The sequence below is a fragment of the Triturus cristatus genome, chromosome 3_1 (assembly GCF_964204655.1).
Source record: "Triturus cristatus chromosome 3_1, aTriCri1.1, whole genome shotgun sequence".
Lineage (NCBI taxonomy): Eukaryota > Metazoa > Chordata > Amphibia > Caudata > Salamandridae > Triturus > Triturus cristatus.
In genome coordinates this window covers 471738949-471811037 of record NC_140583.1, presented here as the reverse complement: position 1 = coordinate 471811037, position 72089 = coordinate 471738949, and positions in this window count along the sequence as shown.

The following is a 72089-nucleotide window of genomic DNA, read 5'->3' as shown; positions in this document are numbered from 1 at the left end:
ATTTACATTTTTTGTCAATTAGAAACAAACTGATATCCTACGGTATTTCTTTTCACACTCTCTGTATGACCACTAGAATTATGAGATTCTGCGGTAGTGGAATTATGCAATTCTGCAACTGCGGCATATTCCACATAATAATGAGCTTACCGCATTTGCCACAGAGTCCATCATCTGCTACATAATTTGCAGATTTAAACAAAAAAACACATTTTTATTTCTGGCACAAACAAATCAAAGGTAAGTAAAAATACTGCAACACATGCCGCCATGCAGTAGAAGGTCTTTTGCAAAGGTTGACTAGTGACCCTTCAGTTACTCACAGCTGTATTTAGATGTGGAACAGGTCATAATTAAGTGAACCCTTTGCCAAGACGGTGCTAATGTGTAAATGGCAAACAATGAATTGATACAATTTCAAAATGTGCCGCATTAAGCTGCATTATTTGAGTTTTTCTTGTCACATAATTCAGTCAACATTGCTATATAATTTAGGCCTCCCCTGCCGCATAAGTCCAGGGGCCCTGACTGTACCCCAGAGAGAATGTCACATAGTTCACTTTACAAAACCCTCTCAGTTTGCAGTCAAAGAAAGAAAAGTAAACAACATCTCAACTTTAAAAAAATAAGCAGCAATTTGTCAGAAGACATAGCCTGACTTTTAACCCGCAGCAAATGTAACAATATAAAAACAAAATTTAAAGGCATTTTTACTTGATCACTCACTTTCTGAACTCCCACACCTCTATACTGTGCCAGCTGCCTCGGTCGTTTGGCAGTACAAAGATTATTATGGGCTAGCCCGGCCCTCAAATGCCCCATGTTGCTATGACCCTGGAAATACCTTCATTTGAAGCCACAAAATGTGCAGCGTAGGAGTACTGTCCCAACACTTGGTGGCAGTCCCTCTGCTGTTCAGGAGTCAGCCTGGGGGACAGGATTACTCCCTCCACAAATCCATCTTTCTCCTTGGAATATAAGAGGTCAGAGAGAGGTTCACCCTCTCATCCTCATCTCCACCTGGCACAAACAGCACAGTGTGCTCAAACCTCTCAAAGTGGTGTTTGAGGCGATTTACATGGAGACCCTCAGGGAGTCTTAAGGTCCACTTCATAGGGCCCAGTCCAATGGTCCTGGAGGGACCTGGGTTCCACAGGTTGCATAATAACCCACACTAACCGCCCAGGTTGCAAGTCCATAGTGGTAGGAGTTTGGTCATACCATTGTGTCAGGACATCCTGACTGGCTTCTACGTTGTCTGAAGCTTTCTTCCACAACTTAGCCATTTGGCTTCTGAAGGTCAGCATGAAGCTCACTACATCCTGGGGAATCTTCCTGGGAACTTGCTCCTATCCATCGTTCTCCATACTCAGAGGTCCTCTGACAGGGTGGCCATACATAAGCTCTAAGGGGCTGACGCCCACTCCCTTCTGTGGTACCTCACTGTAAGCAAACAACAGGCATGGCAAGAGGATGTCCCACCTACTCCTCATGGCCTCAGGCAGGCCTCTAATCATGCCCTTCAGGCTCTTGTTGAATCTCTCAACAAGCCCATTTGTTTGTGGGTGGTAAGAGATGGAGAACTTTATACCCACACACTCCTTAAACAATGATTGTATAAAATCAGACTTGAGGTTGGTGCCCCTGTCAGACACCACTTCCTTAGGGGAAACCCACTCAGATAAAAATCCCCATCAGGGCCTTTGCCAGTACATGTGCAGTCAGGGTCCTCAGAGAGATTGCCTCCGCGTACCTATTGGTATGATTCACCAGAACTAGGACAAACCTGTTACCCGAAGAAGTCTGTGGATCCATAGGCCCAACAATGTCGATTCCCATCCTCTCAAAGACTGTTCTAGTGACAGGCAAGGGATTAAGGGGAGCTTTAATCCTGTGCCCTGTCTTCCCACTGGCCTGGCAGGTTACACAAGTCCTAAGGAAAGCTTCTGAGGGAGTTGTGATCCTAGGCCAATAAAAGTGGGGAACAAGCCTTGCAAAGGTCTTGTCTTGGCCCAGGTGTCCTGCCAAGGCAATTATCATGAGCCAGCTCCAGTAGGAAGGCACAGTAGCATTGGGGGACCACTAGGGGCCTTGTTGACCCATGCAAAGGAGCCTTAGGCTCACTGTAAAGGAGGTTGTCCTCCCAGTAAATGTGATGACTCCCAGAGGCATCACCTCTTCTTGGGCATCAGCCTGTTGCCTCATGCCCACAAGGGTTGGGCACTCCCTCTGTGCCCTACAGAACTCCTCCCTGGTGGGTCCTCTTCCACATACCATCAAGCAAACTTTGGTAGGTCATCAAGGGGAACAACGCCTTCCTCAGAGGGCTCCGGGGCGACCATCGCAGGTGGCCCATCCACCTCACTGGGAACACATTCAGGGACTGGCTTCCCACACCCTCAGCCGTTCCCCTTGTTAGCAGCTGGCTGTGCCATTTTACCAAGCTTCAGCCCTTTTTGACTCCCATCCTGGGCAGCAATAGACCTTGTGGCTGCGCAGATCCAATCAGGTAACCCCACCTTCTCCAGATGAGCCTTGGCCTACACTTCCTTCCAAGTAGTTTGCTCAATGCCATTAACAAGCAAACAGTCCACAGGCATGTCAGGGCTGACAGCAACCTTCAGAAGACCTGAATCCCACCTCATTCAAATAGGAACCAGGGCCATTGGATAGTGACCCTCTCTGTTGTCAGCCACCACAACCTGGTGGAATTAATTGGGAAATACCTGCTCTGGGGTCACCAGCTGACTCCTTACCTTAGTCATGCTGGCACCAGTAGCCCTCAGTGCCTCAACATCTTGCCCATTGATGGTGACCCATTGCCTATACTTGTAGCATTTGAGGGCACATGGATCTTAGGAACCATCTCAATGTCACCCTGGGATACTAGGATGACCCCGCTAAACTCTTCCCCAATAACTGGGACACACTCCTCTCCCACCACTATACTCACCATCCCTCCTCCTGGGAAGTTGTACTTGTTTTGGACACTTGGTTTCCCCTTTGTAGTGTCCAGACTAAAAACATTCACAGCACTTGGGAGCTTTGGGCTGCTGACGTTTGTCAGGGTAGATTTGTTTCTGGTGGCCAGCTTGGGAATGAGACCTTGTTCCCTGTGAGTTGTTTTGATGGCCTGAAGAGAACTCTTTCTTTTTATCTCCCCCCTCTTTCTTCTGATGGGAAACCTGACCACCCTTTTGGGAGTCCCCCCAGATCCCTTCTTGGGTACTCTGGTGCAGATCCAGAAGTCTGCCTCCTTAGCACACTTTCTTTGGGTCAGTAAGTGTGCTATCAACCAGGTGTTGGTGCAGCTCTAGAGAACAAATATCAAACATGTGCTCTTTTAAAAATAAGTTGTAAAGCCCTGAATAATTGTCAACCTTGCTGACCCTCACCCAGCCCTTCACTACCTTACTAACATAATCCAAGAAATCCACAGGTCTGTGTGGAGTGTTTGTGGCTGGCCCTGAACCTCTGCCTATACTTTTCAGGGTCAACCCAAACGTGCTGACTAAGATGGCCTTCAGAGCAGTGTAGCATGTATGACCCTCCACCTCTAGTGTGGAAGGAGAGTGTCCCTCCTCACTGTGGGCATATCCCTCCATAAACTATCACCCCATAACTCCTGTGGGACCCTGTGAACTCTGAGAGACACTTCCTAGGCAGAAACCCACTTTTCTATGTCATCCCCCACTACATAAGTGGGCACAACACCTTGGAGGATATTCTAAAGAACGTGTGATAACTTCCACAAAAGTAGCTTAACTCAACTCTTCACATCGCAGTCTATCGCAGGAAAATAACTCCATGTTAACGTGGTATTCTCAACACGGCGGCACCATGCGATAGACCGATAAAAGCGTCAAAATCAACGCCGCGCCGTAAAAATGAGAAGCACCAACATGTAAAAAGCGGCAATGATGCAAATCGCGATACAGAAATCAGCGAAAACCAGCCACAGGCATGCGACATGCGGGAAAATGCACTACAAAAGTTGGGGGAAAAAACACATACAAAAGTCAAAAAACAGCGAAGCACAATGGAGGCAGCCTGAGCAAGTGCAGAGGACAACCAGAACCCCACAAGCCCCCCCGAGGACAAGTCTGGGACCTGGGGTCAGGGAAGGGCAAGGAGAAGAAGAGTAGGAAGAAAAGGTTCAGGAAAACAGGATCCTGATAACGGAGGTGATAGAACACCATAAACTATTGTTCGTCACCTCCACTGTTTCACTGGCAACTAAAATTGGAATATGGCAGACCAATGTGGACAAGGTGAATGCAGTCGGAGTGCTGAAGATGACAATGGAAGAGGTCAAGAGGCGCTGGAATGATATTTAGCGCAAAACCAAAACCAACAGTTGATGGATAGAATGCAGAACAATGTCATACATTCACCCCAGTACAGAGATCTGGGCCTAAATCCATCGTTTTTTTGCTCACCATGCCGTTTCAGTTTGAACCCAGCCATATGCAAATCAGTCTTGACCCTGTGCCTCATGGGTACAGTCCAGCCCGAACTGCCAAGCCGGGTCCTCCCTGGACTAGAGACAAGCATCCTAGGACCGGTTTCGGGGTTTCACCCCTATTCAGCCAGGATAGCTTGATTCCAGTGGCATGGAGAGCACGGGACCCACATCTGGGCATACCCTTCCCACTCGGGGCGACAAATGCAAAAACAACAGTTGATGGACAGAATGCAGAACAATGTCATACATTCACCCCAGTACAGAGATCTGGGCCTAAAATTAAATCCATTGTTTTTTTGCTCACCATGCTGTTCAAGTTTGAACCCAGCCATATGCAAATCAGTCTTGACCCTATGCCTCATGGGTACAGTCCAGCCCGAACTGCCAAGCCAGGTCCTCCCTGGACTGGAAACAAGCAACCTAGGACCGGTTTCGGGGTTTCACCCCTCTTCAGCCAGGATAGCTTGATTCCAGTGGCATGGAGAGAACGGGACCCATGTCTGGCCATACCCTTCCCACTCGGGGTGACAAATGCAAAAACAACAGTTGATGGACAGAATGCAGAACAATATCATACATTCACCCCAGTATGGAGATCTGGGCCTAAATCCATCGTTTTTTTGCTCACCATGCCGTTCCAGTTTGAACCCAGCCATATGCAAATCAGTCTTGCCCCTGTGCCTCATGGGTACAGTCCAGCCCGAACTGCCAAGCCAGGTCCTCCCTGGACTGGAAACAAACATCCTAGGACCGGTTTCGGGGTTTGGCCCCTCTTTAACCAGGATAGCTTGATTCCAGTGGCATAGAGAGCACGGGACCCACGTCTTGGCATACCCTTCCCACTCGGAGTGACAAATGCAAAAACAACAGTTGATGGACAGAATGCAGAACAATATCATACATTCACCCCAGTATGGAGATCTGGGCCTAAATCCATAGTTTTTTTGCTCACTATGCCGTTCCAGTTTGAACCCAGCCATATGCAAATCAGTCTTGCCCCTGTGCCTCATGGGTACAGTCCAGCCCGAACTGCCAAGCCAGGTCCTCCCTGGACTGGAAACAAGCATCCTAGGACCGGTTTCGGGGTTTCACCCCTCTTCAGCCAGGATACCTTGATTCCAGTGGCATGGAGAGCACGGCAGTTCGGGCTGGACTGTTCCATGAGGCACAGGGTCAGACTGATTTGCATATGGCCATGTCTGAACTGGGGTTGTGGTAAACTCAGATCAGTTGACTGGGGGTGAGTGTTTGATTTGCTCAAACGCTCCGTCCATCATCCCCTTTGGTATCGCTTTGTTCGTCCTAAGTTGGCAGGGTATGCCCAGACGTAGGTCCCTTGCTCACTTTGCCACTGGATTCAAGATAGCCTGGCTGATGATGGTTATGAACCCGAAACCGGTCCCACGATGCTTGTTTCCGGTCCAGGGAAGACATGGCTTGGCAGTTACGGCTGGACTGTTCCCATGAGGCACAGGGTCAGACTGATTTGCATATGGCCATGTCTGAACCTGGGTGGTGGAGTGAGCTAAAGAATGATGATGGATTAAACCCAGATCAGTTGACTGGGGGTGAGTGTTTGATTTGCTCAAACGCTCCATCCATCATCCCCTTTGGTAGCGCAAAACCAAGCTGAAACTCGCAAACAACCGGAAGGCAGCAATGCAGACTGGAGGTGGGAGCCCAGGGCCACAGGAGGAGCTGGACGAGATGGAGGAAATGCTATCCACAGTCATCAGTGGGGAGACGGTGGCAGGAGACACTGCTCAACATAACAGGACACAACAGCAACAGGGTGAGTAACGACCAGGGACTGGGGGCACTGGGGGAAATGGCCACAATGGCACACATGCACAATTAAGCATAGCACAGCTGCGGACAAACCATGCCCCAGAGTCCCAACTCCCACCAAGAGCCCAATGCATCCAAGTATGCAACATCACAGCACTGTATAAGCACAGAAGTCAGAGGCTCACCGTATGTAAGGGATAAGGTAAGGGCCAGCCAAATCAGAGCTGCAGGGGTGACTGCCCCAAAATGCATCACACACACATCTCTTCCAGAGCACATCAACTTTGACAACGATGTGGCACAATCCGCAACACGTCCACCACAGAATAAAGGACACGACTGGTGCCGCTTGTGTGCAGAAGCTGGCCAATCACTTGTGGCATTGCAGTGAAATGTGAGTTGACAGTGTACAAGTACAACACACATCCGTGATGTTGACGGAATGTCCACTGTCCCGCATCTATAGGCAGCTCCCCACAAACAGTCACAATGTACACTGTCATGCAGTCTGAATGTAAACATGTACAATGCCATAACATACATGTGAACACAATGCTAAACTGCATCTCCCCTTCACATTGCAGAGGGAAATTCAACACCTTCTGCAGAGCAGTCCCAACCTCTCTTCTCTGATGACGAAGAGGACCACGACACCTTTAACTCTGACGCCCTCCAACAGCTCGTGGATAGCCTACACAGCCTACTTCCAGGAGCTGGTCAGCCCAGCTGCTACGATGAGAACCCACCCCCTGCACAGAGCCCACAGCAGGCAGCACCCACCACCACAGCTGCCTCCCAGGACCCCCATGACGAACACATGGCCTTCCAATGCCCTGTGTTGGGGTGCCAGGAGAAGCTGGCTGAACAGGTGCAGGTGGGGTTCGACCACATGGTAGACAAACTAGACACCATACGTGGGTGTCTCAGCCCCATCAGAGACCACTCACAGTCCCTAACGGACACCGAGAGTCCGCTCCATGCCTTCCAGCGAACCATCGCTGACATCACCAGAGTCCTGACTCTGCGACAAGAACGACTGTCTAGTCAGAGTGGCTCCAGCGAATTCACCCGGGAGTTGGAACTCATGCGGAGGCTGATGGAGAACATGGAGCGGACGCAGGCAGAAAGATCGGCTGCGACAGCTGCACATGATCGAGAGGTAGCTAGGCCACTCAATGCCATTAAGACCCTCCTCATGGCTTTGCTGCCACAAGGCCTGGCTCTGATGCATGCTGCTGCTACCACTCCATCCACATCCCCGACCCCTGATGTGTCAGTGCCACACAGTGCTGGAGACAGAAAACCCCCACCCACATGTGAGGCTCCTGAAACAGCACAGGACAAAGATGCGGATGAATCTGTATTCGTGGTCAGAAGGAAGCGGTAGCATTCATCTCCGCCATATGGCCTGTTTCTGCTTGGTTCTGCCCTCTGCATCCTCACCTTCCACTGTCCCCCGAAGCACTCTGCGGCACTCAGCTTGGACCTCGACATGTACTGCCATATTCTGTTTGGTCACCAATGACACAGCTATCAGACTGTGGACTGAACTCCTCCTCTTCTGATGTACTTGTCATTCCCTGAAGGTTTCTGGCTGGCCCTCCATGGGCTATCAATGTAACGTGGGTTTTGCATGGCCCTGTACTGTTCCAGCTACAACACTTTATTGAATGTGCATTAAACATTCATTGTCACACCGATGTGGCATGTCTATGATCTTGCAAGTGTGGAGGTATGGATGAATGTACGGTCAATGATTCCCCCTTACGTCCATGTTGCTCATGTTGTGGGGCTTGGATCACAGGGTGACACATTGCCGATTGCGTTGCGGGTGGCGCTGACACTTGAACGGAGACACACGCATTAGTCACTTCCTTTTCCAGCCCAGAACGGAAGCACGCCCAGAGCCCAGGGGTCATTGTTCACACCCTTATGCTGGACTGGCATATGCCAGGCCAGCCCACTCCGCTTGCGATCAACGCTACATGTCCCAGGTTTTCCCTGTAGGGATCTGCTGCTCACAGGTCTGGTTGTCAGCATGCCACAGACACTCCCTCATGGCTGGTTCACACCCACACCACATCCATTCAGCACTGGCGTCACAGGATATGTGACCCTGCCGATACAAAGGGCCGGGCACACGTGCTGGATGCCATTTCCACTCTGTAACTGGGTTTCTCCGTGTGGGTTTCATTTCTGCCTGAGGGCCTAGGGCCTGGGCACAGCACATTGCCCAGTGCCGGGGGTGACATCATGGCGTCCGCACCACGAGACTCAGTCATAAAGGGCCCATGGCTTGCGGTGCACAGACTTGGTGGCATCGGATACACTGCGGCAGGCACAGGCACACCGCCACGGGACGGTGTCTTTCGGTGCACTGAGGTAGGGGCACCTAAAGTGCTGAGCGGGTGTGCAGCCTGCGATGATGCGCCGTCCAGGCAGTCCGGAATGGTGGCATTAGTGTGAGCCCTGCTGGACAGCAGTGTAGGCCTGAGCCAGCGGGCAGTGCGGGCCTACCGCCACGTGGTGTCGCCTCGCAGTTCATAGAGTTAGTGGCACCTCTAGTGCTGAGCGAATGTGCAGCCTGTAATGTGGCCGGGTGCACTGATATGTTCTCTGCCAGAGTGAACTCAAGACCCAGAATAAAGTGTGTGACCTGGAGGCCCACAGAGCAGGGCTGCATGATGTGGAGGGTGCCATGGTCACGGGACCGGGCTTGGGGCTCCCAGAGGCCTGGTTGCACAGGGATGGGCAATCACCGCTGGGTGGCAGGAGGGGTTGGGGTGCAGCAGCCTGTGTGCACAGGGGCGGGCAAGCACGGATGGCGTGTACTACTGTATGGACTCTGCTATTTATGTCTCTGGCAACGGTTTCAGATGAGGGACCTGGGGGACTGCAGTTTGTACCAGCATGTGGTTGGAGATACACCAGTGGCTGCAGGTGAGCAGTGAGGCCTGGGTCTACAGTGTCGGCACTCTCTCTCGCTCTCTTTCTCTCTCCCTCTCTTTCTCTGTCTCTCCCTCTCTTTCTCTCTCCCTCTCTTTCTCTCTCGCTCTCTTTCTCTCTCACTCTCTTTCTCTCTCTCCCTCCCTATTTCTCTCTTTCGCTCTCTCTCTCTCTGTACTTTGATAGGAGCATGACACACCTTCTTATCTGTATTTCTGTCTTCCAGGCTGTGACTTACAGAATGCCCAGAGAAGACTCGCCGTGCCTCTTCAAGATTGTTGTTTTTTGTTTCATCTGTAATAAAGTTTTTATTTGGATTATATGATTTGAATGTATGATTTCCATTTTTCTGGCCGCACCTGTATGTTAGGTGTTGTGATTGTGTGACTTGAGGCGAATTGTTGGATTCATGGTTTTGTGGTGTTGATGTGCATTTTCTTTGTCCAAAGGGAAGGGGGGGAGGGGGGGTTGTGGTCCTGGGGGTGGTGGTGGTGGGTGTTGTTGCCCTATTGGGGCTCCGGGCTGCATGTTCAGTTGCTCGGGGGCATCTGTTGTTCTTCATGTTAGGCTTTGGGCTGTGCTCCCTTGACTGTAGCCGGTTGTCGTCCGACTTTACACCAGGTCAGAGCAGGTGTTAGTTTCCTGCTGCTAACGCACATTATCGCATGTTTTTTTAACTTATCGCCGATCTGACTGGTCGTTGAGAATGTTGTGGAGTGGTGTTGTCGCGGATTCTTGCTCAGGAACGCCTACTCTGCATCTCATTAGCGATAGTTGCCGGGGTCATCCGTGGCGATGTTTTTTGAGGATGCTTTTGCCGGAAAAATGGTGATATGGGCTGCTAGCACCGGCTTGTGAATTGGGCGGTAAATTTATCGCGACTTTGGCTGTAGCTCCTTGAGAATATGCCCCCTTGGGTATCCTGACTCTTAAATCACTACTGGACACTGCAGGTATGCTGCCACCATTGCTATTGCTGGATCCGACATGAGGGGATCTTATGCCCAGCTCTCTAAGACTGAGCTCATTGGACATCTTCCTCTCCTCCATGGGTAGTCGTATCTCTTCTAGAGCCTACTTTTTCTCAGCCAAAGCAAGTTTCTGTGCCTGCTCTAGCTTAGCAAGCTGCAACTTGAGTTTTCTCTCCTTCCTCCTGTCTGCCAGCTCCTCTGGGGACAGGTTCTTTGATGATGTGCTGCTCCCAGAACTGGGAAGCACTAATGTTTCCACACAGGCAGTACCAAATCCACAACAGATTCCAGGATCAACTCCTCATCCTCCTCTGCCTAGGCTCTCAAACAGTTCTACAGCTCAACCTTCCAGGTGAAGCTTCTTAGAGATACATGAAATACCCTTGCAAAAATCCTTAAGCTGTGCCACAGTATAGAATTCTAACTTATCCACCCAAAATCAATTACTTCAGGTGCAGATGCTGGTTCTCCATAGAGAGACATGACTTTTCGCAAAAAAAATCAAAAAGCCGATAGGGGGGGCGGAGGGGGGGAGAATTGAAAAGGGCTCAAATCGGTCCTAGTATGGAGTTGTAGTAAACAATGAGTTACTCTATTGTATTGTACAGACACATGTCCTATCCTACCATTACTACCAATGTTAGAAATGGGGTCTCTAGTTGGCAGAGGTATGCATCCTGTCCAAGTAGGGTCCACCACTCTAGTCAGGGTTAGCTAAATACATAATAAAAGATAACCTGTGCTCACCCTCTGGTAGCTTGGCACAGAGCACTCAGAAGTATCTAAAGAAGCAATTTGTAAAGTATTTGTGCAACACACAGTAACACAATGAAAACACCCCACAAATATTCCACATTAGGGTTAGAACAATAGATAATCATTTTATGAGTAAAACAAGACCAAAATGACAACATTTCAATAAGTAGAACCGGAGTGGTTAATTTTGAAAGATTAAATTGAAATATAGTGATTCGAGGAATAAAGTGCCAACCGGGTACATCTGGTCGTGCTAGATCGGGTTAGATCCAAAGTTCAGACCAACCGCGATGGAGCGCAGGCTAGCTAGAGGACTCATGCAAGCCCTGCTGAAAAAGTATCTTGGGTGGAGGAAGCGTTGCAATGAGGACCTAATGCAAGGAGCAGAGGAGGTGATGCGTCGTCAACGATCCCTTGCATAGAGGCAATGTGTCAGTTCCAATCTGCGCAGTCAGCGAGACTTCGGCGATAAACCCCTTTGCAATTAAGGCAATGTGTCATTGTTGAACTGCACAGTACGTTGTTTTTGAGCCGCGCAGTCCGTTGAAGTGATGTCATCAAGCAGCACGGGTGTCGAAAGGAGATGCATCGGTTCTGATCCGATTCTGCTGAATCAGCACAGAAAAGTCAATTCCAAGGTCTCAGGACTGAGTTGGCACCACTTGGCAAGGCAGGACTCACAGATTGCAGAGTCCAGGTGCTGTTGCAGGGTTGGAGGAAGTCTTTGATGGCCGTGAGACTTAAGAACAGGGGGCAAGCCAGCTAGCCTTTGGAGTCACTCTGGGGTCAAGTGAGATGGGTCCAGTCCTTTTCCTCAACAGGGCAGAGGACAGCAAGTAGCAGGCAACAGGCAGCACAGCAGAGCAGGAAACTATTCTTCCTGAGCAGCAGTCCAGCAGAGTGGCACTCCTTATCAGCACAGCAGTCCTTCTTCCTGGCAGAGTTCTTCACAGGTCCAGCAGTGTACTGACTGGATATGGTCGGGGACCCAGGACTTATACCCAGTTGTGCCTTTGAACTGGGGGTCACCTCAAAGAAGGGTCTTTGAAGTGCACAGAAGCCCTTTCTTCCCAGCCCTGGCTCCAGACTATAAGTAGGGGGTGATCAGCCCTTTATGTAGGGATAGGATACTACCTATTAAGTTGCAAGTGTCAGCTCCTCCCTCCCTTCCTGCCCAGGAAGGGCAATCAGAATGCAGATGAGTTCTGTGTTTGTGGCTGTCTGCAGGGAATGCCCAAAGTGAAGCCGTCATCCACCCCAGACGTGTTTTGGAGACAGACTGGAGGCACATGGAGCAGTAAGGGCAGAGAATTTCCCACAATCTAAATGTGGCATTTTAAGGATGTATCATTACCATTCCAGTTTTATAAAAATGACACAGCTACTCCTTTCCAATCAGGAATTACAGCTTAAATGTTTATTAAGGAATTCCCAATTTTAAACTATGAGAGGAGTAGGCTTGCACAATAGTGAAAAGTGAATTTGGGTGTTTGTCACTACCAAGTCATGCAAAACGTAAAAGTACATGTCATACCTTTTACTTACACAGCACTTTGCCTATGGGCTTCCTAGGTCCTACCATAGGTGTGACTCATGTGTAATAAAAGGAGAGTTGAAGGATTGGCAAGTGGTTTTACATGCCAAGTCGATGTGGCAGTAAAATGTACTCATAGGCCCTGCAGTGGCAGCCCTGAGACAAGTTTTAAAGGCTTCTTGTGTGGGTGGCACAATCAGTGCTGCAGGCCCACTAGTAGCATTTAATTTACAGGCCCTGGAGATATGGTATACCATTTTACAATGGACTTACAAGGGAATTAAATATCCAAATTCTGTATACACCAATGTTACCATGTTTAGGGGAGAAGCACCTGCACTTTAGCACTGGTCAGCAGTGGTAAAGTGCTCAGAGTCCTAAGGCCAACAAAAAGGTGCACCAAAAAGAGGAGGTAAGCAGGCAAAATGTTTTGAGGAAGACCACCCTAAGGATGATGGCTCTAACACCAATTAAGCCCCTTCTTCAAATTTATAACACTAAATGTGTGTCCACTACAACCTATGGCAGTGATACCTGAGGGCACAGAGTTTTCACATGATTCAGGTTGAGGAGAACAGTTTTACCAGACGTGGATGAACTCCCCCTTCACCTCCGACAGAGCCCGACACTGCACCAATTCAGGAAGGACCTCAAGACCTGGCTCTTTGAATGACCGGAACGGAGCTGCCCATACCCACCCCCAGCGCCTTGAGACTCTCACGGGTGAGTAGTGCGCTCTAGAAATCCCTGATTGATTGATTGTTGGCGGGCCCGCAGAGCACCTCAACTTTTGCTGTCCACAAAGAGCTGGATCTTACATATATCTCAGATATCATTGCAATAAGACACTTGCTACGATGGATTTCGGTGTGGTACAAAAGTGAGCCAACCCTGAACAGACTGATCAACAGGGACTGTCTTTCATTAGACAATGTAAAAGCAATACATTGACTTGGTTATATGAAGTCTAAAGTCACCAGCATGGGCAACCTGGATCTATTTCTTACTCGAGAAAAGATTACTAAAGCAGACTTTGATTGGGTTAAATGCATTTTCATGACTCTCATTATTGCCCTAAGGGAAAGTGATGAATTACATAAACCTGCTGCCCATGCCTTTTGCTTAATAAAAACAGTACCCTCTACAGAACATTACCTGACATGGGTGACTAATGTTTACCATCAGCAGTTGTAATCTTTTTGAGCAACTAATTAGTTTCCCCAAGGGCTGGTCTGCTCCGGATACACTGGACCCCTGCGAGTGATGATCCATCTGCACAAACTCTCGATCATTTTGTATTGTTTTGTTCTTTTTTTACCTGGCCTAGAAACCATTTTAAATACAACTTTTTAAAAACCTAAAATGTGCAAAAGCGGAACCTGCTACGTTACACCTTCCGTTGCTTAGGGATGTTCACACGTGCGTGTGCGCAGCCAATTTTCTGAGCTGTGTAATTAAACTATAGGAGGTATAGTCTTAAGTTGGTCTTGGGTTCTGTCTATTAGGTGTGAACAGATGCCCTTCATACCATCTGAAATGCTTGAAACCCCTTTTTATGGTGCATTTTGTATTGCAATGAATGCTATTTCGGAGTATTCGGGGGATAATCCATCATGTGCTCACTGTAGGTTTTTTTGGATATCAGTGCTTGTAACATCTGAGACCCCTGTTTTATGATGTAAGTTGTTTTTTAATGAACTGAATATTGGTGGACCTGGAAGCCAGACAATCTACTGTGTGCTTACGGATGTTTTACGGGATACACGTTTTAATGAGTTATTTTTATGGATTATGTGTATCTTTTATGGTTACATTTTGACCAAATAAAGATTTATACTACTACTGCTACTACACTCAAACCAGAAGTAACCTTTAACAGCAGTGGGGCAGTGCAGAACACTGTTGCACCCATTTGTTGCATTATTGAAAGTCAATATGATACTGCAAACTGTCATTATGTTTTCAAATTGTGTTTTCTGTAACTAAAAGCAGTTACCTTATCTATTGTTCATGTTTCTTGGTCCTCTGAGACTCATGAGGAAACTGAGTGTACAGCATATACAGGGCCACTGGAAATATGCGATTTTGCGGCTGCAGCGTTTTCTGCATATTTATGAGTTTGCGACAGTTGCCACATAATCCATCATCTGCTGCATAACCTGAAGATTTTAACAAAGAAAATATTTAGTTTGTTGCTCAAATTATTCAAAGTTTACTAAAAATACTGTAACATGTGTTCCTTTGGAGTAAAAGGACCTTCACAAAGGTTGACTGGTCATCCTTTTGTTGCTTATTGCTGCATTTAGATGTGAGACTGGTCCTAATGAGGTGACACCTTTGCAGAGGTAGTGTTAACATGTGATAAAATAATAAAATACTGAGGTAATACTAGCACAAAATGTGCCGCATTACACCGCATATTTTGCCTGTTCTTGCCACATAATTTAGTAATCCCTACTGCATAATTTGGTCCTCACCCTGCCACATAATTCCAGTGGCCCAGATTACAAAAGAGTAACAGTAGTTAAGAATGTTAAGAAACATGATTCTAACTTTTCTATAATTACCTAAAGCGTGCAAAAAATAAATATGTTGCCATAAATATCCCCTTTCCACTGTACAGCTAGAAAAATAGTGAAGAAGAAAGAAAAGCCATGTTTTGTTTTTGTTCTTTAAACAGTTGCTTTAATTATGCTTTGTTGCCTGACCTGCCTTTCCCTACTGCTACTGCCTCTGGCAGCAGGCATTGTGATGCCAAAACTCAATTGTAATAAGATATTAAAGTGGAGCAGCCATTTCTTAATAATAAGTGACTGAGTGTGTCACAAGTCACCTATTAAATATATAGAATTATAAATGGGTAAGAGTGACTTTGGGAGATGTTTTTCACGGAGCAGTTCTGAGGGATATCAAATAGATCAGTGCTTCCCAAACTTTTAGAGCACAACCTACTTTTTAATATGACAAACATTCACGATCCACCTAGCTTTAATGGGCATGAGGCAGGCATTTCTTTTATGTAACTAAGTCATTGTGTGAAAGCTCAAGCACATTTTACATTGAAATGGTCACTAATTGGCACAGACATACAGTTTTACTCATAAAGCTCTATTGCAAACACATGATAATATGTGGGAATTTGGTTTCAGTGAATATTTATTAGTACAGCATCAGCAAGTAAAGTGTCTTGATTTGTTCTGAACCTATTAAAATCTTTGTTTCCATCATACTTCAAAATTACAAAAATATTTGCTTCATTTTTGCTTTCCTAACTGCTGAATGTGTACAGTTCATTTGCAACTATTTACATGTTAGTGTGTGATACGAAAAAATGGCATTTCCTTTCACACTACATGTACCCCAACAAGACTGTCTCATAATTCAGTTTACTTTTCTTTCTCTGACTGCAGTGAGAAGAGTTTGTGAACAACATTCCTCATGTCAAAGAAACAAAGACAGCAGAAGAGAAGACCAAGCCTCACATTTATTAATATTAAATGTTGTGACTTATAGTGAGCACAGCAACTCTGAGGGGTTTCCCGACGCATGGCAGGAGGAAAGGATGCAGAGATAAAAGTGAGCAAATTAGAAAAGCGAGGTCTTCAGGCCCTTGCAAAAAGCCAGAAAAGACGAGTTTTCCTCAGCTAATCTGGAAGGGAGTTTCAAAGTTTGGGCCTAAATCTGTGAAAGAACGTCCTTTCATGTGAGTCAAGCGATTCCTGGGGAAAGTAAACAGGACCAGTTGCAAGAACCTCGGAAATCAAGATGGATGATATGTGCGAACCAGATCCAAAATATAATTAGGTCTAACTACAGCTTTCGTCTTGAACTTATAGCATAGAGCTTTACATTTGATGCGATTCGAGATCGCAAGCCAATGCAGCTCATGAAGGAGATTCGAGACTGAGGCAAATTTGGGCAGCCGATAAAGAAGCCTGTCAGCAGAGTTCTGCACTAGCTGAAGTTGAGGAATAGTAGTTTTATTGGCTCCCAAATACAGCATGTTACCGTAATGAAGTCTGGAGATAATAAGAGCTTGAATCACTGTCCTTTGGGCAGAGATGGGGATCACCTGATGGATCTTTTTTAGCCATTTAAGCACCGCAAAGCAGGTGGCCGTCATTTTAGCCACTTGTGGTATCATGGATAATGAATCATCCACAAGGACGCCCAGATTCTTAACCTTGCCAGATGGTGTGGGTGGAGCACCTAAGGAAGCAGGCTAGTGACGTGGGCCCCAAAGAGCGGGGTTCCTGCCCAGAATAATGAACTCTGTTTTATCGCCGTTGAGCTTGAGTAGGTTGTTATACATCCAAGAGGAGATCTGACTCAAGCCCATAAGTAGGTCCGATGGCCTGTGCAGATGAGAAAGTAAAGATGATCTGAGTGTCATCAGCATAAGAAAAAATATACAACCCACTACTCAGCTAAACAGCGGATATAGATTTTATATAGCACTGGGCTCAACACAGTGCCCTGCGGAACTCCAGATGAAAGTACTTGTGACTTTGACCTGGCAGTGGAAGAGAAAACCTGAAAAGACTGATCGCTGAGAAAAGAACTGAACCACTCCAAGACCACGCCTTCAAGGCCAAGTGCCACCAGTCTTTCCATTAATATAGAATGAGACACGGTGTCAAAGGCAACTCTAAATTCTAATACGATGAACGTAGCTGTTTCTCCCTCATCCAAGCGCTGCCTTAGAAGCTCAGTTACCCCCAGAAGAGTGGATTCCGTCGAATTTAAAAAACATCCCCATAAATCTCTATTACCCACTATAGTTTTATGTTATGTATGGCCCCCAAAATCATCTGCCCCTGCTTTCAACTGCTGCACAGTGGCAGAGGAGTACTGGGGGAGCATGGCCTCTTTTATGTATTCCTGTCCTAAAGAAAAAATATATATTTTGAGTGCCATTCTTGATCAACCCCCAGCACCTTCCATGCCTTTATCCGGCTCCTGCCACTGTGCTTTCCACTTTCATTAAAAGCAGATAAGCAGAGATGTGCTGCCAGGCTCTTGGAGAGCCCTGTCAGCCTGGACTACAAGGCCCTGCTGACGTAGCAACAGTGGATAACGAGTTTTGTTATAAACTGTTGCTACATCATAGCAGTAAGCTATTAGATTTAGAAACTGAAATCAACAATAGACGCTGTTGATGAGAGCCATACATAACAAAGAAATTATAGACAGGTTTTCATACAGGAAGTGCAGAATCCCATGCATTAAATTTTCTTATCAATCAGATATATAACATTTGTATACCTGGTTGAATTCATTATTCGGTCTTCTATCCTCTTTTGGAATATATAACTGTCATGTGGCTCACATGCCTAGGCATTTTCAGAGGCAAAGTACTGACAGTAGATAAAATTGTGGTGACTCTGATAAGTATTACACATTTAGTTGATCCCATCCACTGTGTTGGTTGCGGTAAGAAATCAACCATTCCACCTTATCTGCTCTAGTGGATATTTCAGTGAGTATTTGTCCTAGTTAGAGAACTTTCTCACAAACATAATGTACAGTTTTCTCTTCTTGTTACTGAATTTAAACTGCGTACTTCAGAGTGGAATTTACTGTTTTCAAAAAATACTTTCCTGTTCCAGAAAAAATGCAAAGTGTAACACAATGAATACATGATATTCAAATTTCTTGAGGCGGAATGTTGTTAGGTCCATTAAAGACAATAACGTCATCAAAAGCTTCTGGTGATATTTATAAACCACTCAGCACTGTTTTATGGTTTGTTAAATGTCAAATCTCTTCAATGGCATTATTGGACTACTTTACACATATTACATAGTCCTATTTATCTTTAAAGTTATGTTAGGATATTGTTACTGTAGATGAATCACTGTTATTGAAACATATTTCTTGAGGGAAATGCCATGCTTCTGAATTCTTTTCCATTGTTTGTGGACATTTTAATATCCCTGTGAATAATGCATTTTAGACAGTGATGGGTCTAGTTAGTCCATTTGTTTTTCAGTCAAATGTTCTTCTCAACTACTAATTGGTCACTGGGGGAGAAAACACTTTTAGATAATTAAATTATTTACCTATGGAGGTTCGTCATTGCCCTTTGTCATTACCCTTTGGTTAAATATGCATTATATTATGTTATGATACGTTTATTTTTATAGCGCAGAACTCCCTCAGGAGGATACCCAGGCGCTCCGGCAGGTGCTCAATGGGCAGAGATAGGGTCAGGGCTAAGTCAACAGCCAGGTCTTCAGTTTCTTGCAGAATTCAATACTGAAGAGGAGTCTCTGATGTACAGGGATATGTCATTCCAGGCTTTAAGAGCAAAGTAGGAGAAGGCCCAACCTCCAGATCTGGCTTTGTGCATGCATGGGGTGTGTGCGAGTAGGAGTCTGGCCGAGCGAAGGTGTCTGGTTGGTTTGTGGAAGTTTATGCAGTTGTTGAAGTAAGTGCGGCCAATTTTGTGTAAGGCTTTGAATGTGTTATTCTATTATTACTATGTCTTTCAGGAGCACTATTTCATCACATATGAAGAGTTTTCAGGTTGCTAGTTTCTGGATTGGGGGCCAGTAGAGCTCTTTGGGATGCTGGGTGATGTGAGTGCGGGGTGGAAGGTTGATAGTAAACTTGGCTGCAGAGTTTTGTATGGTCTGGCGTCTTGTGAAAATGAGGGAACCAAACTCCACAGGGATCCAACGTGAGGTGAACTTAAGCTTAATTACACACACCCCAGCTACAGCTGACAGAAGAACAAACTCAGGTGACAGTTGACAACTGGAGGAATCCAGTGATGTGGAACATTCTAGTGCCATAGGGAGGGGGGCATAATGGTCAATAGAACGGAAAATAGTACACACCTCCTTTTCCTCATAAAGCAGAAATGACGAGAGAGGAAGGTGACGCAGGAAAGGGAAAAGGGAAAGATCACTTGACAGACATGGTCAACAGCCGGCAAGTCTGAACAGAAAACTTAAGTACAGTACATTTTATATTAAAATAACATAAGTTCAAAACAGCATACACGCCAATTCTCAGAACAAGCGCCTTAGAATTGAAAAGGTGAATAATGCCTACACATCCATCATACAAACAAGAAACCTTTGCAATATTGACCTTGCATGCGAAGACATTATGACATCACCCCATGACATAGTCTTTCAAGTATTCAGGTGGTCTGATGGGACGTGCCTGCACTCTGTAAGGGGTTTTACTCAAGAGATGCTTGACTGTTCCTCTATTCAGTATGTGTGTCTCAACTCCTAGCTTACTAATATTGGTATTGCCCGCATTACCTAGTGGTGGGGTTGCATTATCCTTTACTGCAGAATGGCCGAGCTTCGCTACCCTCCCTAGGTTCCATATTCTGCCATTATCAGTTTTAACTGCATTGCGAAAGATCTCAACGCTTTAGACACACGCATGAGCTTCTCATTTTTTTACCTAGACTCCCACTTGTACACCAGACATTTTGGCTTGGCTGTCTTGGTCATATCTTTCCTTCCTTTTTTCCTTGAACCTCTTTTCTCGCTGTCTCCATGACTTTCCACTTCATCCAGGCCGAGACTAGTTGTGAGTGAAGCTTTCTTCCCTTCGATAGCTTAAATAGAGCTTTCAGTGTGCTTTGGTGCGCTGTTTGACCAAAAGCTCTAATTCTTTTAAAAACTTCCTCTTTCAGCACAAATTGCTTGTCTTTGCCAGTTGTATCACTTCTTTTAGGCTTTTATTAAACTGCTTTACAGTTCCATTTGTTTCTGGCTGGTCCAATGCAAAGCATAGGTGGGTGATGCCATTTTCCTCCAGAAAAGCTTGCATTTCCCTTGAACAGAATTGGACTCCATTGTGTGTCAGGATCTTTGAGGGTAATCCTTCTTTTGCAACGATTTCTGTTAGGAACTTTATGATGTTTTTTGAGCTGGTGTCAGATACGATCTTAATTTTGGGCATCTTGAGTAGATGTCAATTACAACCACCACGTAGGGAGTGGCTATGTCTCCCTGTAAAGGGCCTATTATGGCCATTGCTAGGTCATACCATTGCTTCTCTGGGAGCTGGCACATATGCATGGGTGGCTTCCTTGTGATTAGGATTTGCTACTCTTGTTGCACAACATGCATTCTCTTATGGACCTTTCTAATTGGATGTCCATGCTTGGCCACCAGAAGTCCATTCTCAGCCTTTATTTTGTCTTGGAGACACCATACGTGGCCTCATGCACAATGTTAATGAGTTTCTCTCGTATTCTGATGGGGTGAATCAGCTTAGAGCCTCCAACTGCCATCCCTTTTCTGACAGCTCATCTTTTACCCACCAATATGGTTTGATTTCACTCCATATCATGTTCTTGTAAAGCCATCCCTTGTTACTATACTGTCTCACATTACTTCGAACCTCATCCTCTTCCTATTTTCCTTTCCATTCACCCTCTGAAATTACACCGTCGGTTATTGTGCACACATTGGATGCAGGAAATTCCTCTTCTCTTGGTATTTCATAGTCAACAAAGTCCTCACAGCTGACAATTTGCCTGAATAGACAGACAGTCAGCTGCTTTGTTTTTTAATCCTGGGATATATTCCACAGAAAATGTGAACTCCTGTAGATTGACAATCCATCTTCTGATACGGCTGGAAATGAAGTCCAGCCCCTTTTACTCAAATATCTCTTTCAACAGTTTGTGGTCAGATCTGAACTTGAATATATTTCCCCAAATGAAATTTGTGAACTTGTGTAGAGCCCAGAACACAGCTAGTTCTTCCTTTTTTGATCTTTACTGAGTAGATCATTTCTTCACCCCGGCAATGACCTTAAAGCAAAGGCGATAGTTTCTTCTCCTTCATCAGTGTTTTGTGACAAAACAGCGCCCAGACTTTTTGTGCTTGCATCCATGGTTATTATCACTATCCTACCTGACACAAAAGATTTCAGCTTGGGAGCATGTCCTGGAACTCCTTCCCACATTTGTCGTCCCAGATAAAGTCTGCCCTGGTTTTTATTAGAGTTCACATTTGAAATGCTCTACTTGCAAAATTCTTTATGAATTTGCTGTAACATTCTATCATTCTGAGCAAGGACTTAAGCTCATCTTTGTTCTTTGGAGAGGCTAGATTCAAAAAGGAATTCACAAGTTTGTCTCTTGGTTCTATGCCTTTGCTGGCGATTTTGTGCCTCAAGTATGTTATTTCTTCATTAGTAAACTTGCACTTCTCAGCTTTCACTGTTAGTCTGAATTCCTTCAACTTTCCCAATACCTTTTCAATTCTTTAATCATGATACATAATACATCATTCTTAATACATCGTCCTGGTAGAAGAAGACTCCTGGAATGTTGTTTACCATGGAGGACGTGGCTCTTTGAAACACTGATGCAGCAGATACTAAGCCAAGGGGCTTACGTTTGAATTTGTAGGCATCTAAGAGTGTGATAATGGTGGTGAGATTTCAGAAATGGTGGGTAAGGGAAATATATCAACAACCACCTCTTTATTTAGGGCCTTGAAGTCCACACAAAGTCTCCCCTTGTTGTCAGCCTTACTCGCTCGCTACCACAATGGGTGCTAGCCATTCCGTGGCTTCAACTGGTTCTATTACATTTTGTTTGCCCAGCCTTTCCAATTCACTCTTTACTGCCTCAATCACCAGTAAGCTACGGACTTTGGAAACCACCTTGACTGCACTCTCTTTAGCCTTATCTTGTGAACATAGGCTTTGAGGCATCCCAATCTCTCACAAAAGCCTTCTGGAAATCTATTTACAAAATTGGTGTTTTTTTGGATTGTGTATATTTAGATTTAAGGATAAGCATTAGGGTCTAGAAATAGCGCCAAACTAGGGTATCCTAAAATATTATCACCTTTTCATGATACATACACTTTTATTAGAACTTCTTTTCACCAGGGCTGAACTCTCCCTAGAGAGTAGCACTTCATGCCAATCGGTTGGCCTCTATATGCGCTAAGCTCTATGTTCATTTCATTCAGTGGGATCTTTTCCCTGATATGTTTATTACATTTTCCAAAAATGTTGTTAACCTGGAACTCGAGTCAAACATTGTCTCAATATTTACCTCTTCTATTCTTACTATGTCTTTCGGGAGCAGAATTTCATCGCATATTTCAGACACGTTGGAACCTTTGAACCTTTGTTCCTTTTATCATACCTCTTATTTTTACAACTTGCAATAAAGTGTCATTTCTTAACACAGCCATTGAAAATTGCTCTACATGCAAGGCATTGCTTCCAATTAGCCATATGGCACATCATCCCACTCCTGTAACATTGATCTTTCAATGTTTAATTACTCACTTTAAATTAATCTCTTTTGTATCTTTTACTGCTATAACTTCTCCCTTTTCATCACTGGTGGTGCACTTAATTTCAACCTTCATTTGTTTTACACTCATTAACATGTGCTCCACTTGTTTGGAAACAATGGGGCATATTCTCAAGAACGTGTGATAATCATCGCAAAAGTAACTTAACGCAACCAACATTTCAGTCTATCGCGGGAAATTTACGCCGTGTTAACCAAGTATTCACAACATGGCGGTACCATGCGATAGTCACCACATAACGTGCCAAATGGGCGCGTTAAAATCAACACCAAGCCGCAAAAATGCGAAACATGAATGCAAAAAAAGCTGCGATGAGGACAAGCGCGATACAAAAAGCTGCGAAAACCAGCCACAGGCCTGCAAATCCCATGCGTCTGGCGGGAAAATGCACTGTAAAAGCAGAACAAGAAAAACACACCAGAAACAATCCAAAGTGCGCAGCACCATGGATGCACCCTGACCGAGCGCAGTGGCCAACGCAAACCCCACACGCCCCACAGACCACCAGCAAGGTACAACGGGGTCTGGGAAGGCCAGGGAGAAGAGGGAGAGGAAGACGGGGTGCAGTCTGCAGCTACACAAGACTGTGGAAATGTGTAATATTTTACTTAGCATAAGCGACAGCCATTTTGGCTGTGGTGTCCATTTAGTTTCCTTCGTAATTATTCCGTCCTCTGCTGCTCGTCTTTTTCACTCTGCTTGTGTTATCTATTTTAGTTGACTTCCTGACTCAGCTAAAGCAATGTACGTGCTGGGGGTTTGTAGCTGCCAGTGCACCTGGTCTCGGATGTTAACTGTCGACCATTGGCTGCTGCCATAAGCATTTCTGCCCCCCCTCCCACTTTGCTGACCAAGTGGTTTTTCATCTGCCCTTGTTTGCTGATAGCTATTTCTAAAACTGTTCTTTCCATTTCTGTTTACATGCTTACATTGCAGAAAACCGGAATAAAAGGGACATGGTTTGTGAATTCAGTGTACTACCTCCTGCAGCACTTGAGAGTGCTGTGTGGACGTGGTCCCACTCATGAGTGAATAATAAACTTGTTATTTATTCCAACTCCAGTGCCGATCTCTATTTTGTTGGTCTATGGACCCGTGGACAAGATGGTGACCCTGCACCATTGTGCCCACTTTTAGGCACATTTCCACAAGACCAGCGTAACGGAGGTGACATAACACTACCAGAAACTGTCCCACAATCAGACTACCTGGAATACAGCCGGTTTGTCAAGGAGGACAATGGATTAGGCCAAGAGGCACTGGCATGACCTGAAAACCTAAACCACGCTGCCAACAGGAAGGCAGCAACGGCGACAGGAGGTGGGAGTCCTGCCCCACAGGCAGAGGAGGAGGAAATGGAGGTCAGTCATCAGTGTGGAGACGGTGCAAGGAGGTGGGAGTACGGACACAGCTCGAGAGGACCTGACACAAAAACAACAGGGTGAGTAACGACCAGGGACTGGGGGGGACAGGGGAGATGGGCACAATGGTACACATGCACAATCAAGTATAGCACATTGCATACCCACTATGACCCAGGATCATGTCCCTCATCCCCATGGCACACTGCAGTACACACACATAGCAATCACAGCACATCCCATGACAATGTGACACAAACTGCAGAACAGGGGACACAACTGGGTCCGCTCATGTGCAGAAACAGGCCAATCACATTGGACAGAGCAGTGAACTGTGAGATTCATATGCACGGGTACAACCTCACATCCGTCATGTAGTCACAATGTCCACTCTCCCCCCAAATTGCCAGCACCGCCCAAACAGTCACAATGTACATTGTCACACAGTCTGCATGTAAACAAGAACAATGCGCAAACATAAATGTCAACACAACGTCAACATGCATCTCCCCATCACATTGCAGAGGGACAAAAAACACCTCCAGCAGGTCAGACCAGACTAACCATCAGTGATGCCGGGGACAACCAACACACCTCCGACACCGACGCCCTACAACAGCTCATGGACTTCTCAGGCAACCCACACCCAGGAGCAGGGCAGCAAAGCCACATAGAGAAGACCCCAGTCCCTGCACAGATCACACCGCAGGAAGCACCCGCCACCACGGCTGGCTCCCAACACTTCACTGAGGCACACATCGCAGTCCAATGCCAAGTGTCATAATGCCAAAAGGAGGTGGCCGAACAGGTGCGGGTGGGATCAGAGCTCATGGAAGCCGAGGTAGATCACATACGTGGGTGATCAAGTCCCATCAGGGACCACCTACACCCCACAAAGGAGACCCACACCGCGACAGATACACATGCATGTGCACATGTCCTGCAATGAACCACGCCCAGAGCCATGGAATCATCATTCACAACCCCAAGCTGGTCCTCCGTACGACATCCCAGTCCACTCCTCTTGCGTATTGAGTGGCTGACGACAAAGCTACATGTCCAAGGTCGTACCTGCTGCCTGCCGTGACATGTCTGCATCCACTGTACACAGCTCAATGTAATGTCATAGGGCCCAGGGCCCTCATGCATACATCATGACCACAGAGACACACACATATATCATGCTGAACTGGCTACGGGCACGTACGCCCGGCCCCTTTATTGGCACGGCCACATGTAGTGACGCCTGTGCTGGATGTGTGTGGGGTGAGTATAAGCCAGCCCGCACGGAGTGCTTGGCAACAACTTTAACAGTGGACACCAGTGCAATGGAAACAGAAAACACCTGCATAACAGAGTCAACTGCTGAGCAACATGGAGGGAGCCGGGGCATGGACAGCGGTCACTCAACATTCAAACAGTAGTGTCCGTGAGTTGCAGTGTACTAAGGTTGGGGCACTAGACATGAGCGCGCTCATGTGAAGAAACTGCTAGGATCGTGTCCCCTAGGGTTAGTCCTGATGTATATGCAGTGGGGTGTGTTAGACCTGCATCAACTTTCTCATCAACGTCCCAGGTCTCCCACTCTGCCTGAGGTGACATTGCTGCGTGAGCTCTCCACAGCACAAAACTCAATCAGTAACAGTCCATGGGTTGCGGTGCTCTGAGTCAGCAGCACCTGGAGTGCTGAGAAGGGGATCAGGCAGATGATGGCATCCACGACAGGTCTGAGAGACTCCGTTAGTCTGCCAGTACCACTGTTTCGACTCTGGCAGATGGCGGAAGGAGTTGGACCTTGCGATGGTGGCGTGTGCCTCCTGCGGTGATGCGACGTCCGGCCCGGTCAGGACTCGATTTGATATGTGAGCCCTGGTGGTCCGCAGTTGAGGCCGGAGGCAGCGGACAGCGCAGGGCCACATGCACATGGCGTCGATGACCCCAGGACCACCGTCACAGAGGTCATCCAATATTCAATCAGTCAGGGTCCCTGACGTGAGCTGCACAGAGTTAGTGGCCCCGGATGCACAGCGGTCAGCACAGGCACACCGCCACGGGACGGTGTCTTGCGGTGCACTGAGGTAGGGCCACCCCGATTGGGCGGGTCCTCATCGATGTCCAAGGTGAATGTGGCGGATGGTTGCGGGGGACAGTGGAAGGTGTCCTCCAGGGCATGATGCAGAGGTCTGATGATATCCGGAAGCAGCAAATGGAGGAGTGGAAAGCGACAGCCTCGTTGCCACCACCAATTAGGTGACAGCCACATGAGGATGAAAACTGCTCCCTAGTCCATAGACTCAGACTGCACCAGTGTACGACCAGAGAGTGTCCATGAATGTCCGGGAACAGAATTAGTGGCACCGGGGCTGGGAGGGGGTGCAGTCTGCGATGATGCCGGTACACTGATATGAACTCTGTCATTGCTACATCAAGACTCTGTGACCTACTGGACCGCAGAGTAGGCCGGAGGCAGCAGTCAGCAGTGGCCCACAGCCACGTTTCATTGGCTCGCGATGCACAGAGTTAGTGACACCAGGGCAGTTGTCGGTAGTGTTCGATCACCTCCGTAACAATGATCCTATTCCCTCAGGACTGCAACGCGTCATCCTCTTACGCCTCTCCTTGCGTGCAATGATATGTATTCTGCCTTTAAATAATCAATGTTCAGTTCCAATTAATTTTGTGACCTACTCGTGCGCAGCGTAGGCCGAGGGCAGTAGTCCACGTAGGCCCACAGACACGTGTGGTTGTAATGATATGCACCGACTTGGTGGCCCCACATCGAAGGGAGTATAGTGACATAAACTCTGCCATAAATAATGTTCACTGCCATGGAGTAATCAAGACTCAGTTCCAAATGTGTGACCTACTTGTCCGTAGTGTAGGCCGAAGGCAGTAGTCAGCAGGGGACAACAGACATGTGTCGTGAGAATGCCATGCACTGAGTTGGTGGAACCACATCAAAGGGAGTACACTGATATAAATTCTGCAATTAACATATGTACTCTGCCATGGTGTAATCAAGACTCAGTTCCAAATGTGTGACCTACTTGACCGTAGTGTAGGCCGGATGCCGCAGTAGAGTATGTCAATGAGAAAGGAGTAAAGCGAGCCTGTGTCGTGGAGGCCGTGATGGTCTGGGGAGGCTGCCAAGGTCGCGGGCCTCGGGCTTGGAGCTTGCGCCAGCATGTGGTGGGCCCTCCGTGACACACGCCGTGTCGGCAGGTGATCAGTGTGGCCTGGCTGCACAGGGGCGGGCCTGACGGGTTCGGGGTCCAGCGGGCCGGGGTACGGCAGGCGCACAGGATTGCAGGCAACTCCGCTCTGGCCTCGTGACGGGGTGAGAGGCGCCGCCCTGGCAGAGACACTGGGCATTCCGGAAGAGGACCAGGCCCAGTGCTACGTGCTTTTTATTCACACCCCTACGCTAGCCTGGCGTACGCCGGGCCATCCCACTCCACTTATGGGGGGACGTAACAGGCAACATTTCCGCGAACTCCCCACTGGCTGGGGTGACATGGTTGTGTCCACTGTCCACTACACTCCATACACCAGCGGTGTATGTCGCCATGGATATGGGTGTGTTATGCATACTGCGGTCTGTCCAGCACATCGCCGCCACTCTTGGCATTGTGTACTTTCCCAATCATGGTTCTCCTGCCTTCTTCACACATGCCTTGTTCCCACCTCTCCCAACATTCCGCTGTTGTGTGGCTGAGGTGCCATGCTGTTGATGGCTCATGTTCAAGGCATGCCCAGGTTACCATTGTAAGTTGTTCTGTCATGTCTGGTGGGTGGGCATGTTGTTTTGCATGTTGTATGTGATTTTGTGACGTGTGCATTGCCAGTGTTGTGAGTTGCATGGTTGTGGAGTTGAGGTGTGTGGGGTGTTCATTTGGTACTTGACAACGGGCAGTGCATTCCCATTGGTGCCATCCTGGAAGCGCTGGTTGATGATGGACTGTCGGAGGATGAAGGAATCATGCTGTGAGAAGTTGGCCGGGCATATGCTGGTCACTAGTTATAGTGGCCACCTTGCACCAGTCCAATTCGACTCTTATGGTAGATAGGTTTAAGACAACCTTTTAAAGAAAGCTATCCTAGTGGTAGCTGTGGAGAGCAGCCCTCAGGCTAAGTCTCAGAGGAATGTAAAGCAGCTTGTTTTACCTTATAATCTCTTGAATTACCAAATGAAAGGACACCACACAGGTATATATATCAAATATATATGTATTTATTTCTAGACACACTCTACTAATCTCTTTATGAGATTAGAAGTCAGGAACATATGCAAATATCAACGTTTCACAATAAGTTAAGCACAAATATGGCTGGGGCCCTAGGGGCGTACCAGACCATATACTAAAAAAGAGGTTTAGGAAAGTCGACTTGCAAGTGGACAAGGCCTAGGGCCTGTAGAATCGCTGGGGCTTCACTAATCCACCCAAGGCAGGTAAGTAAAAGACCCACGGGAGACGCATGCAGTGTGAGAACACAGCAGCGGGTTCCCTATTGATTTCAATGGAGCAAGTCGCGTTTGGATTTTTAAAGTTTAAGGGTACTTCTAGAGAGTCTACAAGCAAGCCACTTACAAGGTAAGTAGTTCGAGGGCCAACACCCACAGGAGCACCGGAGTGCACGAGTTACTTCACCCAGGGAAGCCAGGTGCATAGGTGTCTTTTGGTGTCGGGTCGCGTCGCGTCGTCGTTTTCTATGGAAGCCGAAGAAGTTTTGCTGCTTGCGAATACTGGAGAAGTGTCCGGTGGAATCCAAGGCTGGATTCAAGATGAAGAAGACCTGAAAGAAGAAAGGACAGTGTTCACAGTCACTTGCCAGTGACCCTGGCCAGGAAGATGGATGCCAACGGAATTCGGGTGATTTCAGGTGATCAAGGGTGTTTTGACTCTTCAGCCATGAGGTCAAGGAGGCGCTGACGATAGCCAGGAGCTTGATTCGGAGTGGCCCACAAAGTCTGCAGCTTATTGAGGTGTTGGCAACTAGATTGGAGCCAACAAGCCTTGGCAACAGCAAGTCTTGTGGAAATCAAAGAAAGCCAGCGGTGCAGACCAGCAAGGTCTGAGGGACTCACCCAGCGAAGGTAAGGCAGGCCAGGCCTGGAGCAACCAGGGGAGCCCTTTGGTTTGATGAAAAAGTCTTCAGGGGACCCACAAGCCAACCGGCAAGGGATCGCAAAGACGCCTCGTGAGGATTCGCTTCACAGGAGCCCACGGTCACTCGGGACAAGGAAGACCTCTGATTTTCAAAGGAAATTCTGCTGAAGGCTTGGACCACATGTAGTCCAATGCACAAGTTCATAGAACGCCGTGAAAGGGATGAACTCAACAATAGTGCACGGTACCCGGGAATTGCTGTTCCTCGTCACCCGTGGGGTCCACTCGCCTCAGCTCTGCTGGGGACTCACAATGGCTGTCAAGAATTCAGGAAATCCACTTCTGGGGCTGCAGGGACTTTGGACTCACAGCAGGAGCGGGAACGTTTGCGTCCATTGATTCAAGTTTTTGGTGCCTGCCAAGCAGGGGAGTCACTCCTTGACTCCAAGGGAGATTCTTCCGTCTTCCAAAGGTAGTGGAACGTCGAAGGGCCAGGATTCTTCTTGTAGAGCGTCGTCCAGGGAAATTTGATTTGTAATGGCAAGGTTTCCCTATCTTATACTAAAGGAAAGGGAGGGACTAGCTATATGACCACTCCTCTGGGAGGGTCAGGGGAGTGGGTGGTTACACCAACTTCCCTTTGTCCAGTTTCGCGCCAGAGCAGGGGCAGGTAGCCCCTGAACTGGTTTGAGCTGGCATATGCACAGAGGAGCCTCCTGCTTCCCCAGTGCAGGACTTCAAAGCACTCTAAGAGTGCACCCACCCACCCCCAATACACTAAATCCTGTCTGGAAGGTGGTGACACCTCCCTGTGACAGGATGCCTATTGTTGGGCCTCCTCCACTGCGAGTTTCAGTCAGCAGCAGGAGGGCAGGCCAGTGTCTGTGCTGGTGGCATCCATTTTGTGATGCCAGGGCTCTTTCAGATTTCTACCATGTTTCCACAGTGGGTACATGTCGTCCCCTCTCGAGGGGTGGGATCATACTCCCACACCAGTTACTGGTGTGGGGGTATGATTCCAAGTTGTTTAACACCAAACACGACATGTTTTGATGCAGTCATTCCAAAGTTAGCATTTACCGCTAGCTTATACTGCACTTAAGAGTAAATGGTTTAACCGCATCTACAAACAGCCACAGAGAATAGACTCTGCCAGCTGCAGAGGGGCCCTGCTCAGGCAGAGGCAACCCCCCCCCCCCCACATTGTAAACCAAGCACCCTGCCCTCAGGATTGATAGGGCCTGCCTTAGGGGTGACTGATAGGTTTATAGGTGTGTGTATGGTGAGATATAGGAACCTATACCTCAGTGAGAAGTGCTAACACTACCTCACCCAGGCTGCAGTAGCAGGCCTGTGGTGTCAGATTTAGTCTGCTTCCCAGGGGTGGCATAATACATGCTTCAGCCCCTGGTAGGCCTGTAAAGTACCTATGCCCTTGGTACCTAAGGTACCATATACTAGGGGCTCATAAGGTACCAGAGTATCCAATCACTAGTGCATCCAATATGCACTCCAAGTTGTTTAGAGAGAACAGAGTGACTGGGGCCCTGATTAGCAGGGACCCAGCCAGACTATAGCCAGAAACCAGTGTTAACATCAGAAAAAAAGTGGGGGCAACAGAAGTGCAGATCCTACTCTCCTACACATGCACACTGGCTGGGTTTTTGGCGACGATGTTGGTGGAGATTCCAAGGTGTTCGGATGTTGCCTGCACATTGATGTGAGACGTGTGCTTTCTGTTGCGGTGATTGTGTGCTGTGTCACCAGGTGGCACAAGTAGGACATGTGTGCTGTTGATTGCCACCAACACGTGTGTGCATCCAGCTATGGTGTATGGTGCTTGCTTGGTCTCTAGCGGATCCTGCGCATTGTGGTGGGCGTAGAGATACTGGGGTACCAGGCTGATGATGGCATCCAGGACAGGTGTGAGGGACTTGGATGCAGCTGGCTGTGAGACTCCTCTGACTCTGGCGGGTGTTGGTTGGGCGGTACCAGAGGCCAACAGGTGCAGCACAGCCAGCAGCTTTGTGTGGGGTGGGATGTTGGTTGTCCGCTGTGTTGGTGCCGTCGGCATGTTGGGCGATGATGGTCAGGATTTTTTTATTCTTTTATTTATTTTACGGAGTTTTATATAGCGCGAACTTGACCTAAAGGTATCGGGTATCAGAACGCTTTACATAGCACCAGTTGCGTTACATGAGGACACATTCATTTTTTTTTGTTAGGCATGGGGAGATTAAGTGATTTGCCCAGACTCACAGGATGTTCACCGTCATTGCCGAGACTCGAACCCGGTTCCCCAGATTCAAGGTCGACCACCCTAGCCGTGAGGCCAACTCCTCTCCCAAATGCGTAGGATGGTTGTCCTTTTGAGGCTGAAGTGGGCATTGACATCCTCGGGTGTTAAGTCTGTGAGGCTGGTGCGTTTCCTGTGGGTCCGCTGTCTTTGTCCGTGCGGCCTCTGTGGTGGTCCGGGGGAGTTCCGGGGGGGGGGGGGTTGTGGTCCTGGGGATGGTGGTGGTGGGTGTTGTTGCCCTATTGGGGCTCCGTGCTGCATGTTCAGTTGCTCGGGGGCATCTGTTGTTCTTCATGTTAGGCTTTGGGCTGTGCTCCCTTGACTGTAGCCGGTTGTCATCCGACTTTACACCAGGTTAGAGCAGGTGTTAGTTTCCTGCTGCTAACGCACATTATCGCATGTTTCGTGGTCTTTTTGTAGATGTGGCTGGTCGTTGAGAATGTTGTGGAGTGGTGTTGTCGCGGATTTTTGCACGGGAACACCTACTCTGCATCTCATTAGCGATAGTTGCCGGGGCCATCTGTGGCGATGTTTTTAGCCTCTGCTATTGCGGATAAACTGGTGTTATGGGCTGTTGACACCAGCTTGTGAATGGGGTGACACATTTATTGCAACTTTGGCTGCGATAAAGTGCCGTTAACTCGCCGATAGCTCCTTGAGAATATGGCCCAATGTGTACTTCATTTAATGGGGGGTCATCTTTGAGCTATAGCTCGTCCCTTACTCTATCCATGCTACATGTTAGTAAGAACTGGTCATGTTTGCGTTCATCAAGGAATGCACCAAATTTACATGTTGCAGCCATTTTTCTCAATGCAGATATAAATTCCTCTATAGTTTTCCCTTCCTTCTGTACTCTCTTCCCACAATGGTATCTCTCCAAGATAGTGCTTATTCTTGGTAAAGAATGGAAATCAAATTTTTAATACATATTTCAATTGCTTTTAGCTCTTCTGGTTCATTATCGCCGTACACAGGTAGGTGTTCTAGGATCTCTTGCCCTTCAGCACCTAAGTAATGTAACAACAGTGCTACTTTTCTTTCTAGACTCAGATTTGGGGCACAGACCATGACATAATTATTGAAAACCTTTTTCCTTTACTCCAAATCATTGGCAGTTCTCAAGCATTTAGTAGGGAAAATGGTGGTGGGGTAATGTTTTACATGGTGTGTGGGAGCAGTGATGTACAGATCAGAATAGAAGACAATGTAGCAGTTAGACTACTGAATCCACAGCAATTAAAATGGTACAGAATGAACCTACTTAACAATATGAAGAGAACAGTTGCATAATATTTATTCCACACTTCGCCCACTTCCAAGTACTTCCTTGAAATAGAGGACAACTGTGTGGATCACTGGTTTCTATGGTGACCCTCCTTAAGTGTACAGATCACTGATGAAATGGATGGGCTCCTTATTCCAAGGAAACAGAGAATATTAGGTTAGAGAACAGTTGTTATGTGAATTTCCCTCTGTAGGTGGCGCACTACCACTTTGTCTGAGGAAAAGATTAAAGAAAGTTCTTTATGGCTAGTAGGAAAATGAAACCAGTCCTCAGAGGTAACACTCTGTAGGGGAAAACAACAGGCTCCAAGAGGGATCACTGAGTCAGAACCATCAAGCGTGGTATCCAACAAAAGGTGTGTTGTGTTATCTTTTATTTTCTCCTACTTCCCTTTGAGTTTTGGATTGCGGCAGCTGTCTAGAATGAGAATTTCGCTAACTCAGAGGGGAGTCTTCTCACGAGCACTTGAGCTCTTACAGTAACACTTTGGGGACACTTGTGAGCTTCCAATGGAACGTGCTGATACTCGTGAGGAAACAAATTCACAATACCATCGAGGGGAGGCTCATGAGATTCCAATGGAACATGTTGATACTCGTGAGGAAACAAATTCACAATACCATTGAGGGAGGCTCATGAGATTCCAATGGAACATGCTGATCCATATGAGGAGACAGATGCGCCATTCGCTCTAAAGCTAAAGTTCACTTTACAAATGCAGATCAGGGGCAAACCGGGCGCTGAGTTTGGCATAACAAATTCTCATGCACTGTCTCTTTTTTTCTCACCGGCACTGATCAGGGGTAACTCACTGAGTGGGGGCTGCATTAGGCAGAACAAGTAGGAATACATGGTTCCTTCACTATTTCCAGCGCAATATTACCCTAGTCACCAATTTATTTTACATCCACTTTAAGGGCTCGCAAAACTTTCACAAGCACTGTACTGATCAGGGGTAACTCACTGAATCAGACGCTGATTTGGGAAGAACAAGTCGGAAAACACGGTTCCTTCAGTATTTCCAGCGCAATGTTGCCTTCGTCATCAATTTCTTTCACATCGACTGTAAGCACTCACAAAACTTTCACCTCCACTGTAAGTTTACGGGGATGACAGTCTCTCTATCCTGCAAAAATGTTCCCTTTTAAAACTGGAAAAGTCTCACAGGCACTCTCAGCCAACTAGGGAATATTCATAACTTAACAAAAGGGGAACCTAAGACAGTTACTATCTCACTGGTAACTTGCAGGATGGTGTCTCTGGAAGTTCTATCACAGCATTTAGCCTCAGCGCTCCATTCATTAAAGCTGAGATGGTGGTGCCCCAAATACTCTGAGGAGCTGCGATCTGCGACCAGGTTTGGGGTGTCTTCAGCAGTTGGATCCCATCCTCGTTGTCAGTGAGAAAACAAAGGAACCAAACACCACAATAATCCAATGTGATGCGAACTTAAGCTACATTACAAACACCTTAGCCACAGCTGGCAGAGGGGCAAACTCAGGTGACAGTTGACAGCTGGAGGAATCCAGTGATGCTGAACATTCGAATTCCATAGGAAGGAGGATGGGGACACATAATGGGCAATACAATGGAAGATACCACAGTCTTCTGGTCAGTTGAGTGTTGATTCCAGCACAATGTGCGTTGCTGTAGTCTAGCTTGCTTGTGATAAGGTTTTGCGTGACGCTTTTGTGAGTGTTGGTGGGGAGCCATTTGAACATCTTCTTAAACATCTTCAGTATGTGGAAGCGGGACACGGAAACCGCATTTCCTTGGCTAGTCATGGTGAATTAGTTGTTGATTACTATTCCAAGGTACTGTGTGTGATGTGGATCCGAATTCAGCAGGCTATTAAGTGGAGTACCAGAGCGAGGTCTTTTGGGGTAGGTTACTACTTATGTCTTGCCTGTGTTGAGCTCCAGAAAGTTAGTTTTTATCCATCTGGCAACATCGGTCAGGCAGGCGGAGAAATTGGACAGGTGTATGGCCCCTTGTCAGAGAGGGAGAGTATGAGCATATGATATGATGCTGATTCAGTGGGCGCAGATGATGCTGGTGAATAGGGCCATGTAGGAGATGAACAGAGTAGGACTGAGTGAAGATCATTATGGAGTTCCATAGGTGAGGGTGAAGGAGGGCAAGCTGAACGACTGGGTGCAGCTTGTCAAGAAGGAGCAAATCAGGCAAAGTGCTGGACCTTGGATACCAGCCTCATGCAGTTATTAGATGAGGATGTGATGGGAGACTGTGTCAAAAGCTGCAGAAAGATCCAGTAGGATGAAGGCATCTAGATGTCGTCCTTGGCAGCGATGCGGTTAGTCTCTGTACTGTGGTTGGGCCTGAATCCGTATTTAATGGTGTGAGGTGGTGGCTGTCAGTAAGGTGGGTGGCTAGGTATTTGGCTGCTGTTTGGTTCGGTTCGCTCGTGTGCCGCCGAGTGTTCTCTCCCGTGAGCTACGTAAGCAGCAGAAGCCGCGTGTGCTCCGCGTGTGCCTCGCATCACGGCAGGCGCTGCAGGGTGTTGCTGAGCACCGGTGAGCCACAGGCTGTCCTCCTGTGTGGCGGGAGCGAGTTGCGGCAGAGGGATCTCTCCCATGACATGAACTGCAGGTGCCACAGGGCATTGTTGAGCGCAGCGGGGAGCCGCAAGTTTTCCTCCTGTGCCTTCCTGTGAGCCGCTGACCACTTGCCTGGCTCGGCGGAGGCTGTGTGGGCCGTTGGCAGGGGAAGGGGGCCACAAAATACTTTGCTGAGTTTGCCTCCCTGTGCGGCAGGAGCCGCAATTCATTTGTATAACGCGGCAGGAGCCGCAAAATCATTGATGAACGCAGCAGTCGCTTACATCCTAACGTGGCCAGGGCTGAACATGTAATTGCCTTACACAGTAGAAGCTGTGAGTCATTTCCTGCGTGGCAGGAGTTGTTTTCCTGATTGCCGACTGCGGGTAACAAAGACTGGTTGGAGGTGACGGAGGGTGCTGGTTGGGTGCTGGTTGGGTGCTGGTTGTGCTGGTTGTGTGCCTCTGGGGCCACTTGGAGACGCCAGGTAATACAGCCTTTGGGATCCCAGGGAGCCTCGTTTGGCCAGCTCATCTTTGTACTGGATTGCCAGTATCATTATCCCATTAGTGTCCTGAGTCGGTGTCTGGTGTTGCATGAGCGGCGCATCGGTGCATCGGTTCATTTGCAAATAGGAGCTACATCTTTCTGGTTACATCTATAGCCTGGCCAAGGGTCTGTTGCTGTGAGGTTCAAGTGATGACTGCAAAGAAACTGCACTCTGGTAGAGTGCTTTATACAAGAGCGTGTAAAAAAACCAAAGCTAACCCTCTAAGAAACAATTCACTACAAATAAATATGTTGAAAAGTTTTAATTCTATTACTTCCTTTATCCCAAAAAAGGATATAAGCTCAAATTCAGCAGGGATGGTGGAGTCTACTCCAGAAGCACTTGGTGAGGCTAAAGCAGTTCCTGGAAAATCATCACCAGAAGTATCCATCAATCCATGCCCCAAAATTGGAGGACCTCGGTCTAGAGATAACCAACATTTGGATTTCAGGGAAACTGACTCTTTGCTGGCAAATTTAACCACCCATTCTCTGGCAAATGAAGTCTCTCAATCTGAAGGGGTATCTCATTTAGCCTCCAAAGTTGGAGATCCTATATTGGAAGACTTTACGCTCCTTGATCTTACTGACTTCAATACTAATTTAAATCAGCCCTCAAAGTTGCTTTATGCACTTAATCTAGAGTCGTCCAGGCATCTTAATCCTGTTAATTCCCTGTCCTTCAATACCTGCGTTCCTTCTCCAGGTCATCCGGTACAAATGCAACTGTTCAGTAGTACACCTAGTAGAACAAGCATATTAGATACATGGGGCTCAATTACAACTGATTGATCCCTGCAGTCAAAGATTTTGAAGTCGGACTCATTACTCTGTTTGGAAAGAGTGCTGTCTTCTATATTAGCACTAATGGAGAAAGCAGTAAATAATTCTGACTCCATTCTAGATTCTCTGTTGGCCCTGACTTAGTCTATAGTTTCTGAATAAAGTCGGTCGCTGGGTAAAACTGACCTACTCCCCCCTTGTATGCCTAATATTATGAAGAGGCCTTCTCCCCCTTTAACTCTAGAGGATAATATTAAGCAGCCACACCCTACTTTGGTGTTCAGGCTGGTAAGCCTCTTTTTTTGTAGGAAAAACAAATTGAAATTGAATGAAAGCGAAGATATATTTGATAATCTACACTCCTCCATTCTCCAAGAACTTTTTGATCCTGTGAGGTTGGTTCCAGGGGGAGTATCTACATCACTCGCACAAGGAAAAAAGAGTAATCTATGTACAATCCATAAAGTTTTTCCTATTTTTCTAAAAACAGGCCTAAAACCTCCTAAGTGTCCTTTGGAGGAGGGTCTAAACGATGGTAGCCCCTCTCTCTAAGGCAAAGATACTAAGAAAAAAACTAATATCGTCAGTAAGAAGAAGAAGGAAAAAAGAGAAAAAAGACGAAGGATTGATAAAAAAAGGGCAAAAAGGCTTCGCTTCGACCCTAACGTAATTTATAATTTATCAATAGTCCATGACCTAAATGTCTTGAAGAAGGAAGATGGGCTAGTTGATTCCAATGTATTGGGACCTTGTACATCTCTTTTGAACCTAAGTACCCCAACCCATCTCTCTCAAGAGCCATCTGTATCTGATATGTGTTTGTCCTATTGCTCTGAGTACCCTGAACCCTAATGCCTCTTTTTTCGCTTCCTCTGTAGGTAATAATGTCATTTAAAATGCTACTGAGAATAACTCTGAGGTATCTTGTCAAATCAATCATCTACCTTCTGCACCTCACTCCCTGGATTTTTCATTTATTTTTGACCATGAACCATTTATGAATAGATCTTTTCTGTTAGGATGTTTTGCTGAAATCCCCGGCCTTCAAATGATCCGAAGCAATGACCTGGCTCTGGTTCAAGTTCAAAAGTATAATAATCCTAGGGGAGCTAGAGTAACATTTACATCTAAAGCTATCTCCCATTTGATAATGTTACATAGCGATAAATTACGTTGTGGCATTGATTTTCTTATTCCTGAAGTAGAGTTAGCTCTAAAAAAATTGGTTCAAAATCTGCAGTCTAATACTTATTCTGAAATCAAGTACATTTAATTGGCATATTGGTCTTGAAAAGTTGGAGGTTGTTGATTCATATTTATATCTTGGGAAAATAATAGCGAGCAATACGAAGAATAAACTTCATATCGAACACAGCTCCTATAAAGCTATGCCCCTCGCTAATGGTCTGCTCATTTTTTATAGTACAATGGGTAGAAGGCATTTTTTACATCTACTTACGGGTTTTAAAGCAAAAACTCCATCAACCTTACTCTATGCTATTGAATCAATCCCTGTAAAGGATTGGAGTTTTTTAGAGAGGATAGAAGGCCAGATTTTACGTAAATTGTGTAATTTTAATACGCTAGTTCCTTTAGCTGCTATTAGATCAGAGTTTGGATTGATTAGCACCTATATTCAAGGCATTTCCAGAGTTTTACACTGGGGATACCAGTTAAAAAATAGTGAATTTTACTCACTCAGAGGTTTCATGTGTAAGGAAATCTTCGGTGGTATTGGGGGGGGGGAAATACTCCCTATATCGAGACTTCTCTCTGGCACAATTTTGTTTTTTGTGTTCAGAAAGAATCTGTGGTCTACCTCCCGCTATTAGAATTTAAATCCTTTGTAAAAAACGTAAGTGGTAAGATCAGTTTTAATAGGGATATTGAGTTCTGTAATACTAAAGAGAGATTAAAGATAATAGCAAGGACAACTTCCCCGAGACTTCCCCAGAAATATTTAACTTGGAACTTAGATCATGGAACAAGACGCTGGTTCTCCTTATTTAGATTAAATCTCCTACCTCTATATGATTTAACAGCACACTGGTCCCAGAATTCGAAATTTTTTATTTTGTTTAATTTTTGTGAACTGAGCATTCAGAACCTGGATCATGTTTTGTTTGTTTGTCCAGTACTGGCCTCTACTCGTCGTCGCTGGCTTAGGCCGATGTTTTTACAAAATGGTGTTAAGGATATAGCTTCAGCTCACAACTTTCTTTTTATTCCAAAAAATGAAGCAGTTTGTGTAAAATTTCTCAACTTTTTCAAAGCATTTATGTACCTATTTTAATTGTATATTTTTCAAATGGGATATAATTTCTGAACCGGTGCCCCACCATGTAGTCGTATTATCCTCTCTTAATTACGAACTTATTTTGCATTGTTCTGTCTGCTCTTTTAAAGGCTTTTGCATATTTAATTTTTAACTTTAATTGTAAATTTGCACATGATCCGGTTGCTTTCTAATTGTTATTTGCACAATTCAGGATATGCCCTGTTCCCTTCATTGTTGGCTGATAATTCCAAACTTTACTCCTTGAAATTGCTATATGTTGTGCCAGTTGCTTTCTAATTATTTGCACAATTTAGGATATGTCCTGTTTCCTTATTGTTGGCTGCTAAATTCCAAATTCTCTCCTTGAAATTGTTATATGTTGGAAAAAACATTATTCAGACTCCCTTGTCATTATTGTACTGTCACATGGTTTTATTGAACTTTTCTGTATTAATTGGCTTGTATCTTTTTAAGTGGACCTCATTGGAGTTCCAAAACTTAATAAACTGAATTGAATTGAATAGGTATTTGGTTTTATCTTTTCCCTGACTTGCCGGGTAGGGTAGTTGGGAGATGGGTTGGTAGCTGGCTATCATCTTCGGATCTGTTAAGAGTTATTTGAAGAGGGGGAGTATTGTGGCTTGTTTCCAGGTGTCTAGGTAAGTGACTGCAATGATTGAGTCAATCAGGATCATGTTGCGGGCTGTGCTGATGGGGTCCAGTCCTTTGATGAAGACAGGGTGAGGGAAGGCATTCGAGGTTGAAAGTGAAACAAAATGTGAACTCCTAAACAAAGTTTATTTAAGCATGTGCATCGCAATATTGATATTCGAGGTCAACAAACCATCAAGACAATTTCACCCCACTGCAAAGTAGTACATCCACAATTCAAGACAGATAATTAAATATGACAGTCATCTCATTTCTGAGAGTGAGAGGCAAAACCTATACCAAGACAAAGTGTAACGTCCCACTCCTACAAGACTTGTATCACGTAGTTAGAATGTGCACCCAAGACGCAAGTCTTGGACTGTAGGTATTGTCTCAGAGGATCCCATATGTCTCTAGGTTTAGATGTGAAAGGGTGTTGTGTTTCATGTGTCGAAGACGACACTAGAAATGATATGGGGACAGACGTACAAAGCAATTAGCTATTTCATTTGCTTTGTGATTGCACAAGGGCTTTTCTTCTAATACAAAAGCTGTTTTACTAGTCATAAAATTATTTCTGTTTCGCAAAAGGGCTTTTGTGATCTTTTCCCAATCACAAATAGGTGGGGACAGGAAAAGGGCATGTGCCTCCTATTTGTGATTTGGCAAAGGAATTATGAATGGTTTGTGACTGCAAGTTCGATAGTAAACCTTTAGTGAGTTACCGTCCTCAAGTTGGGGGTAGTAACTGATTCACAAAGTACTGTTTGTGAATCATATCAGCAGACCTGCAGGGGGAGCAGGCAGTGAACCATAGCCTGCCCGTCCCAATGTCTTCCCTAATGGGATACTTAAAAAAAAGAAAAGCAGCACCTGTGCTTTAAAGGACACGCCTGCTTAAAAAACGAGCTTCAGACAGTGAAAGCAGGGACACATGACTGCTGTCCCTTGCTTACCTCCATCTTTGCATTGACAGACACTCACACAGGTCACAAATTGTGACCTGCCTAGTTATTATTCATTAGGGAGGTCATTTTGCTACTCCTTGCAATTAGACAATTGGCGATGCTACAGATTAGTGTATTTATTGCATCACAAATTTAATTCCAATTTTCAAACCAGTTAGTGTACAAATTGCACATCATTAGTTTGCCGAATGAGAATGAAACATTGGGTCATAGATCTTTACCAGGTGTGCTACCTTTACGAATAGGGCCCTTATCCCAACACCTCACCATCTTCTGCTAAGCCAGCAAAAGAGCCAAGGCCATTAATTGTCTCAGTGAAGGCACAATGTCTGTAACATGTCCCAGCAACGCAACAGGGTGGAAATAATCCACATCATATTGAATAATTTTCCTCAATTCAACGTAGATTTCTTCCCAATATGCCACCAGCCTTATGGCGCAGCCAGGCCTGGTTGGAGAAAATTGACACTCTTGTGTGAACATCTCAAACATTCAGCTTCTGCTGTGAGGCCAAGTGTGCTAAATCGTGAGGGTCTTTGACGATATAGTTGTATAAATTTAAAATGTAACAATATATACCTGCTTTTCAGGGATATACTTCTCGTCTGTGAGCGACAGTGTCTGCACTCATACTTTGATAAGATCTGACACAAATATTTTTCACAACTGCTCACAGCACCGCTTAGTGTTGCTTGTGCACTGGGATAACACACTTATAAAGCAGGGGATAATGTTATATGTGTTGGGAGTACTAATCACCAACTTAAGTGTAGGCAAGGAGGGAGACTCCTCAGGGAATTGTGGGAGAAGTGCCCTTATTGTGTTTCATAGTTTATAGTATAGGGAAATGCCCAAAGGTCTTAGGACCACATTATGTCACTGGAACTGCAACAGGCTTTTAAACATTCCTCCTGTGAAATGGTCTCCTTTTCAAACCACCCCTGGTTTAACAGGCTGCTGTCTAGCACTTGGTGGGATGCCAGGCAATCAAGGGGTTTTCCTCTATTGGTACCAATGGAGAGTAGGGCCACAATAGACCCAGTCTCACCAACCACACACAGCACTGGGTCCATTCTACATCTCAATTCCCCACCCTGGAGCAAAGCTACAGTTGAGAGGGAGCACAGTGCTGCCACCTCCAACTCAGCTGCCAATGAGGAATTCAAAGTACCTATTAAACCAAAAGTGTGTGAACCGCACCTGAGCAGCATAAAAGTAAATTTCAAGATCAGGGATGTAGATGCCCTGTCCACATATGGCAATTTGAGAATACTCCCACTTCACTCTGGACTGGTTACCCTCCTGTTGTATCCATTCCCCTTATGCCTGAGCTGGTGTCTGGAATGCTGTGAGTGAATGATGTAATAGAATGTTGAAGTGTGGTCTGCAGTGGAGGTTAGAAGATAGGGACCTGACAAGATCTACCTGCAATTGCGGTAACCAAAGAACCCAACATATCTTAAAGAACATACCTCTTACCTGAATAGCCCCAGACACTTGTATAAAGACCCTGCCATTTAGCTGCAACATTTTATGGGTCAGTTGTTAAGACTCCAGTGGCTTTGTGGCAGTGGAGGACTCCTGCTTAGAGAAAAAAGAGGTCTCTGTATATTATGGAGGACTAGTTCAGGGACACCTACCGTCAAATCCACCGGCAAGAGGTGTCACCTCAGGTTGCTGGGCATGAGGAGTCCAGTGAGAAGGATGGCAAAGGTACTGCAATGAGAAGGAGCCAGCTGAGGCAAGTATTAAACTGAGGTGAGGTGTCCCAATGTATAGTTCTAAGCTTATGGACAATGCTCTGGAGACAGTGTTTTAAGAATAAAGCTATAGAGAGAGTACTCTGAAGACAGTGGGAGAGGCAGAAAATCTCCTTTAGAGTAAATATAACTCTTAAATGGCCCGTGGAACTTCAGGCAGTAATAGTCAATGATGACATAAGGAGCAGCACTATTCAGTGTGCAGTATGCGAAATTAAGTTGACTGTGTACATGCCGCATTTTATGGTGCCCAGCGCAGACTGCGCAGAGGAGATGACGTCACTCCTGCTAGTGCAGTGGTTAAGGCATTGGGCAAAGGTCTTGTGACAATGTTCAGAACCAGGTAAATAGGGATATGTTTCTCTGGCACAAGTCAATAAGCGGTGAAAGAAGAAGTTGTGGTCTTTGGGGCAATAGCAGTGCAACCTATCCCTGAGAGAGCCTTCCAATGTCTTGGATTTCAGACCTGGGTGCCAGAGAGAAGGAGCTGGCTATGTAGACTTTGACATCATGAAGGAAGGTAGTAAGCCAATATTTGATTAAGCCATGTCTCGAAAGATTAAAGAAAGGCCTCCTGGTTAGTTTCGAAAGAGAAGCAGGACTATCTTCAAGGTAATAGGAGATACAAAATGGGACTATGCTGTCCAAGGGTATACTGTATCCCGAAGTCAGGGGATGTAGAAATTTCGCTTGCCTACAATTTGTCCAATTGTGATTTTAAAATGTGACAGTCAGTTAATTAAACTGCAGAATTATTTGACATTCATGGAGTTTGTATCATTATATATTCTTATGTTAAGAAATGTATGTTGTTTTCCACTAACTGTGAGGTTAATTAGGTTGGGAAACAGTTTGGTTGAAGATTCTTGCTTATTGACCTGCCCCATATACACCTTATTGCTAATAAATGTACTGCGTTACTGCGTTTCTGTGTAAGTTGACTTCTGTTGCTTGGGTATTGCAGTTTAAGTTGGTGTTGTGGTGTGCTGAATGCTTAGCGCTGCAAAACAGGTCAAAAAGTTAACAAAATCACCTTATTGGTTGTTTTGGGAGTAATATGTGAGCCTTAAACTTTCAACCTTGTTATGATTGTTGTTAGCATTTTGGGGGAAAGAGTGTAGTATCCATTGGTGTTTTGTTGTATAGATACACGCTAGTTACGCATGTTTAAGTGTTGCAAATGGGGGGAAGTTTAGTACCCTATTGCAAGAGATACAAGTGTAGTACACATGTCTATGTCGGGGTGAACTTGGGAAAGAGCAGTACCCTGTGTCTAGAAGTTGTATGAGAGAGTACCCCATGATATGCAAAGTTTGGGAAGTGTGGTACTTAGGAGTTGCATGAGAGAGTGGCCCATAGTGTGCGAAGTTGGGGAAGTGTAGTACCCTGCCATGAGAAGTTGCATGGGGGAGTACCCTGTGGTATTCTATCATGAGAAGTTGCATGAGAAGTTCCCATTGGCTGCAATCTGGGAGAAGTACCATGTTGTGAGAGGTTGCAAAGGGAAGTACCCAGTGGGGAAGTATAGTACCCCGTGATGTTCTGGGTGAGAGTCACATCTTTTGCTTGAGTGTTGTCAGTGATAGCCACATATTATGCCCGAGTTTGCATTCTGCACGAACAGACCATTTTACAGGTGTGTTGTACACAAAGCGGAGTACATTTGTGATGGTTTTGTGCTGCATTTTATTCTGTTTTTGTATAATGGAGTCTGCCAATGTTCTGTTTGAATGGTAGTGTTTGATGCAGCTTTAGTGTATTTTTTGGTAAGTACTTCTTCACATTCTGATGTGGTGTGGTGACAATAGTTAAATTTCTGGACTGCTGTAGTGTGTAATTGCTGTGTTGGGGTCAATAATTGTTCAATATGAGACTACTGGAGGCTATCATCATTGCAACCAGAATACCTCCCGACTTTTTCTGGTACAGTTTCCGGAGACCGTGCTACTGAGGGTAGATTAAGTGCTTTCTTGGGCCTAGCCTTTAGTCATGTTGACTTGGTCAGCTAGTGTGACTTTGTGAGGGGGGTACTGGGAGAGATGGGATACATCAGTGCGTGTACGTGCTTGGTGCAGTATGTTTTTTCTTGTGGGGATGTGTTTGTTGCTTGTGGATTATGGGGAAGGTGTGTCAGCTTGTTGTGATGTGTAATTTAGTAATTTGAGGTGGAAGGTTGGCTGCGCTGACAAGTGTTTTGCTGCAATCTGGTCAGGGAAATTTTGACTTGAGATTATGTATGGTTACACTTTCCATATTTGTTTTGTATGTGCTGTGAATGTGTAGACATAGGGATGAAAAGGAATCCCTTTGTCGAAGGAAGCCGTGGGTTCTGTGCCCTGGCTGTTGTGTGACTGCATGTCGTGCATGTACAAATGATGAATGGTGTTATTGTGAGTGTGCAGACATGTGGGGTTAGGTTCTCACGTCCTTGGAGGTTGGAAATGATCCAGCGTTTTCTGGGCCTACTTGCTTACCATTGGTCCTCCAATAGAGACTTTTTTCTCTGACTGAGGGGTGATGTGAGTGAGCATTAATAATCAACCAAATTTCAATTAACAGTGCAACCCATTTAGCTACACAGCGAGGACCACCAAGTTTTATTACAATTTAATAATCAAATTCAAATAAACTACTTGTAATCCCATACTGTAAAAATATAGATTGACAACTCGGATTCCCAGATGCCCGAAGAAAGTAAGGCAAATTAGCATCAAACAGATAAGTAGTTCTGTGACAGTGATGCAAAAGAAAAGCACGAGAATCTAGTGCACAGAGAATATTCCAAGGTTCTCTCTACTATACATTAGTAATCTAGAATTTCAAAGTTCAGAGGATGGTTAAGGAAAAGGAATCTAGCTAATCAAGGAAACTCCATAACGGATGTCCGGTCAGGACAAAAAGAAATCAAGTAAAGAAGTGTTAGCATCTCAGAATTTTGGTCAAGAGGCTTCTATAGGTCAAGAATAAGTGTCAGCCAAAGGCACACTAAAACAAACATTAGAAGCATTGGGGCATATAACCTCTCAAAGTCCATACTGATAGCAATTATTCAAGGAAGCAAGGAATCAGGGAAGGTGACTTCACTGAATCTGCAAAGGGTAGGTGAGGATCAGAAAGGGATCTGCAAAGGGAACTGTTTGAAAGTCCAAGGGGACAGTGTAGTATAACGTGCAAAGTTCATAGGGCAACACCCTCTTGACCAGGGGTCAATTGAAATCCATGAATCATCATGTTGCAGACTGCAACATTGCCAGTTTATCCCACACTGGACATGGGCATGACAACTTTCTCTCAAATACATGTAGATGGTAAACTTTGGACAATAGTTCTTTGAGTTAGCGCTCAGTTGCTCTATGTACATTCATCAAGGTACTTTTCTCAGGCTCCTGTACCACCTACCTCTAGTACAGTCATGCATCTGTTCCAGACTAACAATGCATGTGGATACCTGCAAAATGTGTCGAGTTAACAGAAAAATCAAATCAGCTTTATGCAGCATGGTGAAATACAGGCGTATTTTGGACTAGTTCAAACATTATCTTCAATAGCGCACATTTAATATGCGTGTGCACATTTAAACACAAATGAAAATATGTTTCTAATGCATTAGATTTCATATATCATGTAATATTCAAAAAGGCATCATAATATTCAATGGTAAGCATCACTGAGACCTACATTTGAATAAAATATAGGAATATTAATGCACACATTACATAAATCAATGTTGTTTCTAATAGGTTTACTTTCTACATATATGAGAAAGTGTTTAATCACAGTTTCAATTCATTAAATGTTATTCCCGTGAAGAAGCACACACATTAAGAAAAAGTCATATTTCATCTATACTGTGATGAGTACATTTTCTATTAAATGAATCACTCTTAATTATGGCAGACATCTGTATGAGTAAGTTCTCCAATCCTACAATGAAGGCACTTCTTTAATAATGTCAAGTGCAACACTTACATTCATTTGTTAAATCATACATGGATCATGCTAAGTGCACTTTCATGCACGTTCATACCATGCGTTTCTTAACTGTCTGTGACATTTGTGATGTGTAAAGGGTGGGAAATATTTGCTCTGCACCAGAAGACTTGCACGTCTTGAACCATTGTGAAATGATAGACGCAACTAAGTTGTTGCCTCATTTCTTTGCTTGACATGCACTTATGACTGCCTGTTTAGTAGTGAAATATAACAATATTTGGTGTTTAGTGGAGTTATAACAACTTTTGGCCCCAGTGCCACTGCACCTGCTGAACCATTTAAATCAAGCCCCTTTTAATTGCAAAATAACTGCAATTGTGAATGCCTGTATAGTAGTAAAATCTAGCAATATTAGGTGTTTAGAGGAGTTGTGACAACTTTTGGACCTGCTGCACCATTTAAATCATGACAACAGAAAAAGGGAAGAAGGGAGTAAGGCTGTCAGAACAATCGCACCCCGTATCCTATCTCTCTTATCAGTAACAAAAGACGCATAACTCTTTGTGATCCTACTGCCCAAGAATCACTATATGGAAAGATATTTTTTACAAAGATAAAGCGGGAGTGTCTATTATTTAAACACTTATACTTCTTATAGTTCAGAAAAAAGTTATACCATTATCATTATATCATATCTTAAAACATATTTCCAATGTCAACAATATGTACATCCAATACAACCCGAATATACGGGAATCTCAATTAGTGATGAAATGGAGTCACGCAGTCTTGATGCTAAATTTCTTGATTTATTTCTATTCTTTTGGCGATACAGACAAATAGTCAGCCCAGCCAACGCATTTCATCCTTACAGACATCATCAGGGCTGAAAAATGTAAAATATATACAAAAGTGGTTGGTGTAATACTTATGAATTATATATACATATTAACAAACAGTTATACATACATCCTATTTATAAAAAAAGAGAATACATACATAATAGACCATGGCTTCACTGCCAAAAAACCTTATATACATTTGTACAACATGTTTTTCATCCTTAATTTATCTCCAATGTTCAAATAAGTCTTCTGTAGAGGTGCCCTGCACTGTGTTTATATGTAAATATGATGATAATATCAAAATATTTCTCTATCTCCATCCATATATGTATAACTCCATAATTAGTGGTTCTACTTGTCTATCTTCTACAGGGATAGGGTCTCCTCACATGGATTTTTATATTCGCTTGATTCGCTTTAAGGGCAGGATCTATAACGTATTTATTCTCTTTTTGTATAAATATGATGTATGTATAACTATTTGTAAATATGTATATATATATATATTTGATAAAAATTAGAATCATTGCCCTGTTGTCTGCAAGGTAACTGCACTTGCGACTGCCTGTTTAGTTTAACATTTTAGCAATAATCTGGGTTTAGTGGGGCCCCTAGAACTTTTTGCCCTGATGCCACTGCACCTGCTGCCCCATTCAAATCAAGTCCCTATTAACTGCAAGGCAATTGCAATTGTGACTTCCTGTTTAGAAGTCAAATATAGCATTATTATGTGCTTAGAGGAGTACTGACAACATTTCGACCCGCTGCTACTACACCTGCTGCACCATAAAATCATGACCCTATTGCCTGCAAGGTAACTGCACTTGTGTCTGCCTGTTTAGAAGTAAAATATAGCATAGCTTTTGTATATTCAGTTTATTTTTAATGCAGAATGTTTATTACAACATTTAGAATTTGATCATGATGACCAAATAGATTACGTTGAAAAAATCAATCCGGTAATGCCTACAAAGTGGAAAGAAATGTACTGAGGCATGAATAGGAAATGCCACAAACATTCTAAGGCTAAAGCAACTGCTTTACATAACTAAGTAATAAAAAAGTAAGCATTCTAGCAGACTGTTAGAAGCTGTCTGCCTTTTCCATGAGAAGAGATCTTATCTTGACAGTGAATGGGGCTTAAACCATGTGAACAGCTTCAGTAGAAGTACCGTGAATGCGTGCAGACAGGACATACACAAATTCGGAAATGGTAACTGATAAGATCCCCCTTTTAAGATATATCAAATACAAGAGATTTTGCAAGTGATGTGCAGGCGAAACCAAAAAAAAGTACCTGAGATAGGATCATCTGTTTAATGGTACTCCAGTACAATTAAGTAAAAATTACTGCAGAAGTGCTCATATTCATGCGAATCCAGCAGCATGGACTTCAGAGTTTTCTGAGCCAGAAGCACTGAGGACAAAAAACAAATGTTCAGATGCTATAATCAAAATGCACTTCCATAATTAAGCTAAGACATAATCAGGTATTTGTGGCTGAGTGCTTTTAATTTGACCGTTAGGCATGGAGAAAGTTCCCAAAAACCCTGATTTGGAAAGAAGCCAGTGATTTAAAATGAGGTTGACTTGTCAGTTTGGCATCACTTAAAAAGATCAGATTCCAAATCTGAGAAATTGATATGGGGTCAGATGATATGAGTCCTGGATGGCCCAATCACTTTCTTTCTTGAATGTATCCATGTTCAGTTTTGGGCAAGTATAGCACATTAAGTCTGCCATGCATCTTAGACTGCCGTGATCAATTTTCTCTGTGGCATACCAACCAACACTCAGTGTGATGAAACTGAATGTCATCAGAGTATATAAAAATGAAATCTGTGCAGAAGAGGCTGACTGTAAGGCTTGAAAGAAATGAGGAAAACAGCGGTGGTTCTGCCTCGCTCCGAGGCTGCAGACTCTGGCCGAATTCGGATGAAACTTACATTTCCTTCTCCAATTCGAACCTAACCAATCCTGCCGCTTCTCTCATGCTGTTTAGCATGAGAGAAGCTGCAGGATCGGATGGAGCAGGCTGACCCAGCACTCTGTTTGTGACTGGGAACCTGCCTGTGCAGTCTCTTGGCTGTTTAACACAGCTGCTATGGGTGTGGCAGAAGTGCGCATGTCTGGTTGGCCAGCGCAAGATGCTGGGCAATCCGACATGTGCACTCTGCACTTGCCGTGTCATCCCAGTAATAAACCCCGCCACCTGCACCCCCTGTTAGGAAGAAGATGAGTAAGAAGGAGTCCATGTTAATAATGTTAACGTTGTTGTTCCTTCTTTAGGGCGAAGGAGCTTCGCAGCAGATGGGGTGAAGCTCCTCTGCCCTAAAGGAGGAACCGCCGCTGGGGGAAAAGTGAAGAAACATAGATTACTCCACCGAGCAGCAGCTAGACTCTAGAAGTGATGACGCCATACATTTCTACTTGGACATGACCAGCCAAAAGGAAGCCAATCCTAGCTGGCAGTTACTATATTACATAAACATATGAACATCTTCACTCTCGTTCCTGTTCTGAAACGCAGTGAATGGATTTTCTGCTGTCACCGTATTAACACACTGATCAGGCATTTGCCGATCTAACACCTCCTTCACGGGGCTTTCGCCTGGTTTTGCATGCCTCAAATGGGCTGCAAACAGATTTCTCAGCAGATCCACGAACTGCAATTGCTACAGGTGCATCACTTCATCACTTGGATGTATTACGAGATGTACCTGCGATTCATAATGCAGCAGTCTATAGAACTTTATTTACTTCAAGCATTTTTGGGGTGGGGGGCTCATCATCTTTTCAGTGAGGTTGTGAAATATGCTTGTGATCCACAATGGAGCAGTCGAACTAGCACTTTATTTAAATCATGCACTTGGGTGGGGGGGGGGGGGGGTGTTAACATCTTTGGGGGATCTTTGACCTTTAAGCGAGGCATACATTCGGACACCTATGTTTTAACCTGTATCTTGTAATCAGATTGAGATTAGCTCCTATTTTTAGGCACTTGTATAAAATGTATAGGAAGTGATAGAATATTTTGTCATTCATGTTTCTGTTAGTCCCCTTGTGTAGTTGTCAAGGGACATATATCCAGTCCTCCTGCTATTTTGAGAAATACGATTGAAAATAGCGTTAACGCGCATTTTATTGTTTCCTATTATGTGGAACTAGGCATCTTTTGTAATGGTTTTTATGAATCATTAAAATATAAATAATTGGAATTCAGAATGTATTAACACAATATTTATTTTTACATGGAACACATTCCAGATTCTCATATAAATGTGAGCAATACCAAGCATCACATAATGGGTTTTGAATATGTTTCCAATTAATGCAAGACCTTGTTGGAAAAAGGCATCTTCTACTATTTTTGCAAGCTCTTCTTTGGCAATCATTGTTAATGAACAATATGTGCCCAATAAACACTCTTTCGTAAATAGCATTTTTCTAAGGAACATTAAACATTGTCTATCACATAATGTTTTTAGCATGTACTTTGTTTATGCAGAACGAGTTTGCCCATAACGGAATTGAAACTAATCCGACAGCTCTTCTGGGAAAAAAACTTATTTTTTTTAACAGAATGTCCTTCTGTATATTTTCGTGCACAGATATTCATGGAAACCCCTTAGAATTTGTATAGGCTTTCTGAATATCTTCTCGGCTCAGAGAATAGAGACCTAGAAGGTTGATGACAAGCATAGACAGCTAGATTTTCCCCTCAATCTCTTCGATCTTCCAAGACATCAAAGACCTTTCCAGAGAAGTCATTTGGATTCTAGCGGGCAATCCGCTAGGCCCTGTGCTGAGCAGGTACAATATTTTTCACCTGCACAGTTAAGTTTTTGTTTCGCAGAAACAAACTCCCAAAGCTGGAGCATTTTTTGGAAATCAAAAATCAATGACACTGACACCAGGGCCTTGGCTCCCTGCGGGTTAGTAACTGTTTTCCCTGTCAGGGTCTGTCATGCTTCGTATTATGGTCCAGTGTTTAGTTTATAAAATAATAAGCGCCAGGCCCCTGGCCAGGAGGCCGCTGGAACTTACACCACCCATTACCTGTCATCGTTGCCAATGACAGTACCAAAACAACTTTCTCACCTACAAGTGCGACTGTTCAGATTATTTGAGGTCCCCAAAACTAAAGGAATGGCTGGGGAGATAGGTATTAGTAATCTCTAAATTAGATGAGCAGCACCACCATGTGGAAGACAGTCATACTTGTGGTGTTGACAATTAAGTGCTGGTGCCGAGCACCGGAAACTAATTAAGTGCTGGTGCCAAGCACCGGAAACCACCGGCTCAAATTAAGCACTGTGATGGTCCTGGGCAAGCCAACCTAGAAACAGCTGCACTTCCGTAAACCGGGAGAAGCGACCATCACTGTAAGCTGGTGGTCACGTGGTGGGTGGGTTATCAGGCAAACGTTTTAGACAGCAGAGCAAGCTGACATTCTGCGGTTGGAACTCATGCAGTTCCCCCACATCTAAATGGGGCAATGGAGCCGCAAGTTGGTCGGAGGGGGTGTCTGCCATTTTTGGAGGATGCCCCACACCCACAAGCTTTTAAATGACCCCCTTAGTCCAAAAGTTAACACAAACTTTCCTGTAACTATTGCTTTCTTCTGTGTCCTTGAGCTAATTAATTTCTGAATGTGATTTGTCTTTTCTGCCAGAAGATAGATTCATATATTTGTTGCCTTTTATATAAAAGCATATTCCTGAGCTGTCTCTTGCGGCTTCTCTCCTCTCCCTGAAGACTCCGCTTCTTTTACAAACCCTACTTTTTTTGGTGCAAGGGTGCCTGCATTGGTTTTAGGCTGCCAAAACGGTACCAGCGCAAGGGGAAAGGACAGGAATGTATCATATTGGATAAATACGGCACATTCCTGCCCTTTTCCAATGATGCAGGAGAGTGAGGTGACTTGCTGCTGTGCCCTGGGCCACTAATTTCACAAATATGCCCCTTAGGGTTGAAAGGAAAGAGCAGTTAGAATCCCAGTCATAAGACAAAGGGTTAGATTAAGAGTTTGCCAGACGGGGCGTGGCTTGGCGCCCGAAGGAGATGGCGGCGTTCGGCTAGGAGCTCCGTTCACACCAGGGTCTACTGGCGGTTCGTGCCTCAGTTTCCACCAACGAAGGGCAGTCTTCCCTGTCGGAGCATGTCAGGATCACTTTCAATCCTTTTTTGGCGCTGAGGCACAGTTATTTTGGGTCTTACAGCCCATTTTATCTTCGGTCGCGGCTCGTCATCGGCCGCGGCCGCCATCTTGTTCATTTTCGCCCGTGAGCGCCTCAGCAGCGCGTTTTATCGCGCATGGATCCCCTGGACGCCTCATGCTTACACTTCTGACCCCAGCACTTCCTGAAGCACAGATGTGGATAATCAGCACTCTAAGGTGACTTTTTTCTCTTCAACTATGATTATTTCCGCTGCCTTTTTTTTATGTAAGCTGACTGGAATTTTCAACTTTCCTCATATACGGCGGCCATCTTTATGACTCCAGTCTCCAACATTTTTGACTCCAATTCTGTGGCCTGGCTTTTTCCTTCCTTTATTAATTTGCTCCCTGGTCCTTTTTCAGTTGGGCAATAAGATATTTTTTGACCTCGCGCTCCATTGGTGTGCTGATGGCGCATAGCTCCAGTCAAGTTCAAAAGCGTAGTTATATTAAGAATTCCAAATTATTCACGGCACTGGCCCATTTGGAAGCTTCTCAGTCTCTACCTTCAACTGAGATGACATCGACTGCGGACATCTCCTCACAACCTTCGGCAAAAGTGAACTCTAAGAGGTTAAAGAAAGACCCGCCTTCGCCTCCTAAGTCCTCTTCGCCCATCTCTATGGAGCTAATCCTCGAAGAGATACGGGCCCTGCGCCCTTACATGGAGGAGACGAATGCTAAGTTGCAGATTCTCACTGGCAATTGGGCTTCGATGGACGAAAGAGTGTCGTCGGTGGAGCGTGACGTCTCCTCTCTTCAGGAATCCGCGTCCAAGGTCTCTCACATGCTTACGCAGATTTCCTCTCTTCAGAAGCAGGTGGAGGACCTTGAAAATCGCAACAGACGCAACAATCTCCATCTTTACGGCTTGGTGGAGGGTTGTGAGGGAAATGATCCCATCAGTTTTTTCAAGTCCTTTCTCCCGAAGCTTCTTCACCTACCTGAAGACACCTCACTGAATATCCAACGTGCTCACAGGCTTGGTCGAGCATCCTCCTCTCCTTCCATGTCAACGAAGCCTAGAGGTGTAATAATGTACTTTCTAGAGTACACAGACTTGTTGAAAGTCCTCTTAGCCGCCAAAGCCTCTCCTCGCCTCACATGGTCAGGCTCCACTTTGTTCTTTGCGCAAGATTATGCCAGGACCACTGCAAACCGTCGCAAGGCCTTCCTAGATATGAGACCCGACCTTCGCTCCATTGGTGCCAGATATGGGCTCTTTCATCCTTGTCTATTTAAGGTCACTCACAATAACAAGACTACGACATATGAGGACCCTGCGCGACTTCGAAGTTTCCTGAACTCCTGCGGTCAAGCTGATATGGAGCTATCTGGTCCCTCTTCCCACCCACCATGACTGGTTTCTGTAGTTGCAGTTTGATTCCCTAATTCGTTATGCTTTAATGCTTTCATTTTTGCAGGTTCTTCAGATTGTATGACTTCTCGTTAAGATTATATCTTTCATTTTAGCGTCCGATAGTGTTGTTCTGGTTCCTCAGTTGGTCATATGTTTGTTTTTTATCTTCGTTGTATTCGAATGTCTAACTATGTTCTTTTTCTCCCTTCACAGATCATTGTTTTGCGTTCCGTTGTGTTGTCTCTGGTTGGACATCTCCTTCACCCCGAATGCCCTGCCTCTCCCAGTTGGCCCTACCTCCCTCCCCTCGTCTCCACGTATGTCTCCGCTTATTCCCAGTTCCTGATTGTATTTTTCCCATGCTACCCCTCGTAAGTACTCTTCATTCCTTATTTATCATGTTTTTCTATGTTCTATATTTTCTTATTTTACCTTTTCCCTCGTTGCTCTCAGGTTTATTGGTGTCATTACCTTTTCCATGGCTCTCCTCCTCTTCTCTTTCTTCATTCTTTCTTCTCCCCATTGTATATTGGTTCTCTTGCTTGTATTCATCTCCCTTTACCTATTTTACTCTCCCTTGGCCCTTACTTACCATTATCTTTGAGAATTGCTGTATCTTCTTATCATTCTTTTTATTTTCTTGGCTCTTTCCTATTTACATGGCTTCTCTGGTTCCTCTCTCACTTTTTCTTCTACTCATGTTCCACCACGTCAGTTCTCACCTCATTCTCTCTTTCTCTTGTGCCCTTGCTCGGTGCGAGGCATTTCCTTGCTGTCCTACTCTCCAATTGGTCCACTTTTCGATTATTCCTTAATGTCAGTTCGAATTGTTTCCTGGAATGTTAAAGGTCTGCATTCTCCTATCAAGAGACAAAAAATCCTCTCTCATTTAGCCAAATTAAATGTAGACATTGCCTTTTTACAAGAAACCCATTTGTCTGACGCTGAAGCTGCTAAACTTAAGAGAGGATGGGTGGGTGCTGTATTTTCATCTCCGGGTGATGGTAAGAGAAACGGTGTGGTTGTACTAGTTCGCAAATCTCTTGCTCATTTGCTCTTGACTTCTGAATCAGATCCTGAAGGTAGATGGTTGTACGTCAAACTCTCCTCAAAAGGCGTCCCTCTTTCCCTCCTTAATATCTATGCCCCTACCGGTGGTGATCAGGTCTTTTGGCGCGCAATGGCCTCCCGCATCACTGAATATATTGATGACAATTTTATCTTTGCAGGTGATTGTAACCTACCCTTTGATCATTTTTTAGACAGAAACTCCAAGGCACCTTTTATCCCTAATAAATCTCACAAGCTTTTTGCTCAAGCGATATCCCAACATAAACTCATTGATGCTTGGCATCTCTGCAATCCTACCTCTAAAGAATTCAACTTCTACTCCCCGACTCACCATTCCCAATCGCGTATTGACTATATTTTCCTCTCCCATCATATGTCCCAATCCCTTACCCACGCTGACATAGGCCCCATCTTATTTTCTGATCATGCCCCCGTTTGGATTAACATTGATATCTTACCCAAGTCCACTGGACCAAAGAGATGGCGCTTTAACAACACTTTACTCCTCGATCCCAAATTCTCCGCCTCCTTTGTTGACTTCACCACAGAATTTTTCACCATTAATGACACACCCACTATGCCTAACCACGTTATCTGGGACGCCTATAAAGCAGCAGCCAGAGGTTTTATTATCAGTTTTGTGGCTACTAAACGCAAGAACGCTCGTAAACGCACTAGTGACCTCCTTTTTACTATTAAAAAGTTAGAGCATTCCTTCTATACATCCCATTCGCAAGAAAGTCTGACTGCTCTCATTGCTGCCAAGATGCAATTTAACAAACAATCCACTGAGGATGCTTCATTGTATTTGTTGAAATCCAGTTCAAAATTCTATGGGGGTAAAAATAAGGCGGGGAAGGTTTTAGCCAACTATCTAAAAGTCAAGCAAAACAAACTGAATATTGAATCTGTCTACGATGTTAATTCTGTTTTAAAGCATACAGATGTTGATATTTTAGAGCAATTCTCCCAGTTTTATTCCAAACTCTACTCTTCTGAGACGCACCCCACTGCTCATTCTCTTGCTACTTTCTTTGCCACCATCCAACCACCTTCCAATTTCCCTGTTGATTTATCTGCCCTCGAATCACCAATCTCTAGTGATGAATTACTTACAGCACTCCAGTCACTCAAGAAAGATAAGGCCCCTGGCCCAGACGGATTCACAGTTGAATTTTATTTGCATTTTTCCAAACTGTTGTTGCCCAGACTCCATTCCCTTATTGATTCCTTCATATTAAGTGGCTCTTCCTCAGGTACATTTTCAGACGCCCACATTTGTGTTATACCCAAAGAAGGCAAAGATACCCAGCATTGTAAGAATTACAGACCAATTTCTTTGGTCAACATTGATTATAAATTATATGCCAAATCTCTCGCCATTAGATTAGACCCTTTTCTTCCCGAATTGCTAGGCCCTGAACAATCTGGCTTCGTAAAGGTCGCTTCATCACAGATAACACCAGACTTTTATTTAATGTCCTTTCCAAATCTCCACAGTTCCAAAACTCACTAGCAGCCATTGCCCTAGACGCAGAAAAAGCGTTCGATAGGGTGGAGTGGACTTTCCTTTTCTCCGCCCTCAAATGGTTTGGATTTGGCCCGCATTTCATCTCTTTTATCTCCTTCCTTTATTCCAGCCCTAGAGCGGCGGTTTGCGCCAACGGTCTAGTTTCCTCTTTTTTCAATCTAGGTAGGGGTGTTCGTCAGGGATGCCCTCTCTCCCCTTTTCTTTTTAATTTGGCCCTGGAACCTTTTCTTTCAAAGCTTCGTCAAAACCCCAACTTACATGGTTTCCAAATCTCCCAAACTAATATTAAACTTGCTGCCTACGCAGACGATATTCTATTATTCATGTCTAACCCCGCAGCTTCTATTCCCGCATTCCTAGCTGAAGTCCATGATTACTCTCAGATTTCAGGTTATAAGCTAAACAATGACAAGTGTGAGATTTTACCCCTTACTAAGTTCACTTTTAAACCGGACTTTATGGCGTCCAAATTTACTTGGAGCCCCTCACACATCAAATATCTAGGTTTACACATTACTTCCTCCCTCTCTGACACTGTTTCGTTATGCCTCAATAAATGCATCCAGAAATTGTCCGACCTCACTTCCAGATGGCACCCATTATACCTTTCCTGGTGGGGCCGTCCTGACACGATTAAAATGATGCTCTCCCCGTTAGTCCTTTACACCATCTCTAACATTCCAATTCCTATCCCTGCTAAGTTTTTAAAGAAAATTAACACTATTCTCTCTTCCTTTCTTTGGTCCGGCAAAAAAGCACGTATGTCCTTGCTCAGATTGCAACTCCCCAAATCTGAGGGTGGAGTTAACTTTCCGAATTTTCCCGCTTACCACAAGGCATTCCTTTTGCGGCAAGCTTCCCATTGGCTGCAAGACCCTGCTCTATCGTCCCCCTTATGGGTTGTCATTGAGCGCCTTTCCTTATCCCCTTACACTTTTGCTGAATACCTCTCATTCTCTCGTAAGCCTCACTTTTCCTCCATTCCTATCCACAAGTTTACAGCCAAGCTGCTTCTTTCCACCTCCCCAGGCCCCCCTTCCTCTGTGACAGAGTTTCTCAATTCCACTATCTGGCACAATAACAGTATAACCATCAATCGTAAGCCCTTTTACTGGAAAACCTGGAGACAGAGGGGTTTAATCTGGGTATCTCAACTCTTCTCTAATTCTGATTTTTTATCCTTCTCTGTTCTCAGCCAACACTTCCATCTCCCTCGTTCTTTTGCCTGCAAGTATCTTGCGCTTAAAAATGCAGTTATGTCCACTTATGCCCTTCTCTCTAACCCCCTCATGCATCCTCACCCTCCCAATCCTACCTCACGGCTTCATTCCTTCTTCCGTACTCACCCTACAGCCTCCTCATTATACCACTCATTCCATACGATTCTCACACCTAGACCAAAATCCAAAGTTGAGGAACAGTGGGAATCTGACTTTGCCATTTCTTGGCCCACCTCCCTTTGGGACAAATTATGGACCAAACTTCGCAAGACATCTAGAGCTGCCTCCCTCACACAAACCCTTTTCTTCATTTACAACAGACTTCTCTTTTCTCCCCAGGTGTTGTATAAGAGATTTTCTTCTATCCCGGATCTCTGTTGGTCCTGTTCTGCTCCTAAGGCCACTCTTTTTCACATGCTCTTTTCTTGCACTCTCACGCAAAATTTCTGGACACTAGTTTGGGCCCAAATCAATGCCATATTCCACACTACATCCCCCTTCTCTTATGTCAATATTTTTTTAGGGAGCCTCTCTCCTTGTTGGGATGACACTGATTTCAATACGCAAATTGTTGATTTGTTGTTAGCTGTTGCATTCCAGCAAATCACCGTCAATTGGAAAAACTTTACGAATATTTCTTTCAAAGCATGGTGGTACAATGTTTGTTATAATCACAGGCTAGACACTGTTTTTGTGCACTCCCTTAGTTTAGCTGCTAAACGACATGATTTATGGCTTCCTGTAACCTTGTACCTAGATACCTGTGCTAAACGCTCCTCTCATGTATCACCTACTCAGCAAGAGGTCTCTAAGCCTCCCTGAGTGACACTGCTTTTCATTTGCATTATTCTTTTTATATAAGCTACTTTATTGCTCATTATTACCAGCGCTGTTTTTTGTTATTTAGCCTCAAATCTTTGTTATCCTCTGATTAATTGTATATTTTCATTACCATGTTTTACTTTTCTCCTCTATTGAAGATATGTTTGTATTCTTTCTCATGTGTTGACACCTTTACTTATCCAATAAAAATCTTTTGAACTTAAAAAGAGTTTGCCAGACAGAAAAAAATGTGTACCTACCCATGCCATGGGATAGAACTGCCAGGGTGTGAGGGCTATTATTTTTTGTTTTTCAGAAACAAACTTCCACTTTCATAACTTAGAGCCAACGGTAATTTGGAAGGCAGTTCTGCCGCGGTGAGGGAGGAAACTACCCAGTGCTTAATTTGTGTCGGAGCTTCCCGGTGCTTAGCACCGGCACTTATTTGTCAGGGCCGGGTCTACACTGCCACTGCCAACTTGAACTCACATCAAGGACACAACTGCACTCACTGCACGTGCCGTCATATTTCAAAGGAAATATAAGTGACTGACTCATTTCAGTGTTCAAACTAGTCTGTTGCAGTCTCCGAGTCCCCCTGGTGAAGAAGAGTGTTGCTGTGCTCATGCTGAGAGAGCTGAGAGCCGATAATAAATCCTCCTCCAAAGCCATGCGAATTTGCCTTCAGTTCAGTGTTGCGGTGGACAGGCACTGGATTGGGCTGTATTTGGTCTTTTGACGGTAGGGGCTGCGCCTCTGCGGCAGCTTGCGTAACCTTTTTTTAAAATTAAATTCCACACCCCGTCACACACGCACGCTCCGCCACTGCACAAGTCACTGTGGCGCCAGTTCAGCAAGACATTGAGGAGGGTACTGCTATTTGAAGCAGAAGTGCAACAGACCTTTTAGAAAAGCAGTGCTAACAGTAAAGTAATCCAGTAAGTAAAAATTAAAAACATCCAACGCTGCTTTTTCTTGAGCGTCACAGTCGTAGGGTTACAAGAGAGACTTGGTATTGTTAAGATTAGAACCGAAGCCCGGGCACTCTTTTGACCAGCGCCGGGCAGACCACAGTGTGCCTTAGCCCTAGTCAGGTTATAGCTGTGCCGCCCACGCAGCAACACCGCCCATGTAGGATTTTCTCAGAGGTGAAATTAACCCGATGAAAGGGAGGATTGGACACAGAGCAGGGATTGATTTTGGACCGCTGTGTGAGTCACACCGCCTCTATGTTGCTTTTCTATTGCAACATGTTAATGGCAGGCTGTGCGTGGGCATGCCATAATGAATGCACCACAGTAAGTCAAAGGGTATTGCAGCTAAGAGGAGACAACCCCACAGCTGACATAAACAGGTTTTTACTAACTACCGTCACTTCTTTTGATGCCATTTAGTGGGCCTTTGCTGACCGCTGCCTCCGGCCTACACGGTGGAAGACCGACGACATGTGGTGCCATCTAACCCTGTTCAACACAAGCCTATCCCACATGTGTAAGTGTGTGCTGAGTCCTGAATTGCAGCGACCACAGCACCAGACTCCCTTCGATCAGAGAGGGGTATTTCCATATGGAAGGCCGGCAACACGTGGTGCCACTGAACCTGCACTATGCAGGCCAGTGGGGCCACTAACGTATGCACGTGGCTGTGGGTCCTTGTTCACCGCTACCTCTGGCCTACACTGTGGAAGATCTTGGACAAATGGTGCCACTAACCGTCTTCATCACAAGCCGATCCCACATGTAGAACAGTGTCCTAAGTCCTGAATGGTAGTGACCCCAACTCCGTGAGACAACCACAGCACCAGACTCCCTTCGATCAGTGAGGCATATTTCCATATGCAAAGGCAGCGACACGTGGTGCCAATAACACCAGCCGAACAATCCCACATGTGGAACTGTGTCCTGAGTCCTGAATGGCAGTGACCCCAAGTCAATAGCAGCAACCACAGCAGCATACTCCCTCTGATTAGTTAGGCATATTTCCTTATGCAACGGCGGCAACACGTGGTGCCAATAACTCTGTTCAACACAAGCCGAACAATCCCACATGTGGAACTGTGTCCTGAGTCCTGAATGGCAGTGACCCCAAGTCCATGGCAGCGACCCCAGCAGCATACTCCCTCTGATTAGTTAGGCATATTTCCATATGCAACGGCGGCGAAACGTGGTGCCAATAACTCTGTTAAACACAAGCCGATCCCACATGTGTAACTGTGTCCTGAGTCCTGAATGGCAGTCACCCCAAGTCTGTGGCAGCGACCACAGCACCACACTCCCTTCGATCAGTGAGGCATATTTCGATATGCAATGTTGGCAACAAGTAGTCCCACTAACCCTCTTTAACACGAGCCGATCCCACATGTGTAACTGTGTCCTGAGTCCTGAATAGCAGTCACCCCAAGTCGGTGGCAGTGACCACAGCACCACACTCCCTTTGATCAGTGAGGGGTATTTCCATATGCAACTGCAGACTCCAGTAGGCAACTAACTATCACAGTCCTATACCCTACATATTATCCTTTTAGTATCCTCGCTTCAAGATTTCTTTTTTATATCAGTTATAGCTTTACTACAATGACCAAATTAATCTTCAAATGCAAACTAACATGGAATAGCAGTCTACACTACAGGCAGTCAAGCTCCCAATTCCAATTTTAAATGCTAATTTCTAACAAGATGTACTCAGAAAATACAACACTTCGTCAATGTATTCTATACTTATTGATATTTTCATCATACACTTACACTGCACTCAGTAGGGCTCACAATGAAAATTATTTCTTCATTCATTAACTACAGAGTCCACTAGGCAAGTAACTATTACAGGCCTCAAATCTACATAATATCCTTTTAGTATCCTTTCTTCTTGAACATTTTTCATATCAGTTATAGCTTTAGTACAATGACTAAATTCATTTTCAAGTACAAATGAACACTCAGCAGTCTACACTGCGGGCAGCAGACCTCACAATTTGAATTTTGGACACGTGTTGCCAACTAACACTGTCCAACACAAGCCGATCCCACATGTGTAACTGTGTCCTGAGTCCTGAATGGCAGTGACCCTAAGTCCATGGCAGCGACCACAGCACCAAACTCCCTTCGATCAGTGAGGCATTTTTCGTTATGCAAGGCCGGCGACACGTAGTCCCACTAACCCTCTTTATCACAAGTCGATCCCACATGTGTAACTGTGTCCTGAGTGGCAGTGGTGCAGTTCGGGTTACTCAATTTCCCCTTACTTCCATGGACAGAATGATTTCTCAGTCACACGCACATACACACATCATACGCTGGTGGGGCCCATACTTTAACTCTCAAACTAATCAATAAACATTTCAATGAAATAATCACCCGACACATTTATTCAAATAATGATTTTCTTTTATCTAATTTAAATGCAGGTTAAATCTTAATAATGCAATATCATCTTTTGTCATATTTACCTATTCTGGCTAATTGTCATTTTCTAAGTCAGAACTGATCCTCAGTAAATTCGTCAGAGTTCTTGTTTATCATATAAAGTCTCCGTCCTCTCCGTCAGCATAAGGATCTCTGATCATCGGTTCTCCGTCCGCAGCTTCTCTATAAAAGTGTGTTTTTTCCCTCTCTCGTCTACCAATATTTATACTAAAATTTACATATCAAAAGTTACATTTCTCATTTCACAGGAATATGATTGGCTAAATTCAAATACATCTCAGTACATCAGGAAACATTTTCAAATTCTCCCATGCGGGAAAAGTCTCAAAGCAAATGTATGGGAAAGAATAATCCGTGGTCCTAAATGTATCAGTTTGTTGGAAACAGGTCGGGTTTGACAGTTCATATTCTCAATTGTAACATTTTCTTCACGTTCAGGGGCATTGGCACCTCGCCCAGGGTAGTCTTCATGGGCATGGTCTGACAGGTCACACAGGGGACACAAACGAAATCAGTGCAGGCGCCTTTCTCCATTGTTCAAATGGTGAAGTAATGTACTTTAGTCGGCGGCCATCTTTTGGTAGGCCAGAATAGTCAACTTAAGCAAAGAAACACAAAAATCGTAATTAACACATGGAAATGATTAAAACAGTGTTATTCCCTTGCTAATACCCTTATGTGTATGCATTTAACTAGCCATATGCAACATTCAAAGCCGTTAATGCTGGTTTATTAAAGCGCAAATCACAATAACATTACTCAAGCAACATTTATCGTTTTAATATGCATACAAACTTAGTTCACCTATTATTTTAGCCATGCAAATGTATTCCCACGTGTATTCCTCTTGTTAATAATGTTGGTTTAGTTCTTTCACATCAAACTATTAATTATTATAATTAATCATTAATCATTTTAATATAAACATATATATATGGATTGGGTATATAAAAAGAAACATTTTACCCGCTCCATCAGCAGTGACCCCAAGTCCGTGGCAGCGACCACAGAAGCATACTCTTTGATCAGTTAGAAATATTTCCATATGCAAGGCCGGCGACACGTGGTCCCACTAACCCTCTTTAACACAACCTAATCCCACATGTGTAACTGTGTCCTAAGTTCTGAATTGCAGTCACCCCAAGTCTGTGGCAGCGACCACAGCACCAGACTCCATCTGATCAGTGAGGTATAATTCCATATGCAAGGCCGGCAACACGTAGTTCCACCAACCCTCTTTAACACAAGCCGATCCCACATGTGTAACTGTGTCCTGAGTCCTCAATGGCAGTCACCCCAAGTCTGTGACAGTGACCACAGCACCAGACTACCTCTCATCAGTGAGGCATACTTCCATATACAAGGACAACAGCACGTGGTGCCACTAACCCTGTTCAACACAAACCGATCCCACATGTGTAACTGTGTCCTGAGTCCTGAACGTCAGTGACCCAAACTTCGTAACAGCGACCACAGCTCCACACTCTCTTCGATTAGTGAGGGGTATTTGCGTATGGAAGGCTGGCGACACGTGGTACCACTGAACCTCCCCTACGCAGGCCGGTGGGCCCACCAACGTATGCATGTGGCTGTGGGCCCTTGCTCACCACTACTTGTGGCCTACACTATGGTCAGCATGCCTCACAATTCAGATAGAGTCCTGATTCCACATGACGCAGTCCAGTAGCCAAGATACATTGCTCCCAGTGTGGCCCGTCCACACCAAGCATCATCACAGGCTCATACAGTCTCAATACTTCTGGTGCCACTAACCCTCTTTAACACAAGCCGATCCCACATTTTTAACTGTGTCCTGAGTCCTGAATGGCAGTGACCCCAAGTCCGTGGCACCGACCACAGCACCACACTCCCTTCGATCAGTGACGCATATTTCGATATGCAAGGCCGGCGACACGTAGTCCCACTAACTCTCTTTAACACAAGCTGATCCCACATGTGTAACTGTGTCCTGAATGGCAGTGTCCCCAACTACGTGGCAGCGACCACAGCACCAGACTCCCTTCAGTCTTATTTGTTGTTCTTTTCTTTATATAATTTTTTTATATGTAAATCTATACATGACTAAGATTCTTCTTTGTCCAACCGCACAGGGACACTTCCAGGCCCAAGAAGGTTGTTGGGGGTATGATGGTAATTTGGGAAGAGGGTGCGTTACCTGCTGATGTGGGGAGAGGCAGCGTCAAGGGGTATCTATCACAGAAAGAACTCCACTATGTTTTCACAAATGCCTCGGACAAATGCCAGCTGACGGACTGAATCACAAAATGGTTTTTCAATGCTTATGTAGTGTGAGTTATAAACAGTTCGCACCCAGGCTCACAGAGGGCCAGCTGCGGCCCGTCCGCTCGACTCACAGGCGCAGTACTACGAGCCGTCTGCATTATTGTAGCTATCCCTTCCCTGTTCTGTCGTACACCACGCCACTGCGATTACGTTCCGACGTTGGCCCCACATAGCTACCTGTCGCAGGCGTACTCGCTGTTGGTGTGCAGGTCAGTGGTCTAGTTCTCAACATCTCACGGCCACTCCCTCAGGGCAGGTTTGCACACACACCACACCCATCCGGCACATGCGTCACAGCCCATGTGACCACGCAAATATAATAGATCGACAACGTCACATCCTTTATTGCCGGTGCTGACTAGATGGCGGGCGCTCCACGTGTCTCAACCATAAAGAGTCTTTGAAAAGTTGCGCAGAAGGTTAGTTGCACCCTGATCTGTATAGCAATCAGGGGCCTACCACCTCTTGGCGCGGACTTCAGATGCACAGGGTTAGCACCACCCAAACCTCATATGGCCATCAGGGGCCTACCACCACGTGCACACACTTGAGTTCCACAGGCTTAGCGGCCCCAAAAGCTGATGTTGTCTCCGCCATTCATGACTCAGGACTCGGCGACATATCTGGGATGCGCAGAGTTTTGATGGGCACGTGGAGTGTCCACTGCTGCACACTCCGGTGGCACCAGGTAAGTATTTGCTCATGGATGCGCAGAGGCGGCAGTGTCTGTCTGTCCGTCTCTCTCTGTCTCTCTCTGTCTCTCTCTCTCTCTCTCTCTCTCTCTCTCTCTCTCTCTCTCTCTCTCTCTCTTCCTGTTTCTCAGTGCCTCTCTCCTTTGATATGCCCATTACACACGTCCTTATTTTGTGCTTTATTTTCCAGGCTCTGTCGTCGACATCCATGGTCCCCACAGGAGTGCTCCACCTTCTTGTTTTCTATTATTTTTATTACATTTTGTTTATTAGTTTATCATTTATATATGTTAATAAAAAAATAAATTTTGCAAATGGTTTTGCGTTTATCGTTTACATATATATTTATAAAAAAAATAAAGTAAAAAAAAAATAATAATAATGTTTTTGGTTGTTCTTTTAACTGCTGTGTGACTCTTTCTTGTTCTTATTACTGTTATTTGATGGAGTCCACCATGGTGTTAAATTTTGGGGCACTTATCGTGGGAATACTGGTGATGTCTGCAGTTTATACCAACTTCTGAATAGTGTATTAGATTTATCTCAACTTTACTTCCATTAAAGTGCTGATAATGAAATGCAGACTAGCCGTTCCCGTACAAAAAGATACGAGGTGCACCTTTGCGATTTATTCTAAATTCTAAAATCCTGTATTGAATTGCACTGAGGTAGTGGCTGCACTTACAGTGTACACACAAAATCAATTAAGAACTCTCATTGTATTTATATTGATTGGAAATAGTACGTCAAGTGCTGGATCTTGTCGAGATACACTGCTCAGTTTGTATATTGTTCTGCACACGAAAAAAATCACATCACGACTTTCACACCAACTGCAATGCGAAACAAATTCCGGCGATAAGCCACGTTAGCACCAGTTATTTTACACCTGCTTTCTGCTGGTGTTAAGCAGGATGACTTCCTGCACTATGAAACGGAACACAGCCAAGAGCCACACCAGAACACCCACAGGTGCCATAGAATCAATGAGCATGATGCAGGGATAACCATGAGGGCCACAAAACTCATCGAAACAACTCCAGGACCGCCAACGCCCCCCAAACCCACATCTGAGCAAGTGTGTCCCTGTGGTCATTGTCTTAGCATGATAGGCACGAGCCCTGCAACATCACATTGTGCTGTCACCTCCGCGTTGGCAGTGAGCCTGGACATGTAGCTACACACACATCCTCCAGCATGCACAACTGGCATGTGCTGGTCCGGAGTACACAGGTCAGCGCAGGGGTGTGCCTATCCGGCAAGGGGAACAGGGTGTCTCGGACATGTCCGTGTACAGGAAGTGCGGTAAGTGTGTCTCTGTGTTCTGGTGTGGCCTGCCACAAAGGCCGCAGCACTTGATGTTGTAAAGTGCCATGCTCCATCTCCAAACGACACTGTGAAGGTGTAGTTTGAATGTAGCAGGACATGCACGAATAGGCATTACAATGGTGTGCCGTATGAGTGCACGAGATACAACAGCGCACTGTAGAAAAGTGTGGTGGCCCGTGGGAGGGAGAAGCAGCTGTTTGGCAATGTAACACAAAGTGAACTCGCCCTTTTGCCACGTGCTGGGCATCTCATCCATGATAACCACGGTCGCAGACATCCCACAACACCAACGACCGGCCTTTGTACACATCCTGTATGAATGCAGCTTTGTTTTCACTTCTATGCTCGTTCAGTGGTGTGATATTGGCGGGTTGTGTGACTTGTGCTCCTTGTTGGTGTATTTAATTTTGGCCATTGTTTGACTATACTTGTGCTGTACTTAATTGTGCATGTGTGCCATTCTGTCCATCTCCCCCATTCCCCCACTCCCTGCTTCTTCCTCTTCCTGGTGCTTTTGTGTCTATAATTTTGTTGCTACACACATAAACACATGTAAAGAACAAATTAGAATAGTTCCTTGATTCTTTTAGGTTTCAAAACTTCTCTCTATTGGTTTCTTTTTAATTTTCCATATAAACCGTTTTTTAAATATTCAACAACACGTAGATGTCAGAAGTGCAACGTATTCTATCAACACACTTTCTAGAACATTCTACAACACGTGCAGGTTAAAAGTTCATCAATTTTTTTAAACTTAACAATATATTTTTGCAACATTTTCTCGAACATTTAACGGCACGTGCAGGTTAAAAGTTCACGATTGTTTTAAGTTCGAACAGTGACTTCCAAATGCAAGTAGCAGCTGTGGTTCAGTTGAGCAAATTTTATCCAATGATATGTACTCCACGTTGAAATTTATTTTTGTTAACCAATCACAAAGATGCTTTTCCACAAAAGGAATGTTCACCCTACTTTTACAAAAAGAATGCTTCTCAACTCCCAATCACGTATCGTTTTGTATGGCAAAAAAAAGTACTTCCCCATCTTTAAACATATCTCTTATTCTACCAAGGAACTGCATGAGCTACAGACATCTTTCCATACCTTCCAACCATACCTTCAAACTGCTAGTGTGGATCGTAGGACATAGCTATATTTTCTGGTGCAAGAGGTACGCAGAACACAGACGTATTGACTTAGACCTAGGTTTACAAAATGTGGACATTAAATGGTTTACACAGAGAAGATTGAAGTTGCACCAATTGCTACCTTTGGTTAAAACCTCTTTGCATCTTCCACACCCTGACCTCATGATTGTGCATTGTGGTGGAAATGACCTAGGCACATTGACTGGGGTAGGTTTGGAAATACTTATGAAGGACATCTTTGGACACCTCAGCTCAGCACCATGTGACTCTGGGCAATAGTTCACTTAATAGCTCACATAATTTCCACACCGGCCTCGAGTGCCTTCAGACCTATAGGGGTGAGTAGTTTGCGCTTTACAAATACCGTATTGATTTGATACGCTCACATTTACCTTCGCACTCCCTGTATAACACCCCCTAAGCACCATACACAAGTTACAATGTTCAAAACAAAAGTTCCTCCGAGTAGGTATAACTACACGCTGACACAACTTGACAGATGTGGCCCAGCGGCCAGAGCACATTACTTCACAGCATATGACACACAGTTTGGACTCACGCTTTCATCCCCGACTCCAGCAGCACCTCAGCTTAGCACCATGAGACTCTAGACAATACCTCACATATTTTCCATACGCCAGGACTTTCAAACCAGTAGGAGTCAGTAGTTTGTCCTAGTAGGTATAAACACATGCTGACACTACTTCCACAGGTGTGCTGCAGCGGCCAGGGCACATGACTTCACACCATAAGACACACAGTTTAGGCTCACGCTTTCATCCCGAGTCCTGCAGCAGCTCAACTTAGCAGCATCAGACTACGCAATACCTCACTTAATTTTCGTACCCAGCACTTTCAGACCGGTAGGTATGAGTAGTTTGCTTCGCACCCCCTCTATAGCACACCCTGAACACCCCACAGAGGTTATAGTGCTCCTACCCTCCTCTTTCCCACATTTATTGCCCTTTTCCCCCTTACTCGCTTCAACGGAATCACAAAATGGTGGCCAACACTTCCACGCTGGCCTCGAGGGCCTTCAGACCCATAGGGGTGAGTAGTTTGCGCCTTACAAATAACGTATTGATTTGATACGTGCAAATTTACGTTCGCACTCCCTCAATAACAACCCCTAAGCACCATACACAAGTTACAATGTTCAAAACAAAAGTTCCTCCGAGTAGGTATAACTACATGCTGACACTATTTGACAGATGTGGCACAGCGGCCAGAGCACATGACTTCACAGCATATGACACACACTTCGGACTCATGCTTTCATCCCCGACTCCGGCAGCACCTCAGCTTAGCACCATGAGACTCTAGACAATACCTCACAAATTTTCGTACCCCAGGACTTTCAAACCAGTAGGAGTCAGTAGTTCATCCTAGTAGGTATAAACACATGCTGACACTACTTCCACAGGTGTGCTGCAGCGGCCAGGGCACATGACTTCACACCATAAGACACACAGTTTAGGCTCATGCTTTCATCCCCGACTCCCACAGCAGCTCACCTTAGCAGCATCAGACTACGCAATACCTCACTTAATTTCCATACCCAGCACTTTCAGACCGGTAGGTATGAGTAGTTCGCTTTGCACCCCCTCTATAGCACACCCTAAACACCCCACAGAGGTTATAGTGCTCCTACCCTCCTCTTTCCCACATTTTTTGCCCTTATTCCCCCTTACTCCCTTTAACGGAATCACAAAATGGCGGCCAACACTTCCTAGTTGCAAACGCTCACAGCGCTCGCAGCCAAGCAGCAGCAAGCTCATGCTCATAACGCCTCAGCCAATCAGAGGGCAGAATTGCCAAATATCGATATCTGTAAATTTCGATATTTCTCAAAAACTACTGAACGGATTTACAACAAATAAACAAAAGCGTGCTTTCTAGACCAAGACCCTTCTCCCTGCCAAATTTGGGGTAATTCCGTTCACCCGTTCGACCTGTAGCCTTGTCTAAAGTTTCCTATGGAAATTAACATTGAAAAAACACGTTTTGGGACCCCCTCCCTTGACGAATCACCCCGAAACTTTCAAAATAGGAGCTGATCTCAACAAAGAATTAGTTTTGAAAATTTCACGAAGTATAGAATGTTGCCATTTTCCTATAGTAACTAGGTCCTAACTATAACTACATACTGGCGACCGCCAGTAGGTAATATATATAAATATCCATACAAAAATTGCCCGCAACAGAGGGGCCACACACAGGAAGGTAAGGCTTGAGATCTTTAATGCAGGCTGTTGCACAGGAACACAAAGAAATGCCAAAGTTCAATCATTCAGCCGACGCGTTTCGTGCTTCGTGCCATAGGCTAATCATTACGGGCGTGCCTCTGGCGGTTTTTAAAGCACCAATGTTGAATCAGGGCACCTGCCACAGTGGGTGTGGCCGCGCTCAGCCTCCTGGTACCCGTAGTGCTCCAGTATTACTTCAGTGAGTTGCCGTTGGCTCCCATATAAAAATAGTCAAATAAAACCCCAGTGGGTTACCGTGGCATTCTCGTGCTGCTCCGCAGTGTATCACCGCCTCCAAAACACAGCACCTGTCCCTACTGTTTTTTCAATCAATTTCAAAGCTTTTTTAAATGCTAATTTCTAATTATAACATCTCTGAAACCTATGTTTTTTTCAGTGAATATATATAATATTCACTTAAAAAACCATAGGTTTCACACATGTTATAGTTAGCTGGACATTTCACTTGTAAAAAACCAATGAAATTCCCCCATTATAGTTAGTGCAGGCAACTATAACTCACGTAACCGCAATCCTCTGCTGATGACGTCAGATATTACATCACTGTATTTAGACACTTATTTACCCATGTCTTCTTCCATTAATCTTTAGCTATACATATATTACAAATATTTATTTTTCATAAAGACACATATGTCATCAGTGATGTAATATCTGACGTCATCAGCAGAGGATTGCGGTCGCGTGAGTTATAGTTGCCTGCACTAACTACAACGGGGGAATTTCATTTGTTTTTTACTAGTGAAATGTCCAGCTAACTATAACATGTGTGAAACCTATGGTTTTTTAAGTGAATTTGCAAGGTTTTTTAAATGCTAATTCCTAACTCTAACGTGTGTGAAACCTATGGTTTTTTCAGTGAATTTGTACGGTTTTTTAAATGCTAAGTTATGTATTTATTAATTTATTTTTTTTCCAGGTTTTTCACCGTGCGCGCACCGTGTGCGCACCGTGCGCTTCGCGCACCCTCAGTGCGCTTCGCGCACTGAGCGCCCACGGTTCGCAGTGCGTGCCGTGTGCGCACTGTGCGCGCACCTCGCGATTTAAAAAGAAAAAAAATAGTTTTTTCTCCCTTGGGGGTCCTTCTGTGACCCCCTGACCAAGGCTAGGGGGTCAGGAACTGTCCACTCTACCCCCTTTTCACGTTCTCCACCTTTTTTTTTCACCCCCTCAGACTGCGAGAGACAAAATGGCGGCGACACTTCCTGGTTTTGACCGATTCGAATGTTTACCGACATCTAACAACCAATCAGAATTGCGCTCGCGCACGGCAGGGTGCGCGCACTGTGCGCGCACGGTGCGCGCGTATAGATATTGATATGCTTTTAAATGCTATTTTCTCAGGAAATACTGAACAGATTTACACCAGACCTGCAAAAGGCACTTCCTTGACCTTATGGCTACCTCTCTGCCAAATTTCACGTAATTCTGTTCAGCCGTTGGGCTGTAGCTGCAACTAAAGGTCCTATGGAAAAATGCATGGGGAAAACGCATTTTGGGACCCCCCCTTTTTCTCGGCCCCCGCTTGACGAATCACCCCAAGACTTTCAGGGTAGGAGCTGAACGGAGCGCCCCATTAGTTTTGACATTTTCGCGAAGATTCGTCAACCGGCGCCAAAGTTATTCAAAATAGAATTTTGAGATTTCCTACGGAAACACGGTCCTAACTATAACTATCTACTGGCGACCGCCAGTAGATAATATTATATATATATATAACCTACTGGCGGTCGCCAGTAGGTAGTTAAAGTTAGGACCTATTATCCATAGGAAATCCGCAACATTCTATTTGGAATAACTTTGCGCCGGTTGACGAATCTTCGTGAAATTTGCAAAACTCGTGGCCTGCTCCGGTCCGCTCCTATCCTGAGGTTGATTCGTCAAGCAGAGGCCGAGAAAAAAGGGGGGTCCCAAAACGTGTTTTCCCCATGCAATTTTCCCTAGGAACCTTTAGTCGCAGCTACAGCCCGAACTGCTGAACGGAATTACACCAAATTTGGCTGAAAGGTAGACCTTGGTTCAGAGTCATGCCTTTTGCTTAAATGGTGTAAATCCGTTCAGTAGTTCCTGAGAAAATCAAAATCAAAATCACATATATATCTGGGCGGAGCCTAACCACACATCTCATTGTGAGATCTGATTGGCTGTCAGCACTACATCCAAGAAGTGTTGGCAGCCATCTTAGAACCAATATACATGATAGCATCTCCTTAAAAAGCATTGCAGTTAATAGAAGGTTTTAAAACTTTAGTTACATTATAAATCATTTGTTGATGGTACCATACTCATTTTAGGAATTGTGGTGTGGTTTAAGGTGATTTTACCATGTGAAAAAGCCTTCTGATGGGATATCATGAATCATGTTTGAGAGAAAACTATTTTCTCATGCTTTTCCCACAGAGATTTGGAAGGTGATCTATAATCTAAACTGAGAGCATATTTTCTGTAAATTCACATTATCTTTCTCAGACATGTGAGGATAAAGTCTGACATTCTCAGTAAAACATGTACTTCCAACAAGGGCAGAGACTGTCAGTTGATTCCTTTG